A 72,089-nucleotide genomic window follows, 5' to 3' on the forward strand; every position below is an offset into this window, starting at 1 on the left:
GTCCCCTCCTCAAGTATTATATAGATTTTATGATATATATCATGTATTCCTGTGCTAAAATTAGCATATATAAGCACGGACATTGTACTGTTTGTTCTTATTTCATTTTTTTTTTTATTTTGTATTTGTGCTGTTCTTCACATAGAGATGTTCATATGACAGGTTTGATAAGCAAAACATTGCTCTTGTCTTTATGATGATTGTGTGTTTTTCTTCTAAGGAGGTAATGGAAAAACTTGCCAGGCTAGCCGGCCCAGATGTGGGACAAGATTTCTATGAGCTGTGGAAGGTAATGGCATCTAAGCTGCCAGGTGTCTATGACATTAGATTACAGTGTGCATGGCTTTGTTCAAATGCTATTGTAAGTCTCAAATCCTAGCATTTAATAGCTGACTGATGATTATTTTGAAGTTATTCACCCAGGAATAACATTATATTTACACTTTTAGAGCAGGAGAGGTGTTGACAATCACATCATCAGCTCACTCATTTGCATACACATATCCAGTGTTCAAGATAATTTGATAACCTCCATACTTTTAATATGTGTGTGTGCATTTCTCTTCATTTCTGTTATTTCTTGGTTTTGCATTGTTATTGTTGCTGTTGTTGTTATTGTTTTGTGTGGCTTCATGTATACCTTCCTTTTTGGTCAATTTTCCTGGCATGCACTGCCAAATAGTGTCTGTGCCATAAATGCGCTATGTTATATATAGTTCATATGTTTGCATTCGAAAATCATGTACTAGAGTTCAAGATAGCTGGAATTGTAGCTGTGTGTGAGTTGCACCCTTCTGCTTCTCAAATCGACAATTTATGTTCTGTGTAAAACCCTCTGTTCAAAGGAATATGAGGAGCAGTCGACTTCAGAAGCTCAATTCGTCAAGGACTTGGATCGCTTTGAGATGATCCTCCAAGCATTCCAGTATGAGAAAAGGGAGGGGAAACCAGGACTTCTACAGGAATTCTTTGATTCAACACAAGGTAAAATTCCCTCAGTTGGTCTACCTTGCTAAACACCTACTTATGATTAATAGGGGAAAGAAAGAACATTACTGATGAGTATATAGCATGAAAGTTAATAACAGAAATAGTCGTTGAGACTTGATGGGCTCATTGAAAATGTTTCCAGATAATGAAAACAAAATTAGGTCCATGAATACACATCTGTTGGCTACAGTAAAGCAATATTTGAAGGGTGAAGGTGGTTGTAAATTGCCTGAGATTTCTCGAGTAACATATGAGTATCTAAGAAACTCTCTTTAAACTTTGCAAAAATAGTTGATTTAGTGTGCTTTTTCTGCCTTGTTTTATTAGTGGTCTTTGTTTTCTGTTTACAGGCAAGTTCCAACATCCCACCGTAATTGAATGGGTGAGAGAACTGTACAAAGAGAGGGATACAGCCAAGAATTCATCCAGTGAACAGACCTCAAGTTGACAGATAGCCTACAAGTATCTGTCACAATATAATTATAATAGCTTCTCTTCTATGCTATTGATATTTCAAGACCAACACTTGGATTTGTGTATAGCATAAACCTGGTGCTTTTATTTATTTGTTTAGAATCCCTTTCTGTGTGCTCACTGGTCATTTTATCTTTTGAGTCTACTTCCAGGCATTGCTTTACTGCACCGTATCATTAAATCCCAGCATTGTACACGAAGCTTTTTATAGTTGTAAAAAAATAATGAGTGCATCCATGTTTTAGAAGAGAGTGGTACATGCTTGTGTTTTCAGTGCAATGTCAATTTACAGTTGTAATGTGATTTCACATATAAGTAGTCATGTGTAATGGCAGTTGCACTTCACTTTTAGGTTGGATAAAATGAATATTGTAAAATGAGCTGGTTAACAATGAGAGGTTTAATCAAAATCGGACCTAAAATAAAGTTATGGAGTCTGAAAGTTTCCCATGTTTCCATAAATCAGTGAAATTAGGCAATATACTCAAATTGGCAAAGGCACATGTACAATCTGTGATGAAAGTGCTTATTTGATGCAAAATCAACTAGAGAAGCACTCTGAGAGCGCAGACCTCCGCCAAGCAGCTAATTTCCACCAATAATTCTGTTCTTCCAGAGATCAGTGATTTTCACCCATACGTATCGCATGCTACATAATCATCCAAATTCCCAAATATCGAGGGCTTTTGTTACGTCATCAACCTTCAGCTGCGCGGCGTGCCTCGCAGTAGTGGAGCGCACACTTTACTGCGCGTATGAAAACCTCAAAAATACGCAGCTTGAACTCCCAAGGTACAGACTGTAGGGTCAAGTTCATTGACCCTACCTGCCAAAATATCGAAAATCCTTCATAATATCCATAAGTTTACTGCTAAAATTAAATCATCTGTTCCTTGTGTCAATCTCAACCTTTCCTGCAAGTTTCATCCTAATCCGTTTACAAGTTTTTGAGTTATTTTGCACACGGACAAACAAACAAATGGTAACGAAAACATTACCTCCCCCTTGGCGGAGGTACAACTGTAATAAAAAGAAAATGTATCTTATTGCTTCAGAATCCTTGTCATGTGATAACCTAGCGACACTGATTTTGTAGGGGCCGACGAAGTTGTAGGGACTTTGCTATTATCAACCACAAACATGTAGTTGTATTGTTTGTGTGTACAAACATATGATAGAGTTGCTTTGGATGACATCTTCACCTCTTCCAGCTTGCGTCTATACAGTAACATGGGGAAATTTGAAGTTCCATTGCTTTCTACTTAATGTTTGAATTTGATGCGATGTCTATAATTTAGTTTATATGACTTCATGGCATGCACTAAAGCCATGAATGAGGAATAGACCAAAGCTTACCTGTTAACACTGTAAAATAATTGAGTGATCTAGACTGTAAAACAAGAAATGATTGCGTGCATCGTAAATTCATGAAATCCGTGAGAGCCAAGATTCGCGAAAGTAAAATACACTGTACGGGTACACACAAAAGTTCTTGTCTACACTACACCTGCCCGTGCCAAATGGTGAAAATTTCCTGCTGCTAGTATTAAATGCCGTGTGCTCCAAATCACGAAAAAGAAAATGTCATGCCGCGAAAAGATCCTGTTTTACAGTACATTGTATAACCTGGTACATTATGTTTGTGTATGTGCAGGTTTGAATTTCTTATATGTGTACAGGACTTTTGTCGTATAGACACAATAAACTCTTGTAACAAAGTAATTTTCTATGCCCCATATTTCAACTCTATTTATTTATTTTTTTTAAAACCCTCATGCTGTTCAGTGTGACATACAATTGTAAGTGTAACATCACTAGAGATTCTATTTCACTGGATCATAATGAGTTATACATATATTTTAATGAGAGAGAGAGAGAGAGAGAGAGAGAGAGAGAGAGAGAGGACTGAACTTGGGGATCATTCACTTATGTACATGTTTTTGTAATTGTATGTTCATATAAGGATAGTACATTGCATAGTATTTGTTCAGATGTGGATTCAGATTTCAAGTTTGGGTAAAATAATTAGAAACCATGTGTACGAAATATCTACATTTTTATTTGGACCACCTTGTCCTACTTTGTTTCTGGATATCAGCCATTTCAAAACTGATTTTCATCAAATAAACTTTCATTTCCTCTTAGAATTGTATGTTCTTTAATATGTCATATATTATTTAAAGCAGTTTCTAATCATCTTGCAAAAGCTTAAAATCTAAATCCCATCTCAACCAAAGCTTTACAATCCCTTTCAGTTGTTTGTCAGACAACATAATTGTCATCTAATGTAATAATGCTTTTAGAACCAAAATTCAACCTATGAAAATAACACCATTGCAAACATACATTATCCTGCATCAAAAACCCACATGAGTTGCAAGATACATAATAGACTCTGGAAATAAAGTGATTTTCAGCAGTAAAACTATGGGTCCATATAAAAATACTGCATCACAAAAGCAACTGCTCAAAAACTTGTGGGTTCTTAGTAGCTACGGCAGATTCTGAAAGAGCAGGCTTTTAGGTGATCTTAACTCGTAATGGACTCTCCTAACCTATCTCAATATTGAAAAGAAAACCCACACTCTGGAAAGTGTGTTCAGGTACTTAAAAGAGGCTCTGAAATTTAGGGTCTATTCAAATACTTAATCTTGTCAAGCCATCCTAGCTGTGCAGTGAATGAGACAAAGAACAGGATGTAAAACACTGCAATGTAGGTGCAACAATAAAAGGATTATCAGATTAAACTGTAACTAAGCATACTCTACCAGTGTATTCTACCCATGACTACTGTATTACACATACATGTACCAACTTTCAAAGCATTAGCATCATTCTCTCAATGGTTACTAGAGTGGAAAGTGAAGAATTCATAAAGGATTTTATCAAAGAATGAAAACGTCTTTAAAAGAAACATACAATTCTTTGAAAAGAAAGTTCCAGAAAGACTGCATAAACACAACTTCCCATTCATGTTATGATCCCTATCTTTACAATAAGAAGAGGAAGTGCTCCTTAAAAAAAAACAAAAATTCAAAATCTTGTAGTATGGTGCATTTCACCTACCTTGTGTTCTTAACACATACACACGCACACACTTGTACACCCACTCATATTAAAAGCTTCAGTCAGTGATTAAAATACAATGAACAAGGGAGGTCATTGTGTAAAATTTAGGATTTTATTGCTGGCAAACAGCAGACAATCATCAAAAACATACATCAGACAAAGGGGAGGAGAAATCTCTGAGACAACGGTATATCGTCGTCGACAACCAAAACATTTACTGCCCACTACCTAGCCATCACTAAAAGTTTAGGTAGTCTCACTTTAATTTCTATCCCACTGTATTTTGCTTCATTTATAGACATTTTTTTTCTTTTAACCTTCCTCATCTATTTGAAGAGAACTGCATTTTATGTGTAATATGCTGTATCTCACTTGTACAATTTATATTAAAAAGCAGAGTTGACATCTCCTACTCAAAATCACATTTTCACAAAATGTGGGCCCACAGAGGAATTCAATTCTTGAGGCTTGTACAGCACAAATATTACTGTAGCCTATTCAAAATAATTTGGATGAATTCATTTATTAATGAATTCTTTAAAACTCTTATCATGGTTTTAATAGGGATTTTTGCAGATGGGGTCTGGCATGACACACTAGTTTGCAGGCACCCATGTAGTTTAATATTACAAATAACACCCAGTATGCAAAAAGGGCAATCGTTCACATGATGTTGTCAGTTTACAAATCCTATGTATCCTTACACAGAACCTCTGGACACAATTTTTGACAGCACTTCCACAAAGTAACACAACAGTCCCAGCCATTGAAATACACTGTATAGAGAATTTGCATATTGCTGGAAAAAAAAGAGAGACATACCCCAGCATTCATATCACAGGAGCTGAAATCCACCTCAAAGCTGGATTGTTTTACATTGAAAAATCTTACAGATGGGGAAGAGAAAGAAGAAATACTGACAAGACGAAAGAAAAAACAAATAAAATCAGGTATTTTTCATAAGCTGAGAAGAAGAAAAAGAATATGTGCACCAGTGCATTCTTATCTACATTTTTCTATCACACAATGATACTACATAAAGAAAGAACTTATAAAAAAGTATTTTACTAGCCTACGGAAATTTGACAGTCATAACTGAAGTCTATGTCATTTTTTGTTTTTATGCAAAGCAGTAACATGTTACATACTTATCCCGCTCCCCCACTCAAAACTAATATATCTTGCAGTTTTTACATTAATAATTGTCCATCCTCAAAATGTACATACAGTGTATTTTGAAAGCTATTTCCTGAAGAACATCACAAATTGATATCAAATTTTATTTGTCCTATCTCAAGATGGAAATAAATGCTAACACCTAATTCCTGTTGTTATCCTAACTATTACTGCCAATGAGCATCTAACGCCAGCACCTGGAGGAAAAGAAAGAGAAAATGAAGAGAAAAAAAGAAACAAACATTAATATTTTAATATAAAAAAGTATGGCAATAATATGTACATTTGTGAGGAAAAAACACACCGATAGAATAAAAAAACAACAACTTCCTCTATCAACAATCGAGTCATAAGGAACAAGAAAGTAACAAAATGTGTGAATTGCATTGAAGAAGAATCTCCACTGAATTTGAATAACTTCATTACTTTAAAAATTTTAACACTCAACATTAACTAACACTTTATTTCATCAACAGAAGTATTCTATGAAAAATTCCAAACTGCAGTAGTTTGTGAAATGTATTCATCATATCAAAATTTTGTTCCAGCCAAACAACTGATGTATAAACAAGACTTTTGGGACCTGAATTTTTACTTCATTGTAAAGAGATTTTTGTTATATTAAACCATGTTCATTATAACAGGAATACACTTTATTTGACCTCATAACAACAAAGTTCCATTGTTTCTGACATATTTGTTTAATACTGTAACAGACATTTGGATATATCAAAGATTCATGAATGGTCCAGTATCTAATGTGGTAGTAATGTTACGATCTGATAGTGTATACTCACAAGGCTACTTCTTCTGCGTGGCGATGCCGCTTAGCAACCTGTTTCCAAAGAAGAAAGTGACGGCTCCTAGGAGGGCCAAGTATTGCAGGGTGCTGAACATGTTCAGGGTGGTCCAGTAGCAGTAGTAGAGTGCAAAGATACCTGCAGAGACACCCAAAATAATGGCTCTCTTATTCTCCATTGGAACATTAAAAGACTAGTACATGTACAATGGAGTCAAAAGGGGCCTGAGCTTTCGATCCTAGCAGAATCTTTGTCAAAATGGCAAAATGACAAACAGGCAGGGAAAACAATCACAGATAAGGACTTCACACAACAGGAACAGTCAGGGACAGGCTAGGGACACAGAACAAAGAAAACAAAGGAAAGGGTGAAAGGTCACAGGCAAGGAGCCCAACAGGTAAAAGGGAGGGGGATTAGAGCAGGAGGGTGGACAGACAAAAGGCAGAGGAGGGTCAGTGAAGATCTGGAGAACCAAGGGGGGCAACTATTGAAGGAAAAGGATAAATAGGGAGGCAACATCAAAGAAGATATTGAAAGGAACAACAAAGGGATAAAGAAAGAAAAAAGAGTGGAATAGCAACAGCATGGGGGTGGGGGGGGGGGGGGGGGTGGCTGAGCAAGCAGCCAGCCCTAAAAAGGTTTACCAAGAGGAGGCAACAAAATAAAAGTAAGAGTCAACCAAGTCATCAAATATATCAAAGTATATTTACAGTAATAATAACAATAACAATAATAATAATAATAATAATAATAATAATAATAATAATAATAATAATAATAATAATAATAATACTAACAATAATAACAATAACACTGATAATAATAATAATAATAACAATAATAATAATAACAATATTGATAACAGAAATGAAAATAAAAATAATAAAAAAATAATGCAAGACTCGTACAATGCTACGATGTGTAACACATTTTACAAGTATGCTTTGGGTCAGTATCACATCACCGAAATGTACCACAATGTACCACATTGATTTGAATTGAATGTACGATGTCTACATATTGTTCACAGTCAACCAGGATGAAAATTACCATTACAAGATGTGGGTCTGACAGGCATCATCACATTGATTTTGAAATGTACATTTTCTTTTTTTTTTATTACACATAGATCAATCAATATGTTCTTTTTTTCTTCTTGAAGTACAATGATATCTTTTGACAATATCTTTTGACAATACATTCCATTATGGTGGACCAAAAAAAAAAGAAGAAAAGACAAGCAGGTTCTTAGAAAAGAAAACTTATTGATGGTAGGGTAAAATACCTTCTCATCTTGTTTCAAAAGCTTTTCCTTTAATGTGCAAAACAGACATCACAACATTCTACTCTAGTGATAATTTCCCAAAATTCTGCTCAACTACCACCACCACCACAGTACATGGGTTGGACAATTTGGTCACTGGAGTATCATGAAACGACCATCCTGAAGGGACCATTTCTAGAGATCTCGTACCTCCTAGACCGAGGTGAAAGCCCAAGGCACTTGGTGAGAGGGAGAAGTTCTTCATGTTGGCTCCAAGCTTGGCCCACTGAGGAAGAAAACAGCAGAAATATTAAACAGACAAATATTTTCTACAGTCTGATTGTGTTGAGACGTTGAAGAGCATTCAAAAAACCACTGGTCCTTGCTACAGGGACAGTAAATGACCTGGACTGAAGAAGCTGTGATAAGTCTGACCAGATAGAGTTACATCAACAATTAGCATCATGAGAAAGAACAACAAACCAAAACTAATCTAAACACATGAATTCAAATCGTAAAAGGAAAAAGTAAATACAACTGACTGGCACTTGGCACTTTATCAGAGATCAACAAAATAAGATCAGGGTTATGGGGAAAAGAAACCTCACTTTTATATCCAAGGAGAGCTGGCACAAAAACGGGTAACCCTATTGCTCCTTACTCCTGCCCCGCTGGCCCTGGCTAAACTAGAGACCCACTGAACTGCTGTTAGTGCCAAATGAACGGTTCACAACTGCTGCACCGAATGTGCAGTATTCATCCATTCTACAGATACTAATAAGGCTGATATTACTGCAATTATACCCCTTCACAGAATTTGAAAATGTTGAAATCCCTATCCTGAATGTCTTCACATCATATTTTACTATTTTGACTCACATAAAATACAGTGTAGGTGGAAAGTGACCCGTGTGTACAGTCTTTTCATAACACACAGCGATCTCTATAACAGTCCCACATACACAGATTTGTGTAATTCTCCACAAAAGAAGCCTATGGCAAAACTGTACACCATACACTGCAGTCTGAATGCAAATAAACATGGACGGGGCCACCACAACTTATTGGACTTTGAAAAGGCTTTCCTGATTGATTGAAGGTGGGGAAGCTTTTTTTCACACTAGATTTTAATAGTTTCCTTACACTGTCAGCCAATCACAAATGAGTTTATAGAGTGGTAGTACCACAGCTTTTGGAGTAATCTGTCAATCAAAATAGGGCCAACTGAATCGTCCGCAGTAATGGTGTTGCAGGCTTCGGCCCGTAACAGAGACAGGAATAAGAAAATCTGCACATAATGCTGGATCAGCATTAGATTTACAGAGTAGATCAAAGATTGTTGGATGGAGCTTCCTCTGTCAGCTTCCCAAGGATTTTAAATAGTGATAAAGCCAGGTTAAGAAACTCACCAGAATGACAAGGAGTAGGAGGGGAGCGAGGACCAGGGCTGTGAAGGTATTAGAGACCAGGGAAGGGGGGCGTTTCTCGGCCTGGCGGAACATGTGGTTGATCTCGGGCTTCTTGGTGTACTGGCTGCCGGCGGGCGCGGCTTGCTTGGCCTCCGACTCTGGGAACTTCAGCGCGACTTCAGCCTAGCAAGAAACAGACAAATGCTACAGTTAAAATTTTCTGACACCATGGAATGGGAACGATAAACATACAGTAGGCACCCGTTATAACGAACGGGGTTAGAACAAAATTTCTATACAACGAAGTGAGACTTGAGGTCCTAAAATTATTTAGAGAATATCCATATCTCTCCATACACTATGCGCTCCCATTAAAACATTTAACAAAGTACTTGGGAGGAAAAATATTTTTTCTCTCCATACACTATGCCCTCCCATTAAAACATTTAACAAAGTACTTGGGAGGAAAAATATGTTTTCTTTAAATCAAAAGTCTGCTCGAGCTGAACTGTAAAGTATACAAAAACATATTGATGATAATTTTAGAAGCTGAATTTTTACCTTGTTATCAAGAATTTCATTGAAACTATGTTTCTTTTCATGGGAATTCAATAATTTTACAATGAAAGATAACTGCCAGTCCCATGAACTTTGTTATAATGGTAGTCATCATTAATCACAATTTTTTGGCAGTGGTAATAAAGTTGATACAGGAGAGCCTGTAGAAAGAACTTATATTGTCATCTACCTGAATAATTTTACCTCACAATCTTTAGGGCATCTGTAGAATACTACTATCAATCATATGGCTAAATAGACATGAAGAAAAAAATAGGTAGACAAGTACAGACTGTACAAAAAAAAAACACGCACACACAGCACGCAAACTGACCACATTCCAGAAGTAGGGGTTCTGAATGACCGCATCACCGATGACCAGGTCAATGGAGTAGCGTCCAGATTGGTCCTTGAAGTATTCCTTGCCACTCTCGGCCACGTCCAGCAGGAACTTGTAGCTCTTGTCCGAGTCCACTTCAGCTGTGAATAGCACCTCCTGCTTCGTCTTCATGTTCATCACTCGGACGAAAGCCTGCAAGAGTTGTTGAAGTAATAAATGTAGGCTTGGCTACCGAGATGGCACAATACTTAATACTATAGTGTTTCCATGAGAGCAGGTTGTAGAACAAATGTCATATCAACACATAGACAGCTGCTAAAACTAGTGCAAATGTATTAAAGCTGACGTAACAAGAGCTTCATGTAGTAGGAGTAATATTAACTGCTCTTTCACTTTACATACATGTCCTATAACTTTCATGGCATATAGGTTGTATAAGACAATAACAGTAATCTGTTGATGAACTATATGGTACTCATTTCTTCTTCTTCTTTTTTAAACATGGCTATTACTCTTACAGAGAATAATCTGTGTTTACGAACATAGGTGAAGAGCAGTCAATTCTAATGAAAACCATACCATGCAAGAATCATCAATTTGAAATGTACATCAGTCAAAAGTCTTGATTTTGGCAGAGATGACACTGCTGTATTCAGTGTGGTATGAGGAAATGGAGTGCTCTTCAATATTGATATGAACATTAGTAATATTGTTGCAACTGATTGACAAATTGCCCTACATCGACGTAAATAAGCACTGAATTGATCAGTGTTTTAGTAGTAGCCATGATAAAAAATCATGGGCGTACATACTCGAGCAGGATTCGAACCCACGACCTCCTGATCACCGGACAGGCGTCATCTCCACTAGACCACCGAGCTTTCGCCCGACAGCAAGTGTTGGTTCTAATCCTTATAGCATGCAGCGGGTACTGCTTTTGTTATTCAAACTTATGAAGTTCTTCCGTCGTGATGTTTTCATTGCAACTGATTGACAAATTGCCCTACATCGACAAATTGCCCTACATGTACGCCCATGATTTTTTATCATGGCTACTACTAAAACACTGATCAATTCAGTGCTTATTTACGTCGATGTAGGGCAATTTGTCAATCAGTTGCAATGAAAACATCACGACGGAAGAACTTCATAAATTTGAATAATAATATTGTTGTTGTTGTTGTTGTTGTTGTTGTTGTTGTTGTTGTTGTTGTTGTTGACCTTTAGTCTATTACTAGTTTTGTTTAGGTCAGCTGTTCCTCGAGAGCCTATCGCAAGCCTAACAAAAAATTGCAAGCCCTGATTTTATGTCAGGACTCAAAATACAAAATGTAGATGAAATAGGTCAACTTAAGTCAATCTTGAGTTTTTCATACTTTCTCAATGTGCAATTCTTGTACATTGTCTGAATGTTTGGATCATAAAACAGATGGGCATTGTGTTTTTAGCATTTTTGGAGAACACTTTTTTTTTTAATAGAATAGTGTGATTAGGTAAGTTTTAGAGGCACCTTTTTGTTTTTTAGAAACACCTCAGATACAATGTACTCTTCACTTTTAACTCAAATAATTTTTTAACAGGTGATGCTACTGCTTTGAAAGTTGCTATTAGTCATGGATAGAGTGTGTTGATAGAACATGCTCAATTTCAGCCTAATCTGATAATCCCTTCATCGTTGTTGCTGTGGGGTTTTACATCCTGTTTTTTGTCCCATTCATTACTTAAACCACGGCTTGGTAAGATCATACACTTGAATAGACCCTACTCATCTTAGCCTCTTCTCAGTACACACTTTTAAAGAGTGAGTACTTTCTCTCCAACAGTAAGATAGTAAGGTTTATAGGAGAGTCCATTTGTAAGGACTTGTACATCATTAAAAGTTTAAAGTCTGCTCTCTAAGAATTTACCCTGAACTAAAAACCCATGTCTGGTGATTTTTTGTTGGCTTTGTAGTGCTGGGCAACATATAATTAGCTTCCATTTTACATAGAGGAAACAGACTTTATACCTTGGAAGATTTATACATTTAATGAAGGAACTGATAGTTGCAATCCTCAACACTGACAGATCTCGGTTAAGTGATTGTTTTCCATACCACTAAAAGAAAAATACATTATGGAAGACAACAGTGAAAACATCAAAAGACTACAATCAATGACACAGCTCCTTGCTGCACAGTATATCCCAATGGAAGTCCAATACCAAAATCCCTGGGATGATGCCTACTCTACAGCCATGTGGTTGATCAGCTTACAATTTTAACCTGCCCCCTTCAATGCACTCAGCTCTCACAGTAGCAATAAAATACATAATGTCAAAGTTTATATTACTGAAGGAATCCCCCCCCCCCCCCCCTTTAAGAGGTCAAAGGTTACTTGTTAATTCCCTCACCTGGTGAGCCTCGATGGCCTGGCCAGACTTGTCCTTCAGGCCAAACTTGAGGACCAGGTTCTGGTGGTGGTCAGCCTCCAAACCCTTGTCCACTTTCTTTGGGTACTGAACCCTGAACATGGAGAAAATGGCATTTAGATGTTGGCATGGATGAATCAAATTCCCTGAAAAGTTACAGGGAACCACCACAATACAAATTCTGTGCACCTTGCATTTCTTTGGCTAGTGTGTGGATAACTACGCAAATAAAAAAAAAATGAAACTACTGACACGTGTTCTATGTGTAAGCGAGTACGTAATCATCAGAACATGCAGCAGAATCTCTTGATCCTACACATAGATTGTCCAAGGAAACAAAAAAGGGGGCTGTCAGACCAGTGCCAGTGTCATGCATTGTTGAAATTGAAGTTGAAGTTTATTAACTCAACGACCCTCATGGGGTATGGGAGTACAATACCAATTGCAAATAATTATCATGTACAAAATAAAATCAATTCAAATAAAATTTAACATATTATCATGTATAACACAAACATATACAAGATATCAGCATATCAAATACAATTTGCATAAAAATATGATATTAATAATTCTATATACAAATGTAAATCTATCTCTAAAACATTATGAACGATGCAGGCACTGTCTGACGCAAATAATCATACAAAGGATACATAGAATATACTGTAAAGCAATTTTTATGTGACTCACTTCTGTGTCTTGGCGGTGATGGACTGGTCCTTGTCCACCACGCTGATCTCCACGCTCTCCACGGTGACCTGGGTCGTGACCTTCACCGTGACCTCACCGTCTGCTAGGCCAATCAGGCGCGAGTCTGCCTGGGTGGGCGTGGCATCGAGGGTGACCTGGTAGAAGTCGGGGGAGAGCTTTGACTCCAGGAGGTTCACTTGGAACACAGACCTGAGAAACAAGGTCATATGAAAAGTATTTTGAATTTAGAGATACAGTCTATATGTCGGCAAAGTCAAAACATGAGTTGCAATGCTGCATGCACTGGTGTACCAACAAATAATGATCATTAAAGTATGGTGGTGCACAGCCTTGTACAATTAACCCATTGAGGACAGGTTGATTTTGCTGCAACACACATTTCCCATAGAAACCTGCCTGAGTATACGCAGGACCCGCTCGACAGGTTAATAGGGCTTGACTGAATACAGCCTCTTTGAATAAAGCATCTTTCAGTAAATGTAAAATCCTACTTGTGTGAACAAGCAAGGACTATTCATTATTTGTTTTATAACACACATCATTCACTAATAGGAGTAGTCCAAGCTATAAGGCCCAATTGTAATAAAAGTACAAAACCGCATTTGAAGGAGAACCAATGCAAGTAGTTGGTGACCTATCATTCTCTATCCAAAATTGCTTCACTGTAGTTGCATGCTTAATAGTGCAAGTGAGCAAAGGAGCTTTTGGGCAATTGTTATGTAATAAGTAGTAGACAAATCCAAGTACCGCTTCCAATAATTTTTGAGAGGGTTGTATATCATAATATGTTGGCTTTTCATCCAATGTCATTGCACTATCAAGCAGGATTACTGTCTGGGAAACCAAACCATAAAGCTAGTATGCTGTCTGGGGCCATGGCTCCTGCTGGTATTGCAGAGTTTTCACATCATTTTGGTAGCAAGTCATAGCGGGAAACCTGTTTCAAACCTGTTCAAGTGTGACAACAACATATACTATCACCATGCCTGAAAATGTATTTGGGAGGTATTAAGGTGTAGGTGTATCTATACTTGTTCACCATTCTTGCTCATTAAATCTTTATGTGCCAGATTTGGAGTGTTGGAGCGCTCTGTGAAGAATGCATACGTCATAAGTTATTTTCAGAGAAAATTTCACATTTTGTAGCAGCAAAGGTTATTCACCAGGCGCACTTATACTATTTGCAGATGTCCCAACAAAGGGAATGAACTCTTGGCATTGTGGCATATGTCATATTACCCACATTCTTCACATGCTAATTTCTGATACGCTTTTGGTACCCTTTTGGAGCACACCAGGAGGCGGTCCACTTTTGGCTCAGTTCAGTTTGGCTACAGTACCCTTTAAGAGCGTCGAGCACTCCTCTGGCATGGGTATAGTATGCTTCGGTTCGCTTTTATAGGAGAGCGCTCGAATGCACCCTAGATTCGACAAACTTACGGGTCACTGGTGGCTGACAGCGGCAGGTTGCTGGCGGCAACGTCGCCCTCACTCTTTGATTCCACTGCCGTGGCGACCACCGTCAGCTTGCCCAAGGAGGAGGAGAAGAGGTTGGAGACGCGGACGCGGACATTGGGCTCCGAGGAAGTGACAGCCATCGGCCCGGCCAGAGAGAAAACCACTGGGATTTGATACTGGTTTGATTGAAGGGGATGCCAGAGAAGATAAACATAAGGATTAACATGTGAGATAAGAAGCACGTGTCATGGTAGCAGCCTTACTAGCCTATTAAACTAAATAAAACCTCACTCAAAATTTTTATTCTATCCAGCTTTTTCCGTCAGATGCAGGACATTGATAAGCAGTCAGTTCTTTCTTTACAAAGATTTGGTTAAGTCGTTAGGAAACTATTGCTGCCGTATATTTGATTTACTCATTCCATCATCATCAATCTGTGGGTAATATTCACACCCAGTTCCCTCTGATGGTATGTAAACCAACCCAAAATACCCAATGTTGTAATAAATATTACAATTACTATTTTTAGTATCAATGCAAATAAACAAAACAACACAAAGAGAAAGCAAGTAGGAATATCATTAAAAAAATGAGTTTTAGTTGCATTATTTAAAGTCAAAACAATAGACAGCTAGTAATGCACTCCCGTTTTAAGGAACATGGTTATAATAAAATTTTGTTTAAAAGGAAGTAAAAAATTTCAGACCGCAACTTTATCAGCTCTGTGTATTTTATTGTCTATCTGCTAGGTGCTAATGAAAATACTGGTCCCAAGGACTTTTTTATATAACGGGAGTTCACTGTACAATGATAAGATAACATAACATAATAGAGGATAAAATGAAAGAAACAAAGAAATAACCAAACATAGCATTACCTTATTATCTGACATGGCTTTTGTGCCAGATAAGACGTAGTATGCATTACGTACACTCTGCGTCGACTGTCTGCTGACAATATAGTTTCCTAACATGATGGCTTGCTCCTGTAAATGAGGAAGGCAAAAAAAAAGAAACAATTGATTTAACCAGTCACAGTCACAATACATATGACACAGCAAAAAGGTTAATGTCATACACATGAAGCCTGAGATGGGACCTTTATGCAAAATGAAGGCCTACATGTATCTACTACTTTGAAAGGCCTTTTCACCTTGGAGTTATAGAATTTGCAATTCTGGTGACATGACAAAAAGGCTAATCTGAATATACTTTTGACCAACTGGAAACACAACCTGTTGCCACTATCTACAAAAGAAGCCCCTGGGTACATATGTTCCATTTAACTACGTAAATAAAACGCAAGGAATTGAGACATTTGTCATTTTTTTCTTTACCCTCTCAAAAATACTGCATCGAAATGCCATGGAAATCTGAATGAATTTCTCTGCCAGTTGGTAGTATGCAAATGAATTTTCTGTTGCTCATTTTTTTTTTCTCACGCCCCAGAAGAGGTACACAGAAAATAAAAAAAAACCAAACCAGGCTCACACGAAACAAACATTTTCCCTGTATTCTTCCTCATCGTTTAACACTTCATTTAATACTCACCTTGGTAATAACAGGAGGTTTATTAACCACTCCAGAAAGTTTATAAGCTCCTTCCACAAAAAGAGATGTTTGTTGTAAGGAATCAAACTGTAGGAGATGCAATGAAATGCACAAAGATTAAAAAGTGGTATTCAAAAGGTTGTTTTATACTCAAGAAATAAATCCAATACAAAGCTAATGAGTCATAATGCATCACTTTCCAATACTCCCTGAAATAAACAGACACACGCAATTACAAAGTATTTACTGAGAAAAGAGGCTTTGAAGTTGAAGGTCTAGGCAAGTGCTGAAGCCTCATCAAGCCATGCTCTGTACAATAAATGGGTCACACACAAAAAAAGATGTAAATCTCCATAGTAATCACAATAAGGGGATTATCAGATGATGCTGAAAATTGTAGCACTGTTTTAAGTACATTCTATTCATGACTAATTCCAACTTTCAAAGCAGCAGCAGCATGCTTTTAAAAGTGTTTGGAACTGAAAGTGAATGGTATGTAGCGGGTTTTTAAGAAAATCAATGTAAAAGGAGCAAGTAAAAATTGTTTAAAACACTACTCTACAATAAGGTGTTGAAGAAAACTGCAAAATTCACAATTTCTCTGTCTTCTTATGATTCCAAACTTTTCAATTATGTAGAAAAAAAAAGTCCTTTTCAAACATATCAACAACAACAACAACAACAACAAAGATCTACAACGTTGACAAATTTGAACCATTTTGAAACCTCCTGCAAAAATAGGTTTGTGCGACTTTTTGTTTGGTTTGTGATGCACGGTCACATATCAAAACACAGTAGAGCCTATTCCGAACAAAAAGAGCACAACGGCACACAACTTTACCTGCAAATATTTCTCCCCCACTTCGTCAGCCTGAGCGACGATATCTTCGATGAGGTCATGGAACTTGTCGAGGTTGGTTTCATTGGAGAGCATGGAGGCAACGTGCAGGGCCAGGCTGGAGCTAGGGAACAGGAAAGAAAGAAAAGAAGGGGTCATCCAACAAGACTGACACCCATGAATAGTACAGCCCACGAGTTCGGCACGAGTCAAATAAAGCCCAACAGACTGACACTAGGTAAAAACAGCCCACATGTTTGACAGACACAGTCGGTATCGTGGGCCTTGTTTGCTTTAGTGTCCAACTCATAGGCTGTATGACTTGTCGGCCGTATAACTTGTAGGCTGTATGACTGTGGGTGTTGGTCTCATGGCATGCACCCGAAAAGAAGGTGGCGGAGGATATTCTGTCTCCTCTTTCTTACCCCCCCCCCCCCTTCACCCAACCCACTCTCAGGCAGTCTACCATGCACATATGCTTGGTTTAGATTCTTAGAATTACCCCCTTCAGGAATGAAAATGGCTGTGGAAATCTTTACCCAGGGTAGCCTCTTCAGTATTGCCGCTGCTCTACCAGATGTCCCTGCCATTACTATTACTGTAAAAGTGGATATTTTCGTGCGACTAATTTTTTGCGCTTAGCCGGTAGAAAAGAGTTTCGCGTGTTCTTAATTCCGCGGAATCAAGACACCCCACACAGGAATATTTGGCAAGCAAAAAATTTCCACTTTTACATTACCCTAGCATTGCTAGGAACCCATTTATACACCTGAACATTGTAGGTGAAAACATCTTGTCCAAGGACGCAAGCACTGGGTGAGAATTGAACTCGGGTCCTCCGATCTAGTGTCGAGAGTCTTATCCACTATACCACAGTACCCCTGCACTAGTTACAGCAAATGGCCACATTATGGCTGCTTTTCCATTCCTTTTTAATATCACGGATGGACACTGAGCTTAGATGCTAAAACAGCTTCAATAGCAGTTATCTGTAAGTATAGAATTGCTAACTAGCACCTGAATACTGCACGCAGTTTGCATTTTCTCAACTGTTTCCATCTTGTTTCAAGCAACAAACCCGTTCTTTCTTAATTCCTCCATTACGATACTGACAATCCCACATGCATTTCCATATACTGTATACGCAGAATATTTCGCGAGGTATTTATTTTCACAAATTTCGCGAGTCGGGTGAAATTCGCGAAAATAAAGACACACAAAAATATTGACTCTCATCCCGATATAAATGTGATGTACACGTTTACACTTCTTTGTTCACGTCAGGACTCCAAATCGTCGCGAATTCCTGATTCGCAAAAATTTAGGCTCGCGAAATATATGGCCTATACAGTATTGGTTTCTAATTAAAGTAATGTTATAAATTGTATGTGTTACCTCAAAACACTGTCATCTTTTTTCAGTCCAGCATCCAAGGCCTTCACGACATCGGCTGAATTGACTATGGCGTAGAGGTAGAGAGAAATGGGAAAATGAGAAATATTTCACAAAACGGGAAATGCACTAAAGACAATTCATCAGTGGTTAATATCCCAGTCACAAGCCACCACAATGAATGTGATATATAATTAAAGGGATTTTAAAGAAGTAAAACTAGCGATTAACCACCATGGGGATGATACGTATACCAGGCACTTAGGTTTAATACGGCAAGTAATATTTTGGCATGACATTCATTTTGCAACTGTTAGCCCACTTTTTGAAACAAAATCTGAGAGAATAAAATTACCATAATGCACATGATGTACATAAAGACAATGATCACTTTTTTCAAAAAGCAGCAAAAGGTTGTTCAACTGCTATAACACCAAGTCATTGTTTCATGATAACACTGTTCCTTGTGTCAAAGCACTTGACTAAAAAAAAATTGTCAGCAGAACATATTCGACTGCACCAATACTGCACCACTAACCTCACGCAATGGGAACCAAAGAAGTTGAACTCGTCTCTTAGAAGATATGCATTGTTGGCGGGGAAAGAGCATGAGGGAGGGGAGGGGAGGGAAAGGGAAGTGTGGGGAGAAATGATGAACTTACTCGTGAGACCAAGGGCCGCCAGAGCAGAGACGGCATAGAAGACCGTCGCTACATCTGAGCTGTCTGTGATGGCGCTGTTGAGGACCTGCTGGGCATTTGTCAACGACACCTTTAAAAGACACATGAAAGGACACATATGAGATGTGTAATATAAACAATCTATATTCTTTTGATTTTTTTTTCCTCATTTCTGATGTTACACACATACAAAAAGATGCATCATTAATACAGATGCTGCCGCAACGTCTCCGAGACATCTTTTTAGTCATGGAGATGACAATGAGTGAGTCTCTGCAAGGTCGCAGAGACATCTATTAAGAAATGCAGACAAAATTACTCTCCACGACTTGGCTGCGACTATATACAGGATACATGTCAGAGACATCTCCTATTAAAGCTGGAGAATGGAAAGTGTTTCTGAGCATGGCTTTGTCTCCGAAAGGTCATTAATGGGTCGATGGGGGTTGTGGAGACATCTTTGAGACCTTGTAGACAAAATTAGTCTCCAAAATTTGGCAGCGACTATGGACTTGGGAGACATAGATGAGATACAATAGTGTATCTCCTTGATCATCTGGAGACTGGAAAAAGTCTCGAAAAAGAAAGCATGTTCCATAATGTATTCTCTCGCAATTCTCCTACACCAGTTTGGTCTCCAGGAGACATCGTGGAGATGTCTCCAAAAAACAATTCATGACAAGCAAAACTTGATTTATGGATGCCACTGCATGAGCTGCTGTTGTGCAATTTTTGCACAAGAAATTCTTGTTGCAAGTAATGCGACAAAAACCAATGGGAAACATATATACAGGACAGACATTTGAGACCACTGTGATTGAAGAAGTTGTGTGGTGCTGTTACAATGTATTTGTACAGTAAGCCCGCTTGCTCAGATAACTAGTATGGGTGCCAAAGTGAGATTTTTGGTCTATGAACCTTACCATCTGCTCTATATTTTTCTATAGTCGAGGGTGCTGAATTTGAATGTGGATGGGGATGATGCAACTCTGGCATCCTGAAGGGTGTTTTGATATCAAAAATGGTCCCCAAAATGGCCTCCAAAATCTGAAATTCTTATACATTTCGACATAAACGGTGAAGATTTGGACACACAGACAAGGTTTTACTGTCTTTGGAGGGTGCTGAATAAGAATCCAGATGAGACTTTTGAACTCTTGAATATTCTGAGATATTGAAGATGGCCATCCAAAATTCAAATTCCTGTATATTTCTTTTTAAATGATGCAAAGTTAAAAAGACTTGTTGGTTTTAAGCTATTTCTGAGGGTGTTGAATCTGATTATGGATATGGCAACTTTGTGTCCCTTAGGGTTTTGAGATATCCAAAATGCCTGTCAATAACTGATATGAAAATAATTGATAGGCTTACTTTATTTTGAGGGTGCTGTATCAGTATCCGACTCAAATTGATGCTACTTTTGTATCAATATGCATTATGTCATGTATTATCTATTTGAAGATTTCTACCAAAAATTGAAATTCAAATTGAAGTACTTCATTATAAATGGTGAATAAACCAATATAAAAATGATGGTGTTACCTTCTTTAAGGGTACTGATTCTGAATATGGTTGATGCAACTCTTGAATCCGTAAGAGTTTTTTGAGATATTCAAGTTTATTAATGTCCATTTTGGCTGCCATCTTGAATACATCAAAAACCTCAATGATGCCAGAAGAACATCAACTACACTTGGATTCGGCACCCTTGAAATAGGTAAAACCATTCAAAACTTCAAGCAAACAGTAAAACAAGGTTCAGCCTCTGGTGCCCAGACTACAAGACAAGTAAAATGTATAAGCACAAAATACTTCGATAGTATGCATCCTAACATGTCATCATGCAGAAAATGCATGTACTTTTGTGTGTTAGTAGCTACATACAAAAGCACCTGGATAATTCACACAAAATGCAATCCCAGTTATTGAAGCTTTCTACGTTTTTATTGGCTTTTATGTTTTATTTTATTACCACCCGGTATTTTTTTTTTCTGTCTGTTTCCCTGGCTGCAATGCAAAGAATTGATAATTTGGTTGAAAACTCACCTTGCAATTGCCAAGCGCCTTGGCTGCTGTGGTGGCATGGAAGACTGACTGAACGCTGCCAGCATCTAGCTCTCCCTTCAGATAGTTACATGCCTCCTAACAACAAAATATCACAAGACATTGAATCATTGGCAGCAAAAACAAGATGTGTCACAAATCCAAGACCCACATATCCCATTTCTACATAGTGGTTTCCTGGCAATCTTTTTATCACAGTCTTTGAAAATTTACCTTGTGTTTCGTAAAGTAGAATTAGAGAAAATTATCTCTTTTGAACTCTTATGGTTAATCTATACATACATCACATTTTTGTTGAGGTTTCCAAATGTCCTTAGCCTCTTGATTTCCATCTGTATTTGATTCTACAAAGGCAACACATACATCAAGAAGTTATAGATCCCCTTTTTTCTCATATTGGCAATGTTTCTGCACATCCATCAGTTTTGTTTTTTTACCTGATTTTGTGAATTTTACCACATCAATCTAATAATAATTTCATATTGATTCATTCAATGAAATTCAGAGGTGTCAATGATGATTATTTCTGCACCCAAATTCTCACACACTTGATGGGGGTAACTCTGCAGGAACTATTACACTGGATGTATCAGGTACAGGCGTACAAGTGTATGATACAAAGTGCCCTCAACAGGTTCAGAAGGGGGGATTTTCAAGATTGAACTGTTGACCACTTGGTTTGTTTTTGTTTTGCAAGGCATTATAAAAGAATTGTATTCCATCTGCTCAATACACCATGGGAAGGGGGTAATGTGATCCCCAAGGTAAGCTTGTGATACAAAATGGATACTCTCTGATTAGCAAAATACACATAGCTGTCATCCCCTGTATACTGGTATTAAAGTTTCATGTAAGCATCCTCATCAAAGTCACGTTAAAGGGGAAATCCAGTCCAATAGTCTGATAAAAAGGAGCAATTTAATTGACAGAAATTGGATGAAAAATAAGGAAGTTATGACTTTTGAAGTTTTGCTAATTTCTACAAAAACAGTTCTTATAGAGTGGATATGAATATGTAAATGAGTGAGCTAACCATGCGGAAACCTCACAATTTTCCTTTGATCAGATATCAGGAATATGAAATAGCATTTTACAGCAGGCAAAAATACAATGTACTTCCAAAGTTGGGGAGATTTATTATCTTAAATCCTCTACGGGCTATATGTATTTTCTGCCCATAAGTTTGTGTACAACATTTGTGCACAATTTACTCATTGGCACAAAAAGGTAAAATCCAGATATGAAAACAAAAATGACATTTCTACAAAGCCTCCATGCAGAAACATCTTGACACTTGGCAGCTTTGAAGAATCTTAACCATAGAGGGCAGCAAAGCAACAAACCTGAGCCTGGGGCACGGGGGCACCAAGCAGCTTGAGGCCAAGGATGGCGTAGTGGGCGCTGCTCAGGTCGGCGTAGGGCCGGGCCTGCTCAAAGATGGTCCTGAACCGCGCCTGACTCTCCGGGGAGAGGGTGGACAGGGGTGTCAGGGCCTGACCCACCACAGTGAAAACCAGCACCAGCAGCAGCACTAAGCCTGCAACAAACAGGTTTAAACAAGAAAACAGTTTACAGTTTAATAGCGATGGTTCATTCAAATGACCCCCAAACTTAAAACCTTCAACAACAACAAAATGTAAGGCTAGATAATCACCCACTTTAAATGCATAATTTACAATTTGAAAATGAAACATAAACCCAGCATTAGTGCTTTTAAAAATAGTTCTAAAATGTGACTTATGGATAGAAACTACTGCAAAAAATTTGAATTTATACAAACAGATGTAGATGTATAATCGATGTTATTTGTATTGTTAAAATTAATGCACAAAATGTGGATAATAAATAATAAAGATGTTTTCAGACTATACCATCTACAATTACGGTTTATTGAGCAAAATATTGATATCTCCTTTTATCTTAGGTTTTAATGCAAAATATTTATATGGTAGGATATTTTGTGATACAACAGACCTACACATATGCATCAAATGCGATATCTTGAACATTTTTCAAATCACTGCTCCCAAAGGCAAACAGGACCTTTAAAAATGTAACCATACAGTGTACTTGCTTTGACATAGAGATAAAAGCCACCCACCCCAAACTGTTTAGAAAATGTTCTTTTGCTGTAAGGTACAGATACAGTAGTTACCATTTACGCACAATCTATGACAATGCTCATTACAGCTCATTGTTCCATTGTGTTTCTTTACAATTAATGATCCTTATCTGTTGCTCATGTGCAGGATATAAATCCAAACCGGCTTTATAGGGGTGATGACTACATGTACTATGTCAATAACTTATAGCATTATACAAAATGGTAGCAAGAGAATACTGTCCAAGGGGTGTTGGACAGTACCAAAGAAGAAAAAATTGAAGATTAAGCAGCAGTTGGAGCAGAAGTATTTGTAGCAGAAGTACATTTTGTAACATACAAGAATAGTACAAGTAGTACTGGTAATAACAATGGCAGTGATTTTATAATAAAGACAATGATTATATCATACATAGTAAACTGATGTGTTATTAACCATAAAAATACTGGGCTATTTTGATGCAAGACTGGATGGGGTGGGGTTCATTCAGCTCCCCCAAGATCTTGGCCGTTGATGGCGTGATCGCGAGGAAAACTGGCATTTTTTTCCATATATATGCTAATTTTTGCATATAATAAATTAAAGATTGGCTGTAAATCTGTAAAGGTCCTAAACTACTGTCTAGGTACTCTTTTTAGGATTCTTATTGAAGGTACAGAAAAAAAAGCAGTATCAATTTTTTTAAATGTATTTCATTGACATTTTAAAAACTTCTTATGTATTTCATTTTTTATACTTTTTTTCTATTTTTTTTTGTGATGGAAATCATAGGCGACACTATTACGATTATAAACATGAAATTAATTGATTTCAATCAGTACAAGTAGAAATAATGATGCATTCATGAATTTTGGCTAGAAACAGAATTTGCTTTGGATTTGTACATGAAATCATGTTTTAGAGCAATTTCGGGTCTGACATGCACTTACAAAATATTGCAGAACTACAATGTACGTAGCCACGTGTCGCGAATTTGGTCTCTAAAATTGTGCAAGACTTAAAAAGAGTCATGAAACGTCGCGGTGCAATATCTTTTTGTTACAGATTGAGATTTATCATGAAGCACGTCGAGAGGGGTCCCATAAAGCCCCCCCACAGTTTGGGGTAAAGCTTATATTTATGCCAATGCTGAGCTGCTGTTGCTCAGTGGATAAGAAAACGGATTCTCAATCTCAAGATGCTCAGTTTAAAACCCAAAGTACACAAGTTGTGGCAGCAGCAGCAATGCCCTAATCATCACTGCCTCAGAGATGCCAAGTTCAAAAAACTTTTATAAGTGAGATTTTTATGACTCGGCGTCTCGGCGCTCGCGCGCATGCGCACGCGAACGAGGAGGGTGTCCCTCTCCCATGGTAGGGAGCTTTTTTAAATTATTAGCTCTTAATGAAGCGATCTGATGCATACTTAAGTGACTATCTTTTACTAATTTTGAAAGGCAAAAGGGAAATATACCTTCAATTGCAACTATCACTTTAATCCTTTGAGCTATGCTCCTTATTTTTGACCCAAATTGCAGACTTCACCAGATGCGTGAGAAAAATGGGTGACATGCGTGAGATCGTGAGACAGACCCTAAATGCTTGAGTCTCACGCAGAATGCGTGAGACTTGGTAGCTCTGCTGCCTGCTGCTTATCCTCCAAAACTAAAAGCAAATTAACACAAAGACTTGAAAGGTTTCTTAAGCAGTTCAAACGGATACTGCTGCTACAAATAAATTCACAATTGCTGTCTTGCTTTGTTTGTTTGCCATTTTCTCTACACCCCAAAATGCTTTTGCAGGTTAAAAAGCGATATCAAACGCGTTTGAAAACGTACATATTTATAATTATATGGCACAACACACTCAACAAAGCTGCAAAGCAAATTCATTTCAGAAACAAATCAACAGTCAACACGATTCCATCAGTAAAAGTTGACTTTATATTTCTATAATATATGCCTTATTCCAATTCTTCCAACAATGCAATAGTACTGGAAGAATGCACTCGATCTCGACTACTCAGTCAACCATGGAATATCCTGATACACAATTTCCAAAACATCTGATTTTTCAACCAGTTGATGGAAGTGCAACAATGTCAATGGAATGCGCCAATGGGGAATTGGATGTAAAATGATGAAACACACAAAACACATAACACAAAATAACTTTCCACCCAAATCAAACAATTCATTAATTTTACTACTTGTACATGAATGCTGTTTTCAGATCATTTCCCCTTTTATTCTTCACTCCTTCCTTCGTTTCCCCTGTTTACTAAACGAAGTTTGTAATTGAGAAATCCCAACATTAATACACGTATATGGGACTTAGGTAGACATCGTACGACTGTACAGTAACTGGCCAGCAAAGGGTGGGAATGAACACAACCGCCTACGTGTACATCTTGCGCTCAGGGGTTGCCGTGAATTCAACACGTGGCAACACTTCCGTGGCTAGCGTCCCCTCGCACAGGACTGGCCTAGGTAGCGGACAGCCCAGTGCAGCCCTCATAGTTGATGCTAATGACACATCGAAAAGCAGCAGTTTTTTAACCTTTCTGCAGGGTATGACGCTCCATACAACGGGACAACATTATCACAAGTATTAGGCATTATTATCATTCACACCCATATGCTCATACACACACTCATCTTTGACAAAATGATGACAAATTTCTTCACTTTACCTCTCGCCATTTCGCCGTTCAGACAAGTACCAAGGTGAAGAGGTGCATTATGGGTTTCTCACCGCTAGCTAGCTGCTGCTGCTCCACAACCTGAAAACCTGTGCAAACGTCAAAGTGATAACAATTACATGTACGGTGTTATTGGCTCCGCTGACAGCTGCAGCAGCTGTTGTTGAGGCATAATCATGATTCAAAAATTATAGACCTTATTCTTTAATTGTCTAATCATCAATTAAATTTGTTTGTTCTTTCCATTTTCGTTATGAATATCACTTTCACAGGAAAACTATGTCAGAAGTCACTATTATAAGGGATAATAATAAAAGGTCAAATAAAAATGATACGGAAACCAATAATGATGATACAGGTTGATCTTAAGATTTCGAGTAAATGATTGTAGATTCATTTTGAAAATCAAACACTGTATTACAAAGCACTACTATGTCATTTTTCATTATTCCTCTCTTTTTGATCTCCTTTTGATCTTGCGTACTCAAGTTCATGTTTGGTGGGAAGGCTGGTCATAATGCAATCACTGTGAGCGCTGATCGTGGCCAAGGATCAAGAGAAGGCCTATTTAACCCTATAAAGCAGCAAGGGGGGGGGGGGGCGCACAGACTGTGCCCCAACCATAATCTTCGTTTGCCACCCGCGACTCTTACACCCTTTACCCGATTTCAACCAATTGGTGACTTTTCCTAAAATATTATTGCAAACATTACAGAATTCCAAGAATCTTTCTTGAATGTACAATTGTGACCGTGCACCTCAAAACGAACGTAAAGTCGCACACACTGATTTTGCATGAGGACTGGTCTGAAAATAAGTGAAATGGGTCAACCTAGCCGAACTTGACTTTTTCATATTTTCTGAAAGAGCGGGTCTTCTTTTATACATTATGCTTAAATTTGGTATCATAAAACGGGCAGGAAAGTGTGCTTTTTGAGCAGTTTATCTCGAACATTTTTGGTAGAATAGTGTGATTAGGTGTGTCTTTAGAATCCCGCCTTTTTCATTTCTGAAAAACCTTGTCCACACTCTTCACTTTCAACTCTAATAACTTTTGAAAGGATAGTGTTACTGCTTTGAAAGTTGGCATTAATTATGGACAGAATGTGTTGATGAGGCATGCTTAATTTCAGTTTAATCTGATAATCCCTTCATTGTTGTTACTCTGGTGGTTTACTTCCTGTTTTTTGTCTCATTCATCGCACAGCCAGGACGGTTTGGTAAAGATTAAGCGCTTGAATAGACACCGTGCTTCAGAGCCTCTTTTCTCAGTTCACACTTTTCCTGAGTTTGTGCTTTCTTTCCAATATTTAGATAGGTTAGGAGAGTCCATTTGATTTGAGTTATACATAATTTTAAAGCTTAAAGTCTGCTCTTTCAGAATACACGGTGTATGGTCTTAACTAAAAATTCATGTCTGGCGACTTTTTGTTTGTTTTGAGGTGCAGGGTCACAATTGCATGCTTTAAAATTGGTAAGACATAATTGTTTGATTATGGGTGATTTTAACATCGATCTTATTGATATTGGAAAAGATTCAGAAAACTTTCTAACTGTCATGCATTGTATTGGATTGTCTCAAGTGATCCTTTTTCCAACTAGATTAACCCGAAATTCTGCTTCCTTGATTGATCATTTATATTTTGTATACAAATATGGACATGTTTAATATACATGCAGGTGTTATCGAGGCTGATGTTTCATACCATCTTCCAATCTTTACTGTCTTTGAAAGTATGTTCTATTTTAAAAGTATCATCCCAACTTTTGGGAAAGTTGTACGATCGTATAAACATTATGATGTCGATTTATATTGTTTAGACTTAGCAAATGCAAGGTGGGATTATGTGTATAAGTGTAAAGATGTGAATGATGCATATTCTGTATTTTATGGTATATTTCGGGAAATATGTGATAAACATGCTCCATTAAGAAAGAACAATAGTACTAGTCATTCAAAATGTTACCCTAAAAATCCATGGGTAACAAAGGCGATTTTAAAATCAATTAAAAAGAAATACAAATTGTATAAAAAGTATAGGTCATCAATTTTTGATCTAAAATATGAAAGGGAGTACAAGGTATATCGAAATATTTTAACTACTGTTTTGAAGAATGCCAAACGGGCTTATTATAGTAGTATGTTTAGTGATAATAAGCAAGATTTGGGTAAAACACGGAAAATAGTCAATGAGTTGTTAAATCCTGGTAAAGAACATACTGCAAGTTTAGAAATTTAAAGATGATGAAGTTAAATCTGGTTTTTTTTTTCTGCAAAAGAAATAGCAGAAGAGCTTAATGACTATTTTGTTACTGTAGGAGCAAAGTTGGCCACTAAGATTCCTGAAGCACAAATTAATCTAAAAGAATTCTTGGGGGAAAGAATAATAAATCGTTATTTTGGAGGCCAGTTACAGAGAAAGAAGTGTTCGATATCTTATTCGCATTAGATTCTAAGAAATCACATGGATATGATAATTTACCAGTAAGATTATTAAAGGATGCAGCAAGTTTTGTTTGTAAGTCATTGCTTTACATTTGAAGACCTGAATATAAGAACGACCCAAGTCCAATTTTTGGCCAAATTCAGTTTGACATGGGAAATTGTAGCTTATGCATAGACTCATCTTGTGTATAAATGATAAATCCTAGTTACCCCCGGAAGTGCCTGAAATGAATGAGTTAAATCTTATATTAATGTAAGATTGAAGGACTTGGGTCATTCTTACATTCATATCGTAGCGCCCTCTCTCATCCTTCTCTCATCTCTATAGCAGAATATCATGTATATGAATCAAAGAACGACCCAAGTCCACCACACAAAATGGCCTCTCCACAATTAATGTAAATGTTAATTGTCATAATAATATAATTATGTTCTAATTTGTATATACAATGCTGCCTTCCCATCACAGTTAAATAGAATATTATTGGACAACAAAAAAGATATGAAGTTTTTTTTTTTAGTTTACTCGAAATGGTCTTCCATGGACTTGGGTCGTTCTTATATTCATATACTCATTTTTAATTTGTCCTTAGAAACTGGAATTTATCCTCAAGTAACGCCAATACATAAAAAAGGACCAAAATCGGACCTTGGAAATTACCGACCTATCTCCGTTCTGCCAATAATTGGAAAGGTTTTAGAGAATTATTGTAAATGATAGACTGGTTGATTTTTTTGAGTCCAATGATATTTTTTATAAACACCAGTATGGCTTTCGTAAAAGATACAGTACGGAATTGTCTTTAATTGATCTTGTAAATACACTAATGACATCACTTGATGAAGGAAAAGTAACAATTGGTATCTTTATAGATTTTAAAATGGCTTTTGATACGATAAATCATGATATTCTTCTATGTAAACTGGCTCATTATGGTATTCGTGGAATTCCACTTCAATGGTTTGCTGATTATCTGTCCAACAGATCTCAGCTGCTATCTTATAGAATGGTCTCGACACCGAAGACTATAACTTGTGGTGTCCCGCAAGGGTCAGTTTTGGGGCCTACACTCTTTTTGATATTTATAAATGGTTTGCCACGCTCTTGCTCTTTCTTTAAATTCAGATTGTTTGCCGACGATTCAAATATTTTTCATACTTATGCTGCTCGCCAAAAAGAAATAGATGTGAATGAAGTAAATGAAAACCTGCACAAAGTTCAAACATGGTGTAATGCCAATAAAATTACAATCAATTTAAATAAAACAAATTATATGGTAATAAGAAGAAAACGCCAGTTAGTTGCGATGAGGGGTGCAATAAAACTTTCTGACACAGACATTGATGAAGTGAGTGTTGCATCCTTTATCGGAACTCAGATTGATTGTCATCTAACTTGGAAACCTCACATTCAATTGGTAAATTATAAATGTGTTCGAAGGAAAGTAGGTGTACTGTATAAATTAAGACAGTACGTTCCGCAGCGCATTCTTGTGCTTTTGTATAAATCTTTTATACAACCACACATATATGGTATTGAGGTATGGGGCAGTACTTATAAATCTCATTTAAATTGTATACATATTTCTCAAAAAATGAGAGCTGTAACATTTTCGACTTTACGAACACATTCAGAACCATTGTTCCAACGATTCAAACTTCTAGATGTTGTTTGGTTACATAAGTTCTCAGTTTTAACATTTATGTACGATCTCTGCAATGGAACTATCCCGCACCCTCTGTATGACTATTGCCAAATTGTGCATCATGCTTACAGGACAAGAACAAGTGAAAAAAGAATGTTGTACTTACCAAAATTTAGAACCACACAGGGACAATTTTCGATTTCTTACTTAGGACCAAAACTTTGGAACACATTGCCACGAGAAATGCGTGAACAAAGCAAAAGATCTACATTTCGTAAATGCCTTGCAGATTTCCTTCTCTAATAGATATTATATACTGTATCAAGTATAATTAGTTTTCTATGTTAGAAAATATATGATGTACATTGTATCTAAATATTAACAGCCATTTCAACCAACCATGTAATAATTTTTCGTTTGTGTTTAGCATTTTGAAGATCAAGGTGACCAATCTCGACTAGCACGTGTGCTAACTTTTGGTTTCCTTGTTAACAACAACAACTTTGTAGAATTACGCTACATGTATCACATTTAAATCTCAAATGTCTTCATTTAATCATGTTATTGTAAAGGAGTAATAGATAAGTATTTTTTTCATATATGTATGTAAATACAACTGTATAATGCATGACGCAAATCTCTCGTTTGAAGAGGCTACACCCCAGTAAATAATGCCAGTGCATATCTTGGCAATCAATGACTTAAAGTCAAAGATATAAAACACCTGTTTCTTGACCCTGGCCTAATCTAAGCATCAGTCATCGCCACAGCGCCACAGGAGGGGGGGGGGGGGGCACCGCGAGAGGAGGAGATTGTTTTGGTTTTGGCATGGGCCATGTAGCTCCATGGTGCGTGTGTGTGTGTACGTGTGTGTGTGTGAGTGTAGACATTCAGCGTATGCAGACAGAGTATGCCTGTACTGTAGTGACCGGAACTATTGTCATTCCATTTTGCTCTCCCCTTCTCCCTCCCCCATCTCTCCCCCCTCTCCCTCCCTCTCTCCTTCTCGCTCTCCCTCTCCCTCTCTCTCTCTCTCTCTCTCTCTCTCCCTCTCTCTCTCTTTCTCAATGATCCAGTCAGCAGGCTGATTGTAACCAGGGAGGTAGTCTCACCTCCCCGTTGTAACTCACTGCCAAATAGCACATTGTCAGCACCGGTGTGGTAGGAAGTAATGTCCGTCAGGAAAAAGACTCCGGGGGACCTTATTTCCGGGGTCGAATTTAGGAAATAGTATCCTAGGACCAAATATCCGTTTCGCAAGGACCTAATCGCCGCCGAGGGGGATCGAATCGCCGGGTTTGTACGAAGAAGCCTATTCGGGGGGCCAAATCGCCGCTGGGGGGGGGGGGGGGGGGGGGGGGTGTCGAATGGGCGGATTTATACGCAAATTCGGGGGGGGGGGGACCAAATCGCCGCGAGAAAGGACTTGATCGGTGGGTTTAGAAGAACAAGCCTACTATTATACTGTAGTATTCGCTAACGTCAAAGTGCAAGGGACTTAAATTGGCAGGTCAGAAGGATGATTTGCCGCTGAGGTGTTGTTATTTGATTTGTTTAATGGATTCAAGAAATAATAATATAACTGTTCCATAATAGTCCCTTCATGGTGGGGTTATTGATAAATGTGATTCCTAGCAGTAGGCTACTTTAGAGTTAATGATGGGAATTGGGCTCTTTTGGCATAGGGTTAGGTACGCTTAATAACAACACCCCCCCCCCCCAAACTAGTATGATTCTCAGTGCAAGACCAATTATTGGCATAAAAAAGGGAAATCATCACCTTTTCTCCATACATGCAATCTATCAGCTGTTTCTCGACAGAAATGACAAATCCAATAACACTAATAACATCCTGCAGTAACAAGAAGGTAATACCAGGGGCCGCAGAAACGAAGTTGATGCTATTCAATCCTTTGTCGAAATTATCTCACAATATAGGCCTGTTATCATATTGTCTTATATTCTATATACAATGTTATATTTACCTCATTCTCTGTTGCCTGAGAAATTGAAATGTACATACTATGTTTTTGTCGAAAGACGAAATAAACTTTGAATGAATTAAATCCATTTTATTGACATACAAATTATGGGCAAAATATGCAAAGAAGGAGCTGCCATGTAGGGACCTACTTCTAAGGGCAGTATAAATATCATATTGTCCATGAATGTTTTCACTATTTTTATAAATTTTTTTTTTTGCACTTCATCGTATAGGGAACAAACTGATTATCAGGTGTAGAAGTCAACGAAGTAGGAAATTTGTTTCCCTTCTCTGCATGCTCCTGATCATATATACGGTATGATATCTTTTACCGCATAATCTGGACGAATCAGATCATGAACAAAGGATTATTCAATTCAATTTGATTCAATTCATTTATTTTCATTCTTCTTTTTCTAACAAACATAAAACAGAATAAATCAGGAATTACATCATGAACATAAACATTCGCCTCTGCAAGAGATACAGTTTAACATAAGAATGCATACTGGCAAAAATGCAAAGTCATGTTTTAGTAAAGAAAACAAATTGAGAGGTCCACTAACAAGCTTGTATACTGTTAACCACTCAAAGAATCTTATGAATTACTTATTTACAAATACTTATCACAAATATAATTTACGACAGAACGGAAAAAACAGGAGAAACACACGACGTCTTGACAGAATAGATGGAAAGAACGGAAGGAAAAAAAGAAAAAAGAGAATGCCTATACACGCTGAACAAGGGAAATGGAACAGGAAATTGGGGTGCTTCAGAGCTCACAGCTCACAGCTTTGGAAGTATCATTATAGCTAAATCATTGCGAAATAATGAATTTAGTGACTGACTGATTGATGGTGTATTGAACCCTGAGGTTGATGAGACCTAGCTAATAAAGAAAAAAAGATATCAGAGAGGATTTAAAAGAAAGAATTTCAACTTGCACTTAAAATAATACAAAGATGAATATATTTTTTTGCTTCACAGCTTAATGAATTCCAAAATCTGGGACCGGTGTAAATGAAATGTATTCTGAGCCAATAAAGTTCTCAGGAGGGGTAAATGAAACTCATAGATTGCCTAGTGGGATATTTATGAAAAAACTCGTTCCGTGGGAACATTGAATTGAAAATATTGGGAAGTGCATTTGTGTTGTAATTAAACACAAAACTTGCCAAGATGAAAAAATAAAGGCACAAATCTTTGATTTTCAAAATCTTATATTTAGTGAAAAATGGATCTGAATAAGAACGTGGCGGGATGCCACAAATAATACGAAGTGCTCGTTTTTTTTCTTTTGTAACAGTAGTTTATCTAGTATATAGTTTGATGGGCACATTTTATACCCCATGCTAGGAGTCCGTAATCAAGATAAGGTAAAATTAGAGAAAATACAACCGCAACAAACAGGGTAATTTGATATGAAACTTGAGTCTATCAATGATATCAATATTAGTCGAAATTATGCGGCCTCCAGGAAAGTTTATCGTCCATCGTGATACGTGCAGAGTCATCAGAAATAACCTATGCGTAAAGCTTCTGGAATTGCTAAAAAGCATATTACTCGGTTTTCTGGAGATTAAGTGATAATTCAGTAGCTCTTATCCACTGAAACACTTTTTCTTCAATTCGGAATTAACGATTCGAACGAGAGTATCTGGATTTTGGCGAGAGAGAATAAGGAAGTCCAATCGCCCACAAATGCTTGAGTGAGCACGAACAATGGGTGCGTGACGTCATCGCATTTGCATAACAATAGGTCGCATTAGCATAACAATAGGTCGCATTAGCATAGGAGGTTAGGGCGCCCTCTTCGGTAGCTAGGCAACGGGTAAACAAACAAATCGCGTGTTGATCGGTCGTCATAGCAACAAGCAAACACGTCTCTCGATGAAAAGAAGGATTAAAGGAGTTCTTTTGTGCAAAAGTTATTTCTGGACGCGAGAACAATGCACGCGCTGTCGCGATTGTTCGAATGTTTGCTTGACAACCAAACATAGATGGCGTGACTACGTCGATCATCATTGGTCGATGCATTTTGCGGGAACTGATACGATTTGTCAAGACGGTACACGTGATCTACGCCTTAGCAACGGGAGAAGCGATGTAGCGGGTATAAAACCGCGCGCCGTTCAAATCCTCAGTCATACCTCTCACTCTGCTCTTACAACAACGCGTACCAAGCGTATCAGCGACGTCTGCAGCTCTCTGTTCCTACTGTATAACGTAAAATGAATCCAGGTATCTACAGCAATGCGTCTATGGCCATGGAACTCGCCGAGGCTACTCTCGCGGACGAACAGCGAGAAAAGGGGTGGCAGGTGGGCTACAGTGAGAGGGAGGAAAGAGCCTACTTTTTTAATGCGGCTCTGGGCGCGACTCAGTGGGAAAGTCCGGCCGACGGTGTGAGTAGCGAGACTGACGGCCCTCGAGCCGGCCCCTTGATGGAGCAGAGGCCTTTGACTCCCACACCTCCAGCCGGTCTGATACCTCCCCCGACTCCCAAGCCAGCAAGGTACACGAAGGACGTGTTCAGATTTCCAGAGTCAGCAGGTCCCACCAAGAGAAGGATGAACTCGGTAAGTCAGATTTATCAGCTTATTTGTAGGCGAAGTTGTTTAAGGGTAACTCTTCATATCGATATTATTGCATTTGACTCATTGCGAGCTATATTAGCATCTTGAGTAACCCATGCGTTGTGTTTGATCTCACCATGCGCAGGTCTCCGAGGGTGTTGAGGATCAATCAACAGCACGGAAGAAACTGAAGCTGAACATCGAGCCAGCTCAGGCCCAGGATGTGGAGAGTGACATCACGTTCCCCCCAAACGTGCATCCTGTGAATATAGGGGGTAAGAGATTTGCAGTCGTCAAAACTTTCAACAAGGCTGTGTACGTGAACCTCCGCGAGTACTACACAGACCCCCTCACAGGCTCTCGAGCTTTGGCTGGAAGGAGGGGCATCAATCTTACTCTCGAGAACTGGGAAAAACTCTATAGTAGAATGAAAGAAATCGATCGTGCTGTGGTCGAAATGAAGAGGAAGGCCGAAGGAACGGATTGCTGAACGTGGCCAGTCAAGCAATTTATCAGATACGTTTAAGTAGTATTAATTAGATATTACTCTTGTGGACGGTAAACCTAGATTTTGTATTTCTATTTCTTTGTTTGTTTATTTTTTTCTATCGTAGATGACATCAAGGAGTTCTGCAACCTCGTGGAAAGTTTCGTAATTATACAACTTTTCGCGATAGTCAGCGCATTGGGATTACCTAGCCCTTTGGACTGCGAAGGTTGCCAACAGAATTACCCTACTTCGTACCACGCATGCGTAAACTTCAAGATGCCGTACCATTGGGACCGGGATAGAATCGCAAAACATATGGTTAGAGGCGCTCATAAAGTGAGCAAGGCCATCGATAATGGCAGACTTTTCAAAAAGTGGACATTATTCTTGAAACATGCCCGTCCTGACTTAGCGGCTCTCGATGCTTTCCCAGCTGACGCTGTATATTGGGACAGAATGGTCCGAAACAGACTGTTTGAATATAGCGTGAATATCGATCAGTTCCTGGATGGCTATCAGCTGCTATACGACAAGTGCAACAGTTTTGACTTCATTTCTTTACAAGAGGTTATCAATATACACAACCCTAGCGAGAAACAGAAATGGGACAGTAATTTTGAGCAAGAGTACGGGAAGACTTATAGTTTTCTGGTTTCGGCAGACCATGATTTAGCGGATGAAGAAAATGAGGATCATCCGGACGAGGAAGAAGGAGAGTCAGGGCATTGATACAGTGAAATATTCATCGCTGTATGACTTAAATTCTAAAACGAGATATTGATCGTGTCAACGTGTGTATTTTATCAATAAAGCGTGCCGTGAAGAACTTGAAACATATCTTTGATTACTGTCTTGTATTTCCCGAGTTTTGCGTATTTGACCGCTGAGTGACCAAGTGTGTGAATGCGTGTGTGTATGCTTATATATATGTATACATACACATATACATATATATACATATGTGTGTCTTAGAATACGCGCTAAATGGCGCTATTGATCTTTGTGTATGCGTGTGTGTACGTGCGTATATATATATATATATATATATATATGGCATATATATATATGATACATAAATATAATATATGGGTCAGAATTTTGAACGATGTACAATTGAACAAAAACGAGGCAAAATTTAAAAAGTAGGAAATTCTCCAAATTATTTATCTTACCTGAAAGAGTATAACTCAAGCTTTAATATGAACCCAATTATACTAGGATTTGCCCAGAGGAACAAGTTTTTATTCACCGCTGAAGTTTACCATGTCCAGAGCAGCGAACGTCCGTGAGGAATAGTACAGCACATACACTTGAATACCATTTAACATACTTTGAAAAGATCTGATTCAGTTCAAAATCCTAACAAAATATCTTAAGGGACATGTGTACGTGCTTGCAGAATATTAAGCTTGTACTCTTAACCTGTACGTAATGGTAGACAACTGATGATTTAACTAAATTCGTCGTTTCTGTTGAAATATTGCTCTTCCGCTAAACACTTTCTCCACTTTACGCGCATTTTACAGAAACTCAATATTTTGACCTCTTATTTCACTATCCCATACTTCAATGCCCACTCCCAAATAATAACAAACCTTTTTAAGATGTATCTGATCTAGGCAGTCTCTATAACCCAACGAACATAGCATAGTTTTCATCACGGAGGTTCGCATGTAGCTCACGGACGTTCGGAACAAACAAGATGCAGCTCTCCTGAGTTGGAAACGCATTCTACTTACAACAAACAGCAATTTCATGTCGAGAACAAACTCCTCTGCAAAATCCTGAACAGATATTACCAATTCTCAAGTACATAAGCTTGTTTATCTTGTCATACTGAGGAATCAAAGAAAACAATTTTTCCATCTCTCGTAAATGAACGTACAAACATACGTGCAATCTCAGTGACGTAGTCCATCCTTGAGAACGAATATATTGATCAAAATTTCTTTATCATGAAGTAAAGATTCAGGTCCTAAATTTGTTATCTAAAGTCTACAATGCAAAATTTGCTTATAACGAACATGGTCACAGCTAAAATTATGACAAAGAATTAACATAGAAAGACAACAGAAATGTGCTCCGTTATAGAAGTACGTTGTTTAGCTGGGGAGGACAAACGAATACGTTGGGAAGAAATCCCTCTATGTTTGCTCCTTGTGTTACACACAGTTACCGAGGAGAATTTTTATTATTATATTAGTCAGAAATTATATTAATGGGTTCGATACTGCGAAGTTTCGTCATAACAAGACACAGTAAGTCCATATTACATGGATGGATGCTTGTGACTTCGATATTATACAATATGGTTTGTTATAACAAACATGTTGTAGCGCGTCATTTCGGAGGCTCGTTATTCATACAGTTTGTCAATACGAAAATTGATAGAGTTCGTATGATTATGAAGCTTTTTTATTCGGTAAATGATAGGAATCTCCGAAGCTTAATCGAATGGTTTATTAATCGGAACATCGGAACATGAAAAATCATGTTCGCTTATCCAAATGTGGAGAAACAAGTTAACAACTAAAATCCTCCAAATTTCAAAACCTCATAATAACCGTTTTCACCTAAACGAATATCAGGCCCTTTCCACTTTTAGAAGAACGGACCTAAAGATAATGATCATTAATATTTATTTGTCGAACTAACAAACTTTCGGAATAAGAAAATTTTAATAACAAACCTCCATAATTAACTACAAACTTTTTTTTTTTTCATTTTCGGAATAACAAACCTTTGGACATCGGAGTAACGAATCTTAGGAAGAGCGAACGTATCAAAGTGTAACCTGAAACCTATTCTTGATCATTACTTTTTTAACATGTGTTTTCAAAGTAAGCACAAAAGCACAAACAAATTGACGATCTCTCTGTCTCTTAAATGTAAAATGAAAAAAAAAATCTTGGAAAGAATTACAAATGAACATTGCTTTTCATTGATGAGTATAAAACAACACCTTGTGATGATAAGCGGAGGATTTGTTTGTTTTCATCCGACAATAATTGTAAACTGCATTATTTTTGTTCGCTTGTGACGGCATTTCGATGAATAAAAAACGTAAACAAACGAACAAAAACTTCTCCAGAGGAATTTGGTACGACGGGAGTGCACTGGCAATTCTTTTCTCTGTGTGTTGGAGCTCGATCCCTTCTCTGTTTCTCAGTCATTTTTATTCAACTGCTTACACGTCCTTTTGAAACTTTTCCATTTTTTATTCAACACATGCCCATTACAGACTTCTTCCGTCATTATCCTGCATGTGATTACGTAGCACTTTTCGGATTTATTTTGGTTTGTTTTGTTTTGTTTCTGTTTTCTGTTTGGTCGCAGCATGTCCAGGCTATTGAGGGAATGAGAGAAAAATCGTCATGAAGAGAAAAATAAGAATGAATTAAGGCATTTAATAATCATGACAATTACAGCGAACGTCCGTTATGGAGACCAAAACTGGATGTGTTCTGTTTGAGACGGCAGCTACCATACTCAAAAGATAAACACTTGGCGCACCTGTCACTAAAAAGTGGCACTGATCCTCTTTCTCCTTCTATGTAATCCATTGACTTATTCTACCAACGAACATCCGTGACCAAAACGTTTTCCTTTTGTTATTACAAGTAAATTGAGTGCTGAACATTATTCACTTTTGGGTATGAGCGGCTCGGTGATTTGGTAATATTTTCAACTAACATTAACTTTATGTGCAGTGATATATTTGTAATTATCAGCAATTTCCTTTCTCGGACAGAACGTCCGTGAGCGAAACTTTCAGAACCTGTAACAGTACAAATTGTCTCCAGATCCTCATTAGAAAGAAATTTAAATGCACAGAAATTACAGATTACGCAAAATTCCATTTTCCTATAACTTTGTTTTCAGTGTTTAGCTGTTTTTGTATAATTAGAGGGAAAACAAGCGTAAAATTGTGAGTAAATTTTCAACTGTTTCTTCATCATGATCACATAACGCCTTAAAAATTCTGAAACTACTGCCCTAAACTCATTGTTTACTTTGTAAAACTTTATTTGTGACTATTGGAGCTAAAAGTTTTAAAGAATACAGGACACTTTTGGGACAAGTTATCCCTATCGAAGGGATTGCATACGTCACGGACGTTCGCTGGAATTGTCACGGACGTTCGTTCTACTGATAGGGTCATGTTCCCGGACGGATAACTAATCGGCAGAGAGTACCTAGCCTTCCTAACTCTGTCAAAAATTTGAAAAGGTATTGTCAATGCAAATTATAAGAAATTTGACATCCTTACAACATATGTATTGCTCAGAGGGGGATCAGGAGGTGAATTTTCAGAGAAAATATTAATTATTTGCTTGGTTTTCGGTGAATTGCATGGTCCAAAAACTGCGGACAAGCCTCAGTCCGCTCCAAAAATAACATACAGCTCCTCGGCTAGAGAGCCAAAGGTAAAATGCACCTTCGTCATCAAAGCAAGATGGTGTCCCACTCGAAAACGTTTTAGTCATCACGGACGTTCTTTTTTTCTCGGAGGTTCGTCTAAAAATATAATTTCGGCTCCTATTTGACAAAGGATGGACAGAAACTCAAAACAAACATATTATCGTGTGGCTAGATCTTAGTTGATTACGACTCAGAACAATATCACCAATAGCGTTTAATTGGATACGATCTTTATTAGAAAATAGCGGAAGCACGTCCGTGACGAAAACTGAGTATAATTTTTCATAAAAGAATATTACGTCCCATGTACAGCCAGCAGACGTACAATTTTTGCAGGATATGTTCATTAGGTGGAACACCAAATTTTCGTATACACTACAGTTGGGACAACAAAGTAGAATTTGCAGCAGCGATAGAAATAAAAGCACCACGGACGTTCGCCTGTTTAGGACTTTGATATTTCAATTGTTCTCTGTGATTTTATACGTGCTCATATAGTTCTTATAATGTTGTGGTTCATACCCATGATATGTCAGATCCAGAACATGGTCAGATATTAGATGCCACGTGTGCTTAAATATGCACATCATTACTTTGAACAACAAAAATTATTGTGAAAATAGCGTTTTTACCGTATTTTTACGCTTTAAGTCCTTGTCAAATGAAAAATATCAGGCAAAAATCAACCAAACCATATATTTCCTGAAAGGAAATTTACCAATCTTTGAGATGACATGAAAAAATCTGGTTTCTTAGATCATCCTTGCGTGTTCTAAGGGAAAGAATGTCATAAGGTGCGAAAATGGGCAATTGTACATCGTTCAAAATTCTCACCCATATATATCTGAGATACAAATTACTCTTAATCTACGTATAAACATGACGCGTGAAATGAAAAGACAACAACACAAGGTTCGTTCTATGTACATATCACTCTTTTTTTATTATTTTCCAATCACAGCAAACACAGCAATCCGTATGATACAAATCGATACAAAGGTAATCAGGGCTGAAACAAAGCCCGGGAAATCTGATTTAACACTATGTTGGGATCATGTACCGACTTGTTCACTCGATAGTAATGGTCGATAAAGTCTCTGACGTAATGGTCGTTGTGATGGGTGTCCGAACTGAAATGAGAAACTATGTTTCCGAGAGTGCTTCCTCGAGAGCGATGGACGAGGTAATAAATGACGTATTGTCCGCACACTGTTGACAATTCTCCCTGGATACGGTGCCGGTTATAGGTTTCCGCGCCAATGGTATTCCTCCTCAAAAATGTCTCGATGCTCTCCGTCTGCACGTTGTTGCCGTAGGAATCGAAATATTCTCCATTTCCCCTCCCGTCGAAGTAGACAGCCACCCAATGGCTTCCAGGTAGCGAGGCAGGGTCCAAATTTACCACGTAAGCCGATGGTCTTGGTACGGGATCAGTGGGTAAGAGATCGGCCGGGTAGACCCCTTCAAATATCCTTCGGGTCCCCCTGTCATGACGTAATACTCGGCGAATTTCCACGCTGTCCATCCTCGTTTACACCGTGTAGTCAAAGAGGACGTTCCTGGCTCGATCAATTTCCAGAATGTTGTCAAACTCGGCATAAACTACGATGTTCATGCCCTCGGTCAGTTGGTTGTCAAAGTGCATTTCCAGCCTCAGGTTCCCCTGCCTCTTCAGGCTGAAGTGTTGGCCGGATGACAGATCGGGAGAGAGGTCGAATGCGTAGAGTGCGTAACCTCTGTCGTAGTCCTCCCGACTGATGTGGTTGCCTGTGTCCTTGAACATTTTATCAGTTCCGGAGAACAGCGTCTGGTAGGCTCTGATAGAGTTTAGCCCCGGTGTGTCTCCGTAGGAAGGGGTGATGGGTTTGGACGGCACTTGCACACCGTCCACGTACAAGGACAGGTAGTTCACTCCAAAGTGTTTGAAGTTGAAGGGATTGTGGCTGTAGCTGCCGTTGAATGCCTTGTTGTTGACACAGCCTATGATGATGCGTTGCGGTATCTGTCCCAGAAAGAGGTGGTCCTGCTGCAGAGTCATTTCGCCTCTTGGCACGGAAAGCACTTTACACGTCACACGACGCACGGGGTACTTTGCCGTGCCTTTCTCCAGAGCCTTGGCGTGTCCCAGCATGACGAATGGAGCTACCCTGACCTTTCTGACAAAGAGGGAGCAGTCCTGGATGACGATTTTGTAGGCCGCATTTTCCGTGGCGGACATCAGGCAGAAATCGGGTTTGGTCCTGATGAGTTTGACGCGCATATCAACCCCATTCAGGAGGTGTTTGGGTTGAAAGAAGAGATCGTTGTGTAGAGGACCGATCAGTTCCACGCTTTTTGACTTCTTGATGAAGGCGTGTCGCTTTTTCAGGCCAAGGTTGATTGAGTCAGTTGCCAGGGGATCGTTTTGATCCATTTGCCCAGAAGTGTCTTTGTAGAAGAGTGCGGTGGTCAGCTGGGTCTGTTTGGCTTCTGGTCCGTACTGTAGAAGAGACTCAATCATGGCGCGATAGGGATAGGTCGGGGTAGATGGCGTGATGACGCGGTCATTAAGACTCACATCCACTTGAGAGAATGCAAGAACAAATTGACCGGTCCTACCTGATCGGTATCGACCAGATTGTCGCCATTGGGCTTTGTCACCTTGGCCTTCACGTAGAGTTGACTCTGCGACAGGTCCAGATATTCGCTTCCAGATCCCGCTACGTGGAATTCGATGGGTCCTCCGTCCGAAAACTGAGCCACGGGGTGATATTCCACCCATTGGCCCTGCTCTATGCTGGTTTGTGTGGGAGGGATGGTGAACAAATCCAACTCGGACTTGACACATTCGCACGAATCCTGATGTACGAATGCCATGGTTGCTGTATCTATACGTCCTTACTCGTCAAAGATGTCGGGAGATCTTGTCTGAACGTGGGTTCTGGCTCGACTGATGGTTCCGGGATGACGTTGTCTCCTTTTATTACGATGACGCGTGGTAGGCTGGCGCTTCTTGCCCGCTCTGCGTCTGGCTTTCCTTTTCCTGGGCATTCGAGATGCAAGTCGTTTGGTCACTGCATCCGCCGCGAACTCCACGCCAGCACCCAGAGCTTCTCTGGCCAATTTCTTTCCTCCGCTGGACAGAGCTTTTTTCACGATAGCTTTCCCACCTCTCTTGAATAGAGGTTTAAGCAGGGGTAGAGCAGCACGCAGACCTCTGGCCAGTAAACCTCCGATGCCATAGCCTTGCTGTATTATACCGCCCGAATACACCGGTAATCCGTGACCGACTTGATGCGTGTAGTAATCTGCGTACATGCTCGGAGATACGATACCCACCATCTTGATGGCACTATTTTGACATCCGTTTTCTCTCAATTCAAGAAAGATGGAGACTTCTTCCGAAAGTGTAGTTTCACGACGACCTTTCCACGTTGAAATGGAATTTTTCTTCCGATGGAGTCCCTTATATCGATTTCGATCGTCTGGAATAGCTTCCTGGCAACCGGTACGTAGTGGGGGCGTTCGTACATGATATTGATGTCTTTCCCGTGTCTGTCTCGAACCGCAACGGTGCGTAGCAACGGGGCCCGGGCATCCCCCACAATCTGATGTTCCACGATATCGCTGTATACGTAGAGATTGTGGATGAGATCCAAATCTACGGGGTAATTGGCCTTACAGGAATGATGTATTCCCTGGTCATCTTCGAATCCTAGCATAGCTGCTAATGTACCCGAGAACTTGACGGCGACTCCAGCGTCTAACATCGTGACGTAAACCTTCTGAGAAACGCTGTTGTAGCCCAACTCAATTCGTCCACGAAACCTCTCCGGTACTAGCGTGAGCATGAAATGTTTCGCATTCTCGTAATAGCCATCTTCCAGGGGGTAATCAATCCACGTTTCGCCATCATTCGTGCTGTACATAACGCGGGAGTGTGGGTCCGAACGGACGTAATTGTACCAGCGATGCGGATAATGTATCTCCACCAGTCCGGCTTCCCATTCTCCCTCTAATATCACGGTACTGGGAAGTTTGACCTTGAATGCAGAGAGGGTGTTTTCGGGATATTCTCGCAACGAACTATTGCTAGGCAACGTCACGTAAAAGGACGAGGCAGATGATGAAGCCATGGTGACTCTTGTCCTTGTGAGCCAAAGTTGACGGAGGCTTTTGTTTTATTACAGTTTCACGATGTCAGTGACGTAACTGTTGAATTTGTCGGGATATCCCTGCCACTTCACCAGGTATTCCGTGATACCTCTTCTTTTCCGTCTGCCGATGATGCGTTCGATCTTGTACATATCATCGCGGGGTGGGGTGACCTTTTGAAGCTCTTGGGCGTAAAAGGTGCCATCCACGCGTTCTCCCCCATAGTCTTCCAATCTGTACACGGGAGGGGAACGATCCACAATGCCGATGACTTTGAAAATTTCTTCGGTCCATTTTGGTAAGTAGCCTTTTCTGAATGGTTGGGTTGTCATGGCGATCCTTACTCGATCACCCTGCTTGAAAGGATGATTTTTCCGCTTCCGTCTCCTCCGATTGTACAGGTCTCCGTACAGCGTCAACCACACATCTTTTTCGTTGGTATCACCGACTTCCACGGGTGCTCTCCCTATGCTCGAATGCGTCCTCCGATTATAAGCGGAGACCAAGCGATCGATAACATCGATGTATTTGCGGGTGTTCTTGCTGGTAAAGTATTTCCACATCCTTTCCTTCAGAGTCCTGTTGAATCTTTCCACCACGCTGGCCTTTGTCTCGTTATGAGTGGTAAAGAAAGTGATTTCGCTGTCTTTAAGCAACTGCTGGAAGGCTCTATTGGTGAATTCTGTACCCTTATCCGACTGCAGCTTGTGAGGCTTCCGCCCTTCGGCTAGTATTCTTTGAAAGGCCTTCACCAAGGTTTGACCTTTCTTGTCCTTCAAGGGTATGACCCACGCATACTTTGAAAATATGTCTATGCAGGTCAACAGGTGTTTGAAACCTTTGTTCCAATTGGCCAGGCTCTGAAGATCTACCAAATCCACCTGCCATTGATGGTCAATGCCGTAGACCACAACTCTATTCCGTCTGAATCTTCGCCTCAGGCCTTTGTGTAGTGTGTATGTTGGCTGCTGACTCAACCAATCCCTGACTCGGTCCCTCCTCACGTCGTTTCTTTCGCTTTTGGCAGCGCGGTAGACACCCTCCACACCACCAAAGCCTGCGGGATGATGCGGATCGTAGTATATCCTCTCCAGCAACTCTTCCATCTGGTGTGTCGACGCGTATGTTGATATTTCCCTTGCAACAGGCCAGAGCGCATCTCACGCGTTTCAGTTCCAATCCGATGGATGGAGTCCAACACCCCATGTTTGTCCGTGAAGTCTTTGTTACGGAATGACATCGTATTAAGGGGGACGCTTCCATTAATAGGGTAAACCAGACTGGTGAGGTTTCGGGCTTGGCTCTGCGTTTCTTTTCCGACGATGGTAAATGAGATGCCCTTGCGTACATGTGACGGGATTCGTCCAAACTGATCCTACCACGCGATGCTATCGAATGTTCCCTGCCTTCTCTCTGCATGAAACGCCATCGATCTTCGTTCCCAATCAGTTCCTGCGGTGGCCGCAGAGTGGCCAGAGCGTGAGCAAACTTCTGCCAGCCGTGGGGGTTGAACGATTTTCTCTTGCGCAACATATCATTAATCAGATCGATGATGTGCATGCCTTCGCTTCTCTGACCACCAACGATCAATTCTCCAGCCTCGTTGAATCGGAGAACCCGCGACGGTGCCTCTTCTACCAATGTGACCAGCTGTTCCGCCTTCTTTTTGAACGTTTTCGGCACGCTCTCAGCCACCTTCTGGACCCAGGATGTAGCGCTGGATTGTGCTCCGGCTGCATCCGTTCCACCTGCGGCTAATCCCGTAGTTTCCGTGGCTGATGGGTAGGGCGTGGTTTCCACTTTAACGGTCATGGATTGGTTCAGCTTTTGATGCATGTTCACATAACTCAACAAAGCTTGCTGATACAACTTTACTCTCTCATCAACCGGAATATCACGTCGGCGCAAAATGCCTTGCATTTGTTCGTCCAGTCCATCCAGACCTTGATAGGTGGGTGCCAGGCTGTGTTGATGGGATGCGTGAAGCTGTTGGGCCACGTCATGAGGAACAAGCACCATTTTCCGAGCATGTTGCATGTTTGCGAATTATTTCTTGGTTCTTCTCTGTCTACGACGAGCTATACCCTTCTTGATGCCCCCTATGACGAGCTCGCCCAAAATGCTGAGCACGGGTACAGCTAGCGCGCTGATAAAACCTCCTTTCTGATTGACTAGTTTCTTTTTCTTCTCTGTCAGCGAAACGGTTCTGCTTCCGAGAGTTCGAAGAGTGTTTTTGTGACACCGCAAGTTCCGCTTCTGCTGAGAGGTTAGCGGGACGTTACCGTGCAAAATGTTCAGCGCGCATTCGCAAAGACATTCCACGAGGTCCTTATTTGCACCCTTCAGAACGCCGTTCCTCTGTGTGCGACTTCCCTTTGCCAGGACGTGGAGATAGGGAGCGTTTGCCTCTAGTCGCTGAGACATGACGAATGACGCTGTCGATGCTACTCCGACGATATTTATTGCTAAACTGATACGTGGAAGCTATGATACAATGTTTTATATCGATCCAGTCAACTCGAAACGAGTCACTTCATGACGTAGGCGATGTTCTGTTCCCCCGGGAATATATTACTCCTCAGCTGCAGACGTTCGTCCGTGTCTGGCTTTAGGTCGATGACAAGATAGCCGTAGGGTTTAGAAGTGGCATCCTTGTATGCTTCATGAAGAAATTTCCCATTTTGTGGATAGATCTGTTTGGCGAGATGAGTTATTTGCGAACCATCTCTGGGATTCTTGAACAAGATCATGTAGTGCGCGTTGAGACTGATGGTCCGACTCTCTTTGCCCTGGTGAAACAAATTTTGACTGATCAGAATGACCGACAGGTTTCTGTGATGACTCCCTTTGGTAAAGAGATGAGAAACCCTTTCGTCCTTGTTGGCTTGAGACATGAGATCGTCGAGAATGATTAGATTGGAGTTCCGACGATCGAATAAGTTTTCCATATCGTTAGGAATGCCTTCGTGCAGCTGTACATATGGCATATCCCTCGCCATATCGCCATACCCCATTTGGTATTCGCCATAACACCACACAATCGTCTGAAAAGGTTTGTCCACCAGTTGTTCATGATGTTTGATGAGTTTAGTAACAAACTGCGTCTTTCCACACCCCGTTGGTCCAGCAATAACAGCCGTGAATGGATGTTTTAACCTCGTGTCCATCACGTCGACTGAATGGCTTTTAGTTTTAACAGTCTCTTATATGACCTCGTAGCTATCCCGTGAAACACCCCCTCACCCTTCTCCCGACATACATTACGCACTCACGCACACACACACACACACGCACGCACGCATTAACGATACATGTATGTATAATGTTCTTTTAGTTGGTAGCTCACACCCACGCACACACACACACACAGACACACACGCAAACGCGCGCACGCATTAACAAGTCATGCCTGTATACTTTTCTTTCAGTTGGTAGCACACACGTAGGCACACACGCAAACGCGCGCACGCATTAACAAGTCATGCCTGTATATTTTTCTTTCAGTTGGTAGCACACACGCAGGCACACACACGCAATCATGACACACCCACACACGTTTACACACTTAAATACACACACACAGAGCGATGTACGCACCTTCGCACCGACAGACCGACACAGGCATATACGTTCTGGAGGCTTCGAGTTCAAAAAGAATGAACGAACGACGAGAAAAAGCATACGATTCAAATTTCTTTTATTAGATATCTCATTGAACGTGGCACATTTCTGTACAATTTATAATTCACATATTACAGAAAGGTGTTTTACATACATGCAATTATTCTAACAATGTTGTAACGGCTGGATATAAGTGCATTGAATGTCGGCATCATAACGCGAATTGTCAGTGGAGTTGATGGAACGACAACACAAGGGACCCGCAAATTGCCTAGTGAAATGGCAAGACTATTGACAGGTTGGCAAGGGACAAGAAGATATGGCAAGAACGAAATCGGCATAGAGCCAGCAAAAAGGCAAAGAGATAACAGCGATAAAAACATTACACAGCGTTGCACGGGGTACGCCTCATTCAAAATGTGCGCATCGATAAAATAACAAATCGCAATTCATGCCGTGAAAATATTGCTATAAATAATAGTTCAAAAACCATCGTGAATGGCGCTTAAGAAGAATAGAGGCAAGAGGGTAAAGAGGGATAGTTGAAGATTAAGCTTTCGGATTCAGTATCCGTAAGGAACAGTATTGTAGTCGTCTATTCTGACCCGTTTGTCGTAGACAACGCGATGGATTTTGCTCTCCGTTCGCGTCACGACACCCGCGTCCTTCGTGCGCGCGATTCTGTGGGGGTTGGTGACTGTAGTGAGGCCGCGCTCACCCCGAATCATCTCTTTAAAACTGTCAAAGTTGACAAGTTGCGCATTGCGATGATTCAAGGTGATTCCTCGCACCTTACAAGCCCCCACAACTTCGGCTTTCTCTTTGCTGGAAAAAACTTTGTAGGTGTAGTTTTTGGGGCCTTAAGCAATGAGTTCGGTAATATAACTTCCAACCCCAAAATCTTTCTCCAGCTCGTCCGTCATGTCACCCAGGAAATTTCCCGTGGGAACATCATCTACATCGTCGTTTTTGAGGTAGATGATGGAGTCCGTGTCAGTGTACAGAACGTTCTTCTGCAGCTTTTCCAAATAAGTGTACAATTTGAGTCGTGCGTGGCAAGTAGTGAATGCTGCCAGCACGACGTTTGTATTTGGGAGCACTTCTAAAAAGTCGTCCTCGGGGACATATTGTATTTGCGCGAGGTTTTCGTGCGGAAAGTCAACGGTCTTGACCTCTACAGCCGGGTTAGTGAGGATGGAGAAAAATCTCTCCGGATTTTCGCAGTATTCGGTTTTTGTCAAGTTGTTTCGCTGCCCCAGTTTGCCCCAGAAAGAGTTGAGGCAGATTTTGGAGACGGCGCGCAACCCACCGTTCTTTTCAATTTTGCTTTCGTCTAGCAATACCCCCTCTTTCTTTTCGTAGGAATCGATGTAATTTTTCCTTGCCTCTAAAATGTCGGCATTTAACAGATCAGTTTCCGAAAGACATTCTGAGGGCCATCCGCTCGACTCTTGTTTGACCTTTAGAAAGAGGTCGATGTATTCGCTGAACAGCCCTCCCTTTTTTGTTTCGGGGTTGTATTTTGTTTTGCGAGGGTAGTGCCAGACTTCGTAGATGTCTACGATTTTGTAGCCAAGTTCGACGGCTTTTTTTAGTTCCTCACTAACCCAGGTAGAGAGCAGGGCCCTTTCTTCATCGGAATGGTCACAGGGTGTTGTTTGTTTGTCATTGGCGCACGTTCGACAGAGAGGAAAGAGAAGTTTGCCCTCCTCACTTCTGTAGGGGAGGACAGGATGAAAGAGTTGGCGTGGAGGACACACCATACATTTTACAAGTCCGAAGTAATTGCCAATATCGTCAAAGTTGTCCGTGATCACGGTGGGATGTCCTAGCGGAAATTCGGTATACTTGCAAACCCAAGGGTATAGACTACAAACATCGACATACTTTATGCGTTCATCATTCTGTACCCTATGGTACAATTTTAGCGCATTTGTTCTCCCCCCATAAAATGCTTCGCGCGGTTGGAGGGGTTCCTGGAACTGGAGAGCGTCAACAAAATTTGCCACCGCCAAATCTTCCTTCATCATTTTCCTGAATTGGCACTCCCACATGGTTACCACCGTGTACCCTTGCTTTCGTATGACGTTCAGCCGGTACATGGTGCGGTCATATACATCTTGGACCGTTTCATCGGATCCCGGTAGAACGACATCCCGTCGAGGGTAGCAGCGTGGACAACCGTGCCACAGATCCCCCAAAAATTCGTAAATGGTGTTCGTTGTTCTGTCGTAACCATCGACGCGAAACCTGCCAATGCGATGCTCTCCCCCGTTCCTAGCATGATTAATGCATACGTCGTTTTGGTGGCTAATCCACTCCAACCATTTCAACGCCAGAAGAGAATGCCGATCCTTCCATCTATACCCGTGAGTAGGTATGAGACCTATGGAATTTGGTTTCAGAAATTTGGTCCTAAACACGGTGTTACAAGCCGAAGCAATGGTAATGTTTTTGAAGGGGTCGATATTGCCCGTTACTTTCATGAAAAGCGTACGAAAAGCCATACAGCCCTCCATGAGAATTTGGACGTCGGAACGACAGTATGCCAGAATTTCGTCTTCAAAATCAAAATGATCGTTCCTGTGCACTGAGTACCAGGCTTCGAATTCTAACCGCTTATTTTCAGACATCCCATCTGGATCGTAATAAGATTTGTCCGGAAGTGCTCCCTTGTAGTCTTGGTTCTCGGTCTTGTTGAAAAAATGAGGGAAAAACCCTTTCTTTAACTCTTTGAGACCAAAGGTAGAGGGAAAAGAAGAAAGAGGCATGGCGAGAAAGCTCAGAGAATCAATGACTTTTACATCATTGACTTTAAGGCTGAGAATCTTAGCACCATTCATGATGACTTCGGGTACAATGCCTTGTCTGTGACAGTATTCCTGAAGAAACTGGGTATCGTATGAGCGGGCGTTGTGAGCGATGGCAGTTACTCCCTCGTGATCCTCCTCCGTGCCAAATAACCATTCGCAAAATTTGTCCAGCGTGTCGTCCCCTTTGAAAATGTGTTCCCTAATGCCACAGGTAGTGCAAACGTTGCCCCCCTTATCCGCAAAACAGTCTTGACACACTTTCAGTGCAATGCACAAATTTGGAATGTGTTTAAAGACAGGCCCGTGGTCATTTTGCGCCACTTTGTCATCCTGTCTGCATTCGAAATCAAAAAAGATTAATTTTTGTTTCTTGCATTTCTGCTTTTTCTGACTCTTTTTCTTATTCTTTTGGTTCAGGTTGGGATCGGGAAGAGTTCTCATAAAACACTGATGCCCTTCTTTGATCACCCGTGTTTTGCATCGCTCGCAATATCCCACACTACAATCGTGTTTTTCTGATTTTTCTCTCCTTCTGTCGATTAAAACGTTGCACTTCTTGCACCTGTGCAACAGTTGACAGATGGATCGCTGTTTCCAAGGGCGTCCGATGAATTTCGAAACACCCTTCGCTCTTGAAACACCTGCCACAGTCAGGACACTGTACCCAATTCTCTAAACGACAGTTTTGCTTGCTTTTGCAGCAATTGCACGTATCGAGGCAGACGTGCTTCGATACTTGATCGTACCCCTTGAAGCAAACCCTACAGAAATAACTCTTACGTAGGAAAGCGGGCATGGCGACGATGACGTCATAGTGCCCGTTATGAAAGAAAAGGGTCAATAATTTGCCATTCTCCGGTCCCTTGTATATTAGGCCATGCGTTCCACCATTGACATACACGGCGATTTGGTAGCCTTTGTCATGGAGATACCTCTGGAATTGTTCTATTTCCGGTAAACCGCCTTTTTTGGTTTTGTCCACTCCAGCCGCTTCGTACAATTCCGTGGCTTTTAGAGTTTGTGTTTTAAATCGAGCTGGTTCCGTAATATGGCGAAATGTTTGCGGGTCCTCACTTTTATTGGCATGGGCCATAGCCACGGCTAAAGCCCTCCCGCAACAGAGATTATCTTTGTTCGAAATTTGAATGAATCTCTTTTTCTTTGCGATGAAGCGGTCCAAAGGGATCGTGTTTTCGCTAGATTTGCCTCCCTCCGACATCTGAATGTGGACAATCTTTAGATTAAATCCCCCCAAAAGCCGAAAATCTTCGTTGGACTGTATAATTTGCTCAATGATGGACAGGATTCGTTCCACCACCAGCTGATCTTTTCTCGTCAGAGGTATACCCGCATCCTGCTTCAAATTGGGAGAGGATATGACAAAGCCTACCTCATCGCCATTATCAAAGTTTGCCGTTACACGCGTTATGATGCTTTCAAACAATGCACTTACCACATCGTGTACAGCGTAGCGTGCCAAAAGGGTCTCTAAAGGGCGTATCCTCAATCTGTAATCCACGATGCGCCCTCTGAAACGCGGCGCCTCCCTTTCTTCCCTCTGCTGAATGGAGTAGAACTCTCTAATCCGTTCCTGAAAAAAAAAATGAATAACCGACATGAAGATATATCTCGCCATATAATACATACATACACATACATACATACAGATGTCATTAGGTAATCTAAATACGTATATCTGATGCCCACACTTACCGAAAGATTTTCTGGCGCATTGACATCCCTCTGCGAGACATCCCGATCCGATATCTGGCTGTCGGAAGGTTGGTCGGGATTCTCGGCACTGGTTGACTCCATCGGCTCGGAAAATAAATCCCTTTGCGTGTCCACGATAGAGTCAAGTTGAGAGGGAGCGTTGAGCGAGTTGTCTGTCGGTGAATGAGAGGATGGTGGGAAGGACTCTTGCGTGCCGTATATATCCTGGCTGTCCAGAGTCTGAGATTGTTCCCACGGTGTCATCTATGTCAATACAATGATAAAAGAAAAAAAAAATAGGACAACAGTGAGGCTGTCACAACGCACTATCCTATATGAAGCGAATAAATATGTATTGTGAGCAGACACTTACCACCACGTTATCACCTTGGCCAGCTTGGGGAATATCGGGATCGGAGTCTTCACTCTCCAGCTCGTCCCAGTTGAGGAGTCTCCTGCGCTGCTCCACCACTTGCTGCCTCTGTTCCCTCCTCCTTTGCGCATGCCACCTCCGTCTAGCGCTCGCCATATATGTAGTGTAGAGGGCCTGATGTTCGCGCTCGTCTTGGCTAGTCCATTCAGGAGTCATGTTTCCGGACATACTAGACACGACAAGGCAAACGGAGAAAAATCTGCTTACAATTTTTGTCACGATTATAAAAATCAATAGCACTCACGATCATGCGCTAAGATGCCGAGAACGTAAATTATGAATGTCTTTGAGACCATATGTTTTTCATGCTTACAACAGTACACGTATACAAACGCTTGACGTAGAAATATTGACCTAAAAAGTCACGTTATCTTACCATTATACTCCCTACCTCAATCACAATCTGCATACGCCTTAAGCGTACATACTTGGCTTTATCTATTTTAACTGTCAATCTCGTTTGATACGGACAACACGTTCTCGTCTCACCTGTTCAACGATGTAATCCAACGAATAATGTGTAAAATCGATACACTTTTCGGAGTGCCAACGTTCACTGCAAGTCAGAACTTGTCCCGATGATGTCTGCTCTTCCAGAGTTGCTTCGTCGTCAGGCTGCGGAGCTCGAATGATGAGGCCGTTGTCAAGACGGCGATATTTATACAACTTTTATGTTTATGTGCCCGTTACCTATGGTTACAACAAATACCACTTGATGACGGTTGCTACGGATGATGATTATAATTCCTATTGATCGTCATCCTGTACTACCCACATGCACCACTGGCACTGACCCTTGTGGAAACCCCTTACCGAAAGCTGTCTTTGTTCGCCCCTATAATCCCTTTGCACAGACACACGCTTTAAGATTTGGAGTAAAGTAGGGGTCAGTACCATTTTTGGTCCAGGAGTTATAATGTCTCAAACTTGAAAACTCACTATATAAAAATGACCACTTTAGCTGTGACCAAGACCTTGTTGGTCATAAAAAAGTCTGCGCGCACCAAGACTACTACACGCACCACCGGCACTGACCCTTGTGGAAACCCCTGACCGAACGCTGTCTTTGTTCGCCCCTATTCACGCGCTCTGGGTCCGAGGATTCTAACAATAGAAACGATTTGCGATATCGATTACTTTCTCCTTGGCCTTTTTACGCACGGAGCTCTTGCCTTCATACACTGTAGCGGTCTATTATCGATTACTTTCTCCTTGGCCTTTTTACGCACGGAGCTCTTGCCTTCATACACTGCAGCGGTCTACTATCGATTACTTTCTCCTTGGCCTTTTTACACATGGAACTCTTGCTTTCATACACTGTAGCACTCTACTAGACAGTGATGGTGCAGACAGTTTCACGCTGACCGTGCCTCGAAGGCGTCTCATTGCCATGGAAACGTACATTCTGCAACGTGGAAACTACCTCTAACTTATACCCGCATCTCTTGTCTACGGATTTCGTGTCCTTTAATCTGCATCTCTTGTCTCCGGATATCTCCGACCAGAGTTACAACACATAGTTGTATACATAATCATCATGAACAACGACCTTCTGGAGCCGGTAAAGGTCATCGCCCTAATACAAGCTGTGCTTAGTCAATTATGCTGCAAACAGTTTCTTGCTGATCGTACCACGAAGGCGTCTCATTGCCATGGACACATACATTCTGCACCGTGGAAACTGCCTTTCCCCATACCTACATGTCTTGTCTACGGATATCTCGTGTCAGAGCTGGTTTTCCCCTTATCTCATAGCTGTATAATCGTCATGAACAACGGGTTGACGAAACGGACAAACGTAGGTAAGTCCCATTATACCCGATTTGCTCCATATCCGAGTCAAGAACGCGAGCATTATTTTGCCGTGGCAACCGAGAAATCATTCAAACAGGCGCCATTTTCCTCTCTTGTCTCTTCTACAATAAAAAACCGCCATTTATTCCAGCCATTATTTAAAAAAACCGTCATTTTTCGAATATTCTACCATTTTCCCGCCAAAAACCAACCGCTATGTTGTTTGTTTACCCGTTGCTTAGTTACCAGAGACGTCCATGACCTTTCTGCGTGACCTCCTATGCAAATTATCCCATTGTTATGCTAATAACGTTACGTCATCGCACCCATTGTTCGTGCTCACTCAAGCATTTGTGGGCGATTGGACTTCCTTATTCTCTGGCGAGAAAAGAAAATATTTGAGTCATCAGCAAAAGGTTAATGAGAGTATGTCACATGATCTGCAAAAGCCATTCATGTAAATAACAAAAAGTAAAGGTCCTCTAACAAGCTACCCTGTGGGACGCCACAATGAATCCTATAATAGACGAGTTGTTCTCGTTCAGAGATATGTATTGTTTTCGATTTTGTAGGTAATTCCTGAATCACTCCAAGGCCTTCCCCCGTATGCAATAATAAGACAATATTTTGTGAAGTAAAATGTCATGATTAATTGCATCGAAGGCCTTGGAGAAGTTCAGGAAGATACCAATAAGATGAGAATGATTATAGATAGTATGCGCGGTGTGTGGTCAATAAACTTCAAATGGACATGAACGGTGCTGTGTTTCTGACGAAACCCAAATTGAGAATTGGTTAAGAACATTCATTGTTCTTGTAAATATTATGAACCTAAGACCCTAAGAATATGAACTTAACTAGGGAGGTGTCTCACCTCCCTGACCTAACTATTATAGTGTTGATGAAGAATTCAATAAGTGAATACATGTATGTACAACTTGCATCTTTTCCACTTCTGCCCTTGATAATAATAATAACAAGTTCTTATATAGCGCATTTCAGACTTGAAAAGAATTTCAATGCGCTTTACAAACAAACAAACAAATTATACCATAATACAAAATGTAGCGACAAAAATTACAATTTACCAAGCACAATATATTACCTTACAATCATTATTTTTTAAATATACGTACATTGAAGGTCAGAGCTGCCAGTACTACTGAAACATGACTTCAAGTTTAACAATCATAGGCTATTTCGTAAAGATAGGTTTTGAGTTTTTGTTTGAAATTGTCTATTGGCATCTGACTTCTAAGTGGGTCTGGCAGAGAATTCCATAGAGTAGGTGCAGCAAAAGAAAAAACCCTGTCCCCATAAGACTTCGTTCGAATGGTAGGTACAACAAGCAAGTTTCGAGCAGAGGATCGGAGACATCTAGTAGGCTTATATGGGGTTATGAGTTCTGTAATGTAGTGCGGGGCTGTTCCGTATAGTGCCTTGAAAGTAATGAGGAAGATCTTGTATTGAATACGATATCTTATAGGAAGCCAGTGCAGATCTTGAAGGATTATGTGTTCACGTTTCTTGGCAAGTGTAACAAGGCGGGGAGCGGAAGGTTGATAAATATTAGCACAAGAGGAAACGGCTGAAGGTTTATTCACCCCAACGCTTTATGGTACCATACCCAAGAAATAGCTCGAGCAAATCTTCGCTGACAAATAAAACGAAATTTAAGGTCCATAAAACGGGAATTTCACAGGCAGATATTGTACTCAAAAGCAATATGTGACTGTGCACCTCAAAACGAACATAAAGTCGCACACACTGATTTTGCATGAGGACTGAAAATAAGTGAAATGTCTCAAACCTAGCCGAACTTGACTTTTTCATATTTTCTGAAAGAGCGGGTCTTCTTTTACATTACGCTAAAATTTGGTATCATAAAACGGGCAGGAAAATGTATTTTTTTAGCAGTTTATCTCGAACATTTTTGGTAGAATAGTGTGATTAGGTGTGTTTTTAGAATCTCTTTTTCATTTCTCAAAAACCTTGTCCATACTCTTCACTTTCAACTCTAATAACTTTTGAAAGGATAGCGCCACTGCTTTGAAAGTTGGCATTAATTGTGGACAGAATGTGTTAATGAGGCATGTTTTATTTCAGTTTGATCTGATAATTTCTTCATTGTTGTTACTCTGGTGGTGTACTTCCTGTTTTTTGTCCCATTCATCACACAGCCAGCACGGTTTGGTACAGATTAAGCGCTTGAATAGACACTGTACTTCAGAGCCTCTTTTCTCAGTTTACACTTTTCCTGAGTTTGTGCTTTCTTTCCAATAGGAGAGTCCGTCTGATTGGAGTTATACATCATTTTAAAGCTTAAAGTGAAAACTAAGTTTCGGTAAGTGCTTGAGAACCCGTCTAGCACCATTTCATTTTTGCTTGCAATATATCGAAAGAGTCCACTAAGAAACTTACCTGGCTGACGCGGTTTGCCGGAATGATGAGTCGGTTTGGAGTATTTTGAGAAAAAATAATAATAGTAGGAAAACCGACTTTAATTCCAGAAGGCTCCAGACTAACTCGGTCTCGGGAAAAATTCGACCCTACTTCAGACAATTTACACGCAGTAAGACTACATTTAGTGATCGCCACATACTGGCCACTGCATAATACCAAATGAGGCCTAACTGAATGGACAGGAAAGTGCGTGCTAACGTAATCATGTACAAAACAAAACAAAAATGACAGCGCGCGGTCCTGAGTTGCTGAGACGCGCGGTCTTTGGAGTTTTTGTTGTTGTTTATCAAGCGCCTTTGGTTGAAAGTTGAAAGTTTATTTACTCACAACCCAAACTCTGGGTATCGGAGTCCAATGAAAAACATATAGCACATTATAATATCAATAAATAATAATTGCAAATAACTCTGAAAAGTGTACAAAACAACTATAACAAACAAAATAAGAATGAAATGCGATTGATGAAAAGAAAAAAAAATGTACAGAAATATACAATATATACACGATATATAGTAAAAAAAAAACAAAGAAAGGGAAATATGACGAGAGAGAGAGAGAGGAGAGAGAAAGAAGGGATATATGGAGGTGAAGAGGGAGAGTGAGAAGGACACAAGACTGGTGAATTAACAAAGGATATACGAGTGACTTTTGGTTCAGGAAAAAAAGAAAAAAACAGAAAAAAAGAAAACACACAAAGACATATGGAAATGAATTCATACGCTAAGTGAACAAGAAGGAAGGAAATATGGACGAGAAGAAGAAGAAGTAGAGAGGGGAAGAAAAAAGGAGGAGAGAATGAAAAGACAAATAAGTTACAAATCAATTGTAAAGAAGGCACAGCCTGTAAAAAAGGCATGTAGTATTTGCAAAAAGGATAAAAAATACTAATAATCTAAACATGTGTCATTATATAATTACAAAACTTGGATAAATTGGAAAGGACTGTTTTCTTTTGACAATTAAATAATTGATCCATCTTCATAGTGTTGGGGTATTTCCAGTAATATTTTTTTAAGTATTTCTTTCGTTGTTCATTCGCTCCCATAGGACAACACTGTACAATCAAAGGGACAACCATTACAACTCATCCCGCCGTCAAAGCGAAGCCGAGTAATCCCCGAGTCCGAGTTTAGCCTGACCCCGTTCGGGTAAGTTCTGAGACTCAACCTTTTTGGTTAATATTTCGCATTTTCGTCGTTACCCATCGAATATCTTGTAATAACATCGTTATCCTGCACATTTCCTAAGCATACGTTCACATTAATTTGGGAGCGAAATTTGACAACTTTTGCAGGCGTACCAGAACTTTGTTTGGGCTTTAAAGTCTGCTCTTTCAGAATATGGTCTTAACTACAAATTCATGTCTGGCGACTTTTTGTTTGTTTTGAGGTGCAGAGTCACGTATGTAAATGCCTTCATTAAGTCTTTATCAAATTACCATTCAAAAGTATTACGGATTGTGGGAAAGACACAAAGAAACTGTATAAAGCTGTTATTGCTTTAACTTTTACCAAAATACCTCACTCATGGTGATCAGACTGAGCTTGAAAATTGTTTTAATCAGAATTTTGTTGGTAGAATCCTGGCAATTCAACAGTCTTTCCAAACTTCCATCGTACAGTAAGATGACATTGTGTGTGAGGCCAAGTAAGAATTGAGTGAGTTACAGTATGTCACTATAGATGGTATAGAACATTAACTTATTAATTAAGAACTCACCAAACAAATCACGTGAACTAAATACAATCCCAACAGACAGTGGCGTATCGGTGTGGGGGGCAAGGGGGGGGGGGGGCACTTGCCCCGGGCGCCACTTCTTCGGGGCGCCAAAAAACGAAAAAGAAGAAAAAAAAAGGAAGAAGAAGAAGAAGAAGAAGAAGAAAAAAAAAAACACCCTCGACCCGACCGGGGGGGGGGGGGGGGGGGACGGGGCAGTAAACCAAATCAAATAAGATAAAAACAAAAGACGATGATGACGCGGACAAAATGACAATGTATATTGTGTTCACACATGTCATTTTATATTTAACAGGCAAAATGTTTCACGTAGCAGCGGCTGCAATTTCTTTTATTCTGAAGAGATCGCCGATTGGATCAAAGGAGGGCGCCAACGGTTTCGAACATGGGGGGGAGGGGCAAAAAAACAAAACAAAATAAGAACAAAACGTAATGATGACGCAGAAATATACAAATTTCGGCTCACTCGCTCGTACTAATTCAGAGGATTTTTTCAAGTCCTCTGTTGGTATAAATCGTTATCTATAAGGCCGTCACTATTATTATTTTGACTAGAATTGTAAGATTTAATAAGCAAAAATGACAAGAATTCCATGTTTTGTAAGCTGGAAAACAAACATTTTCGGCTCGCTCGCCTAATATTTGTCATAAAAAATATAAGAACAAAACGTGATGATGACGCGGAAATAGGGCCTATGCAAATTTCAGCTCACTCGCGCGTACTAAGATGGAGTATTTTTTCAAGTCCTCAGTTTGTTGGTATAAATCGTTATCTATAAGGCCGTCACTATATCTTGATTAGAATAAGCCAGTTCGTAATTACCTCATTTACACATTGGTACAAATTACCTTTCTTTTTTCTCAGCTGGTTAGGCACTTCACTCGTTTTCAAAGGGGGCATAATGCATAAGCGTGTCCGACGTAACAATTTATGGAATTCATGTTTTGTATTTGAATGCAATAACAGCCTATTTCCTTATAGCGATGATTGCGAAATAACAGTCTTGTTGTCAGGTGGATGTGCTGGCAAACCTCATTTTTATAAGGATCACATGAATAATTATAGCATCACGGATGCTTATCTCAATGAATTTACAAACCAAAATGCCTGTTGGTAAAAATGACCTTTTTCTGCTCATGCGCAGAGTGTAATTACGAACTGGTCTACTGTAAGATTAAGCTAAAATGACAAGAATTCCATGTTTTATAAGCTGAAATACAAACATTTTCGGCTCGCTCGTTGCGCTCAATCGCCAAAATTTATTACATTTAAATCACCCTCAAAAGACGTCAAAAGCATATGATATGAAAAAGCAAAAAGTCTCTATCGGGATGGGGTTTAGGTTGAACACTTTTTCAGAAATTAGGGGCGCAGATTTTCGCGCTTGCCCAGGGCGCCGTTTTCCCTAGATACGCCACTGGCAACTGATTTGGTTAAGAATTTTAGCACAGTTTTGGTATTATACCCGTTATTATAAGAATCACAAACATGCAAGCCTGAGATAAGGTGTATTCTCACAGGATTGTAAAAGAGTTGCTATTTATCAAAATTTAAGAAATAACAATAGGTTTGGAGTTTCTCTGAGACTACCGTCTAATCTCACTTTTATTCTTTTTGAGTAAACTGCTTGAAAGTTGTTGTTTCCAATCAGAATTGACAACTATCTGCAAGATTGGTTTTCTTTTATTCATTTAGATCTGCAATTTAGCCTGGTCGAATTATGTGGAAACACTGTTAGTCAATTTAACATACATTATTGTGCTCAGAGAATTGGATTATGGGAATATCACTGTTGTTATCATGCTTGATATGAGCTCAGCTCGTGGCACAGTAAATCACGCTATGCAGACTCAAAGGTTGAAATATTTGGGTATCGAGGAAACCGTTCTTGATTAGTCCCATTTCTCTGAACAATCCCAGTGGTACGTCAGAATCACATTTGTTATTTCACCCCTGGTCATAAAGCTACTGCACAAGTTTGGCAATGTTTGATGTGATACCAAAGCCAGGAAAGGGTATTGTTGGAAGCCCGCTATCCTTTTTACTTGTGCGCAATAAATCAGTGAAGTGTATTTCGCTAACATTGTAGTAGTTATCATTGTTATGCAGATGATATAAAACTCTTTGTGTCTTAAAACCTATACTACGTTTACCGTGTCATCTGCCAATGCAAAACTGTCTTGAAGAATGTTTCCCAGACCTGAAAATCTAGTTTGCATCCAATGACTTTAAGCTGACTAATGGTAAAGCTTAATTTTTCTTATTTACTATTAGATTCAAATGACATGCTAAGTAAGAACGACTATCACGAGAGCGCCTTATGTTCACATTGCTAGCAATTTTACATCATTCCATCAAAAACAGTCCGTTATAGGTGTTATAGGGGTCCAGGAAATGTCTTTTCCAAATCATATTATTCAAGTTCAGCGGAGTATTAGATATCATGCAGTTGCATAATTTAAGTTTCATAAAAAAGATATTCTCTAAATCCGCAAAATGAATGCCTTTTCTTTTTTTTTTCTTTTTGTATTTTCTCATTTGGATTTTTTTTTCGAATTTGCTGCTATGTAATCTCCACAGGGAGATGTTATAAAACTTCAACAATACCAAAATTATCCTCCCGCCTGTCACAAAAAAAGTTTGATTACAGTATCGAGTCATATCACCAATCTTCCGTTCTTTACGTTGAAAAAAAAAATCATTTTTAAGATTCTGTTATTAGTACATCATTCAGTTCACTATCTTTCCCCGCATACTTGCAAGTCTCTGTACGATTCCCAAATACACATTGAAGCGGAGACGAAGCCTATACGTTCTTCATGTGAGATGCACTGTCCATTCTAATACCAAGAAATTAACATAGATGGGGATCGCTCTCTCTCTCTCTCGATCATAGGATCATGCAAACTGTAACATCCACTGCGCCAACTTCCATCTACAGGAACATTCAAATTTAAAGGGGATGGCTAGTAACCGATCAGTGGGAATCAGTGGGAATGCTGAGGGATGATTGTTCCAATCCTTGTAGGATTCATTTAAGAGTACATTATATATCTACTGTTGTGTGAAAATTATTTGCTTCAGAACGGTCTCAGATTCAAGTAATGTGCAGATTAATGCCCCGTCACTGACCAGGGACGCTTACCTGGAAGCATTAAACTGCACATTACTTGAATATGAGACCATTCTGAAGCAAATAATTTTCACACAAGAATAGATATATAATGTACTCTTAAATGAATCCCACAAGGATTGGAACAATCATCCCTCAGCATTCTCACTGATTCCCACTGATCAGTTACTAGCCATCCCCTAGGGACGTATTACGTGTTGAGGATTACATATAACTGCAATCCATGATATATACACGTATATTCAAAAAAAAAAATCTTGTCAGGGATTATGTTTCCTTTTTTTTTGTCATTTACTTCCCTGTTGTCATGTTTTGTACATGTAGGCCTCGGTAATGTGTGTATATTTTTCTTTCTTCCTTCCTTTTCAAAGCGCCTTTGGCACCAAAATTGAATATGTGCGCCATACAGAATACACGTAGTGACTGCAGGTGTATTATCATTATTTTTTCCAAAATGAATTTCACGAAAGTCGTACCCATGGTGCCATTCAGAATGCAGACGTAGAACTTGTGAAACGTACGTTGCATGGTAATGGGGATGGGGTTTGAAACCCCCCCCCCCCAACCACCACCACCACCACCACCACCACAGTGTAAGCACCACTAAATAAAACAGAAACATACTGAAGTGATACAACGTGTACATACCAGAATAGGACGATTTTCTTGCCCAGCAAAAATAGGAATGTGTGGGACTGAGTGTTATGTAGAACGCAGCGACTTAGTCACCACGTAAGTCTGGAATCAAACACTAATATTCGGATATGAAGTGTTATTTTGTTATCCAAATCACATCAGAACTTCCACTCAACTATTAATAGATACGGTTATGGTACCAAACAGACACCACTTGAAATGTAGATTTAAAATGATTAAATTTCGACCCAGTGCCCTGTACTGTCGTAGTACACATCGGCCACTGGCGCTATCGCTGCTGGCAGAGTTACTGTGTGTGGGAGTAGGGACACTATTTCCGTCAGTGTTGAAAAGACCTAGGACCATATCGCCGGTTGAAATCAGGATATCACATCATAAGACATTAAATCCTGAAACTTGACACGGAGATTTGGTCCCCCGGAGTGTTTCTCCAAGGGGGACATAATCGCCTACTACACCGGCAAACTGGCAATGCTCTCCTTCTTATTCCTGTATTTTCGTTATTTACGGGTCGATTTTTTTCGTTCGAAATGTAAAATGGATGACCATAGAATTTCTCAGTAGAATATAAAATTGAAAACTTTCGAAAGGATAGAGAAAATTTGAATGGTCTGCCACAGGCAGATATCCTTATCATGCTCTTACGTAATACGACAGCTGCTTTCTCAACGATCCAGCGACACCTCCCCGTTGTAACTCACTGCCAAATAGCACATTGTCAGCACCGGCAAACTGGCAATGCTCTCCTTCTTATTCCTGTATTTTCGTTATTTACGGGTCAATTTTTTTCGTTCGAAATGTAAAATGGATGACCATAGAATTTCTCAATAGAATATAAAATTGAAAACTTTAGAAAGGATAGAGAAAATTGAGTTCACTTTGAATGGTCTGCCACAGGCAGATATCCTTATCATGCTCTTACGTAATACGACAGCTGCTTTCTCAACGATCCAGTCAGCAGGCTGATTTTGTAACCAGGTAGTCTCACCTCCCCGTTGTAACTCACTGCCAAATAGCACCGGCAAACTGGCAATGCTCTCCTTCTTATTCCTGTATTTTCGTTATTTACGGGTCAATTTTTTTCGTTCGAAATGTATAATGGATGACCATAGAATTTCTCAATAGAATATAAAATTGAAAACTTTCGAAAGGATAGAGAAAATTGAGTTCACTTTGAATGGTCTGCCACAGGCAGATATCCTTATCATGCTCTTACGTAATACGACAGCTGCTTTCTCAACGATCCAGTCAGCAGGCTGATTGTAACCAGGGAGTAGTCTCACCTCCCCGTTGTAACTCACTCCCAAATAGCACCGGCAAACTGGCAATGCTATCCTTCTTATTCCTGTATTTTCGTTATTTACGGGTCAATTTTTTTCGTTCGAAATGTAAAATGGATGACCATAGAATTTCTCAATAGAATATAAAATTGAAAACTTTATAAAGGATAGAGAAAATTGAGTTCACTTTGAATGGTCTGCCACAGGCTGATATCCTTATCATGCTCTTACGTAATACGACAGCTGCTGGAGTCATCAAACCCTGGCTTGGCCTCCAGGTTTCTCACGCCTGAGCAGAAAGTTTATTTGCAATGGACAAGTACTTCGACTCCCAACTCCCAAACGACAAATATACGCACCCCACTTTGGGTAACCTCAGTTGAGGACTCGCCTCAAACGAGGGATTGACGGCATGGATTGAAAATGTACATGTTCAAATGTTGTTGCTAATAAAACTTCAAACTTCAAACTTCAAACTTCAAACATTTTGATGTATAATTTAGCTGCTGTGGCCGATATTGCTGGTTGTCATGGCAACTGTAAACTGACAACCACGATTGTCAGATTTTGCATGATTATCTGTTCCAATTTCAGTTAACAATAATGAATGAAATGAAGGTTTTCTTGGCTGTAATTTGCTGAAGGACAAAAAGGTGAAGTATGGTTGTGAATTACCCTGAAATGGTGTTCTTATTATTTCCTTTATTTTTATATGACACAGGCATCACAATAGATAATCAGATAATAGAAATAATCGAAAATACAGCATTTTCCAAAGTAATTATGGTTGTGAATTACCCTGAAATGGTGTTCTTATTATTTCCTTTATCTTTATATGGCACAGGCATAAAAAAATACAGAAATACTCTCCTACAGAAAACCATCCTTTCAAAGGACATAATTTATACCCATGAAGAAATTTGCACTGGGGAAAATTTCTTGGTAAAAGCATCAGATGAGGACGCAATAAAAGTTATGTTCCTTGATTTTGAATCTTACCCAGGACAAATCTGAAGAGGACATTCGCTTTTTAATCAAGGCAGTCGTAGCCAGTGTATTCAAAAATGGCGAATAAAAACACACTTGATTACATAATGTCTGTCTTCCTCGTCCTTCAATGAAATGCGCAGGGGATGAATGGACATGGACATGAATTGATTCAATATTATATAAGGAAATGTGATCGTATTTTTCATTTGATATGTGTTCAAGAAATGATAATACTTTTGTAAATATACCAAACTATTATTTGTATTAGTAAGAAAAGAGACTCCCAAAATAGAGGAGGGCGTGCTATATCTATATACATGATTTTATATTATTGTTATGATTATAAAATTTTATTTGTCAAGCTAAGGATATAGAGTTGCAAACTGTTTGTATTTCAATATGGGAAATATCTCATTAAAATGTAGTCAATTCTTATAACCCATGTAAAGGGTTGAGCCAGGAAATACTGGATTTACTCGTGGCCAACATAAAAGACCCTTCCAAGCTTTTGATAGTGGGAGATTTTAATTCATGTACAACCGAATTTGGGATAGTTGTATATAAAATAGACAAAAATGGAAAGTTAATCGAAGATTTTGTCTTACAACATGATTTGGTCATTTCAAATGACGGGTCAGGTCCAAAACTAGACCCTCATTCAGGAAAAACTTCATGTTTAGATTTATCCATCATTTCCTCATCGTTAGGAGGCTACGACAACTGGAAGGTTCTTCCAGACAGATTTGGTAGCGATCATTTCCCTGTACTCATTGAGTTACATAATTATGGGAGATAATCATATACATAATTTGATCAAAATGTCACATGGAATATGAAAAATATCAATTGGAATATGTTTAAGATGGAGTGTGAAAACCATAATAATATCTGCGAAGATGATATGAGCGTTATATATTTTTATGAATCTTTTCTGTAGGAATAATCTTAGAATTGTACTAGTCTTGTAATAGGACAGTAGGAGTGAAACAAAATAGAAAGTTTTGGCGAAAGCCAGTCCCGTGGTGGACAAAGGAGTGCCCTCGCATTATAAAAGAGAGAAACAGATTGAAGAATAAACTTCTGAAATTTTGGTCTCAGGTTTATTATGAAAAGAAAAAACCAGAAGCTCAACGAGTGAATCGACAGGCAAAGAATGATTATTGGCAACATTTTTATTCAAAGATGAATCATTTAACGTTTATATCTTTTATGTGGAAATTTATTAGAAATGTCTACGGAATCCAAAATAATACCCAAAATACCCCAAGTGGAAGGAAAGGAAATTATTACCGATAATGATAAAGCTAATGAATTCGGAAGATTTTTCTCATCAATCGCTAAAGTGAAAGAGGATTGTCAGGAAAATCAAGAGATAGAAGAAGAGTTTATGAAATCCTACTTTGGGGGTGAGAAAATAATATGTTATTATATCCTTTGGTAATAAATGATCCTTTTCAGATGAAAGAACTTGAAAAAGTTTTACATGTCATAAAAGAATCATCTCCTGGTGAAGATGGAATAGGCTATGATGTCTATAAAAACTTACCTCCATCTTTGAAAGAATCATTACTCAAATTATTCAACTTAATATGGGAACAGGTTTGGTGTTATCCCAAATCCTTGCTAACATTCGATTTTGGTTCCCCTTCTGAAATTGTAAAGACCCGGGCCACATGAAGTGTCTTCTTACCGTCCAATCGCTCTCACATACTGTTTTATGAAGATATTGGAATCGTTAGTAAAAAATAGACTACAGGAGTTTATGGAAAAACATAAACTCTTGGCAAATTCTCAACATGGTGTCAGAAAAAGTACAGGGAATCTTGACAATATAGTTCATTTGGAAAGTGACATTCTAAAAAAAATCTTGAAACAGGTGTAAAATCCATCGTAGTATTTATTGACCTAGAAAGAGCTTATGATACCCTATGGACTATTGGTCTCATTGTGAAATTAGGATTATAAGGCTCGGTTTACGAGGAAACATTTTACACTTCATCAGAAACTCTTTAGACCATCGATCATTTCAAGTGAAATTAGGACATGTCAAATCCGATCCTTCACTGCAAAAAGTCCGGTGTTAAATATGAAACACCGAGCTGGTGTTAAATTTCCGGTGCTCCTTCATGGTGTTAGATTAACACCTCCGGGTGTCATTTCAAAGTATAGAATTATTATTATTATTTCTTTTAATACTAGTAGTTTCTCAGGGACTGAATTTCTTGTTAATTCTGAACAATTAAGACGATGAAGAATTTTCCGATAAAGTACTTGATTTTTGAAAAAAAAAAGTAAACATATTTACACCACAGTAACACCAGTTGGTATGGTCTCCTATTGAAGCTGGACGGATGTTATACCATTGAAATTAACACCACCAATATCAAATCAACACCATGCGGTGTCATTAATGAATTAACTCTAGCGCAGTGTCAAAAATATCACCAGCCACAGTGTCAAATTAACACCACGAAGTGCCAGGTGAACCCTTTTTAACACCGTCACAATACATTTTCTACACCTGTGGGTGTGGTACTTTATTGAAGCTTGATCGGTGTTAGATTTTAAATCTATGGTGCTAAAGGTAACACCGATGTTTTACAGTGTTATTACTCTAAAAGTGGACTTCCTCAAGGAAGTATATTAAGTCCGATGTTATTCAATTTAATGTTATGTAATATACCCCTATCGATATCAAATAATATTCAGAATCTCTTATATGCCGCTGACTGTGTCATTTGGACGTCAGGAAATGACCTCCGAGAAATGAACCTCGAAATCCAGTCTTATTTGAATGTTCTGAATACGTGGTTTTCTTAATGGGGGTTAAAATCTCTTATCAGAAAACAACACCTGTTTTATTCTCAATTGGCGGGATATATAGAAATTAATTAAAATATAGAATTAATCAAAATCATAACAAAGAAAGAGAATCAAGAGTTTCTGAGACAAAGTAGCTTAGAATTGATTTATACCAAATGGAATAATATTATTATCTACATAATTATTTTATACAGATGGATCTAAAACGTCAGATAATGGTAAAGTAGCTGCTTCCTTTTATGTTCCAGATTACAGATACACGGAATAAAAAAAAAATGCAAGGCTTTGTAACTGAAATCTATAGAGCGGAACGGGCAGCCATAATTTTAGCCTTGTATTGGTTGGGTAACCTACCACCTTTGATTACTTGAGCTGTTATTTGTAGTAATTCTATGGAATTTATATCGATCTATTGAATCACAGAAACACGAACATAGAGATAATGATTTTATGTACAATTTTATGTTTTATAGGAATCCAAGTTAGTCAGGAATGGATCCCAGGTCACTGTGATATAATGAGGAATGAGATAGCTGATAAAGTGGCTAAAAACGCTGTAAAAAAGGAGTTTATAGAAATAAAGAACACGCTGAACAAGAAAGAATATCAAAATTATGTTAAAGATAATTTTTATGGAAAACTGCAAATGGGATGGGATAAGTCAAACTCCTCTCTCAAGAGAATCCAGAAAAGTGTGAAAAATACTTATCGATGTGTGCTAAGCAAGCCAAAAAGGGTGCACGGCACGAGACCGACACCCACAAGTCATACAGCCCACAAGTCATACAGCTCACAAGTCATACAACCCACGAGTCATACGCCTCACAAGTCATACAGCCCACTAGTTATACAGCCCACGAGTTCGACACTGAGTAAATAAAGCCCACGAGTTTGACGTCAAGTAAAATAAGCCCACGAGTTATACAGCTCATGAGTTCGACACTACACACAAAAGGCTCACGAGACCGACACTATGCAAACAAAGCTAACGAGACCGACAATAGGCAAAATAGGCTCACGGGACCGACACTACAATAGGCAAAGAAGGCCCACGAGACCAACAGGATGAACAGCGCCATCTACATGCCAGACATCGCCGCTTTGCGCCTTGTGGACGTTGCCGGGTCAAACATAGGGACCGCGGAGCGGGGGGTCGGGAATAGGGCTGCAGCCCCCCCCCCCCCCCCCCCTCCCCCATCATTTGGGAAAAAAAGGGGAAAAACTACAGCAATCCATGTAAGTATAATTATGTTTAAAATCGCAAGGTGGCAACTCTAAAAATGAAAAATCTCCCTACTGTGGGAGGGACGATACCCCCTTCCCACACCCTCGCCTCCCACCCCCCCCCCCCTCATTTAAAGCTAGTCTCCTTACTGGGCCAAAAGGCAACGAAGTTCTAGCGAATGTATAGATCAGTGGGAAAGAAAAGCATAATAATAGTCCAGTCAAAATATGAAATGACCCACAACTAATTGCAACAGAAACGATTCCACTTGCATTTGACCCGGAAGAGCTATTAAAATAACATATTAAAAGTTCCCTATAATTCGAGTGGTGGATCAGTGTCTAATTTGCATAAATTCATAATGGCCGCCATACAACCTATTTATGCCTATATCTGGGGATACATAACCCACAGAAAGTTAATTCCGGTGTCTAATTCTATGTTTTTTAGGTCAAGGAATACAATTATGTTATGTATAGCAACTTTCAAACATCCTTTTATATAGTTTTTGCATATATTTGCATATAATTACATGCAAAATGGCCGCCATATTGCCTGCGCAAGCCCGTATCTTCGTATATCATTAATGTAGTACACTCAGGAATAAGTCGTTATATATCTGGACATAAAACCCGCAGAAAATAGATTCTGGTGTCTAAACCTATGGCTGTTTTTTAGGTCAGGGAATACAATTATGATATTAGCAGTAACTTTCAAACTTCCCTTTATGCAGTTTTTGCATATATTTGCATTCAATTAAATGCAAAATGACCGCCGTAGTGCCACTACAGGCTTATATTTCTATCTGTAAAAGGTACCTAGTGATGGTGTCTGTGGTCTTAATTTTACTGCTGAGAATCACTAATGTAGAATTCGTTCCACTCAGGAATAGTTACCTATATTTCACTAAAAATTTGCATATATTTATACATAAATCTATTCAAATTACTACCGTGAATATGATTTCAGATATACGAATACAAGCTGCAGAACGTTAATTGTACTGTAATGTCTCATCCAAGATATCAAGGGAAAATTGTTATAATACCATTTAAAACCTTGATGATTATCCTACTCCTAATGTGTATATTCTTGCATTTATCAAAAGTATTGTATTACATTGTACTCACATTTTCTTGAGATACAGCCTCAAAACAGAAAACAACTGTAAGTAGCATCGAATAGAACATACCTTTAATTAACTGTAAATTCAACTTATCTTCCAAAGTGTGCTCAATAGGTACACAAATATTAAAGTCTGAAATTATGTAGTAGGAATCGTTAAAATATACATTTCATGATTGCATGATATTTAATGTATTATGTTTTGTAATTTGCCCTCATGTTTACTCTTACTGCTTATTACTTGTGTCTATGTTGCAATTCTTTATTTCTTCTCTCTCTTTTTTTTTTGCCAAAGGGGGGGGGGGGGCATATCATCAAGTTCATGATTATCCATAAGCTACTCTACAAAAGTTTCATGAGTTTGGACATATCTCATATAGCTTTCAAAGTGTGCTTACGGTACACAAAAATTGGTCTTAAATCATTCAGCAGGGTTTTTTTTTTTTTCAAACATCTTTTTCCTTACCTGCGATGATTTACATCCATGTTTAGTTGATACTTGTGTCCTTTGTTGCAAAACTTTTGGTAAAGGCATGTTTATCAATGAGCAACATATGACCGTGATAATTTGTATGGAAGTGGATTTTGTCATATTCTTGCACGGTTTCACCCAGTGACTCACTGAAAATGTAAAACATTGTGATTTACAGCCAGATACAAAGAAAAAGAAAAAAAAAAGGTAATGCCTTAAAGGAGACCTCCGGATGACTTTCAGATTTTTACATTTAAACAACTATAAATTAGTTATACAGAGGACAGAGTTTCAGAATTTATGATAACTGGGTTGAAGAATAAGAGTATTTTCAAAATTTAGAACAAATTGAAATGAACAAGGATGATGACATGGCAGAGTCACCATAAGAATGCTTTAATTGGGGCTCAAGGAAGCAGAACAAAAGAAGAAGGCATGCATAGATTATACACAGGTGAACTCGCAAGCAAGTGGTATTGTAATGGAATTACACTGCTACATTTCTGAAATATGTGAACCTCAAATGTCATCATCCTTGTTCAGTGTAATTTATTTAAGGTCTTTCAAAGTATTGTTTCTCTGATCAAGAACCACAATAAATTCCACAAATCTATACATGGAGTTGTCGATTTATGTACTACATGATGTGAAATTATGAAAATCGTCTGGAATGTCCCTTTAACATTTCTATTACTAGTACTCTGGATTCATCAGTCGATCAATACAAACAACATCCTTCTCATTGGCTTCAAGCTCATACAACACATATAAATTCTTATAAGTCTTACTTTTACCATTTTTCGTGTTATATCTGCAGCTTTATTAAAAGAAATGTTTCTTATTGCATTGAGGCTTCGCACTAATAACATTTTCACCAACACACAGTTGTTGTTTTTTAGAAATGCGAGCAGCATGAAGGCTGAATTCAATTTTGCTGGCGAAAAAGCAGTTTTAAGTCAGATAAAAAAGAAAATACATAACATCATTTTCTGTTCCTAACCCTTCCAAAAGGTCCCTTCCCTCCACCTCGGTAGCAGCTTTTCTTCAAGTTAAACAGTGGAAGGGAAATAACATACAATCATTGGAATTGGGACGATTTGAGGAAGATGTTTAATCAAAAAATCAAATATGTTCTGATCACTACAGACAAAGCTGCAGCTATTAAGGAACTCCTGAGGAAAGTCTGATGCAACTGCAAGACAGGATGTTAGCAACTGGCAGTGTATAGTTGCAGGGCAAGCAGATTTGACTGCACACAACCCATACCAGTGTCAGATGCGGGCCATTATATATCAGACACTTGTAATGTTGTATTTCTAAAATATGTGAGGAGTGAGATTATGCTGCTCTAATTGGTGACTAGGAATAAGAAGCATTCTCGAAAGACATCGACACAGTTTGCAACAAACGTGAGACTTGCCACGCTTCAGTATGAAATGGAGCCGAGATCCTGTTTGCTTTAAATTAATCAACTGCAATTTCACACCATCCTAGTCCAGAATTTGTGGTAAACACATAAAACACTGTGAGTGTAAGCTATACTCGTTTTTCACTTTTATCATTGATCTCTATTTTGAGAGATCACATTACATACCTTAGTATCTGTATTATCACAAGCTAGAAAATGAAAATAATGTACAGGAAACGAAAGAAAGTTTTCTTGAAATCAAGTGACTTTGATCCATTAGATTTTAAACTCATCTTAGCCAAAGGTTCAAGACAGCAAAAAAGGTTCAAGCTAATATTGCAAATAGCCATCATTTATATTCTACTGTCCGGTCGTCGGTCATGCATACATTTTCAAAAAAACATTTCCAGGTTCTCTTTAAAAAAACCCATGTAATGACAGATTTTCAACAAACTAGGCAAGTAGCATCCCAAGGATGATAGACTTTCAAGGTGTTCAAATAGACACCATGTCCAAAAGGTCCCAGAACCCCGAAATTAAGGAAACTATTATAAAAAAAAAACTCCCCTCACACACATACACCCTCACACACACACACGCACACACACACACAAAAGTAGAACCAAGTGTAACAGAGCTAGGTATAATGTACAAAGTTGAATATCTTGGAGATTGCATATAGATTTAAGTTTACTTTCGCAGTTTAACTTGTTTTCGAAATATTACACATTGTA

General features: G+C 39.3%; 4 protein-coding genes across 4 annotated transcripts in view; 1 reads left to right on the forward strand and 3 right to left on the reverse strand.

The window, feature by feature from the left end:
• LOC139736560 (5'-deoxynucleotidase HDDC2-like) overlaps nucleotides 1-1,438 on the forward strand; it is a 5,500-nt gene extending 4,062 nt beyond the window's left edge. The window contains exons 4-6 of the mRNA XM_071647308.1: nucleotides 221-289; nucleotides 846-984; nucleotides 1,341-1,438. Coding sequence (XP_071503409.1) covers nucleotides 221-289; nucleotides 846-984; nucleotides 1,341-1,438 — 306 coding nt within the window. The remainder of the gene's footprint in view (nucleotides 1-220; nucleotides 290-845; nucleotides 985-1,340) is intronic.
• Nucleotides 1,439-5,691: 4,253 nt separating this feature from the next.
• LOC139736561 (dolichyl-diphosphooligosaccharide--protein glycosyltransferase subunit 2-like) lies at nucleotides 5,692-56,481 on the reverse strand. The gene is made up of 17 exons (XM_071647309.1): nucleotides 56,463-56,481; nucleotides 25,958-26,055; nucleotides 22,529-22,722; nucleotides 21,168-21,263; nucleotides 19,104-19,212; nucleotides 18,445-18,508; nucleotides 17,053-17,173; nucleotides 16,212-16,298; nucleotides 15,539-15,646; nucleotides 14,644-14,837; nucleotides 13,183-13,392; nucleotides 12,472-12,583; nucleotides 10,075-10,272; nucleotides 9,183-9,365; nucleotides 7,984-8,059; nucleotides 6,507-6,647; nucleotides 5,692-5,906 (listed from the first exon to the last, which is right to left on the reverse strand). The coding sequence occupies exons 2-16, from the start codon at nucleotides 25,965-25,967 to the stop codon at nucleotides 6,511-6,513; spliced, it is 1,899 nt and encodes a 632-aa protein (XP_071503410.1). The 5' UTR covers nucleotides 25,968-26,055; nucleotides 56,463-56,481; the 3' UTR covers nucleotides 5,692-5,906; nucleotides 6,507-6,510.
• Nucleotides 41,065-42,033, reverse strand: LOC139736553 (uncharacterized protein F54H12.2-like). The gene has a single exon (XM_071647303.1). The coding sequence runs from the start codon at nucleotides 42,031-42,033 to the stop codon at nucleotides 41,065-41,067; it is 969 nt and encodes a 322-aa protein (XP_071503404.1).
• LOC139736554 (uncharacterized) lies at nucleotides 48,149-52,403 on the reverse strand. The gene is made up of 4 exons (XM_071647304.1): nucleotides 52,188-52,403; nucleotides 51,815-52,078; nucleotides 51,555-51,692; nucleotides 48,149-50,332 (listed from the first exon to the last, which is right to left on the reverse strand). The coding sequence occupies exons 1-4, from the start codon at nucleotides 52,401-52,403 to the stop codon at nucleotides 48,149-48,151; spliced, it is 2,802 nt and encodes a 933-aa protein (XP_071503405.1).
• Nucleotides 56,482-72,089: the final 15,608 nt, after the last annotated feature.

The sequence above is a fragment of the Diadema antillarum genome, unplaced genomic scaffold, assembly GCF_040938485.1.
Source record: "Diadema antillarum isolate AM-2024a unplaced genomic scaffold, OU_Dant_1.0 seq00000652_RagTag, whole genome shotgun sequence".
Taxonomy (NCBI): Eukaryota; Metazoa; Echinodermata; class Echinoidea; order Diadematoida; family Diadematidae; genus Diadema; species Diadema antillarum.

Coding starts and splice junctions, on each gene's coding strand:
- LOC139736561 (XM_071647309.1), bottom strand. Junction 19,213..21,167: donor AGGCGCTTGGCAATTGCAAG/GTGAGTTTTCAA, acceptor TGTCTTTTAAAG/GTGTCGTTGACAAATGCCCA. Junction 10,273..12,471: donor AGGCCATCGAGGCTCACCAG/GTGAGGGAATTA, acceptor CAACTCTTGCAG/GCTTTCGTCCGAGTGATGAA.
- LOC139736553 (XM_071647303.1), bottom strand. CDS start 42,033: ATGATTGAGTCTCTTCTACAGTACGGACCAGAAGCCAAACAGACCCAG.
- LOC139736554 (XM_071647304.1), bottom strand. CDS start 52,403: ATGACTCCTGAATGGACTAGCCAAGACGAGCGCGAACATCAGGCCCTC. Junction 52,079..52,187: donor GCCAAGGTGATAACGTGGTG/GTAAGTGTCTGC, acceptor GTATTGACATAG/ATGACACCGTGGGAACAATC. Junction 51,693..51,814: donor ATGCGCCAGAAAATCTTTCG/GTAAGTGTGGGC, acceptor TTTTTTTTTCAG/GAACGGATTAGAGAGTTCTA.